Below are 51219 nucleotides of genomic sequence, written 5' to 3'. Positions count from 1 at the left end.
CTCTGGTATCTGACCAAGTGTGCCTCCAAGGGCAGCCATCGCTGGCTAAACTTTATTCAGTAGCTTATGAAAATTTCAAGATTATACTTTAAGAAGTTGAATTCACTGAACTCTGAGAATGAGGTGGCAAACTGAGATGATAAACATCTCCAAAGATTTGAATGATGCAACTTCACTAACAGAAAAGTGACTTCTGAAGATTCTCATCTACTGCCCTAAACAATGTTGTCTTCTGTTGCATTACTATTTCTACACTATTAGGTATTTCTGCAAAAATGCAGAAAAGCCTTGCTTGGTACAGTACATTGAATGATAACATGTTTGCATCTATACTGAGTGATCATTATCACAAAACACATTTCGTTATGCATCATTTCTCTGCTTTGATAAACACTAAATCCTCTCAATCATACTATGGACATCTAAAGCAAGAGATGGTTTCATCCTATTCCTGTAAATATCTTTTTTTGGGGGAGGGGGGAAGGAGGATTTTTGCTAACTAGCAAAACCCACGGAGGCTCTGCATTACCTGTATAAGCATAGTCCTTTGCTAATCTTACCAGGTCAAGGCCCTCATTTGTTTGAGCTGAAAGGCTCAAACAAATCCCTAGCTGTGGGGAAAGTGAACTAAGTTTCTGGTCTGTCTCTGAATAGTCTAGTAAGAGTGAAAGTAGTGTCTAGGGATAAGTGCTTTATAGGGTTTTGTGGGAGTTTGTTTGTTTGTTTGTTTGTTTTGAAGAGAGACCGGAAAGAGGCAAACAGGAAACAAGTTAGGCAAATGAGGGCTAGAAGCACAGCTGCACATGGGGAAAAGAAAAAAGGTGGGTCACTATCTTTTGTTCTTTTTCATTTTTCCATGTTTTGCACTCAGCACATTCTCCCTCTGCCTTTCCCCCTTGTTTGCTGACCCTATCAAAGCGTTCAGGGAAGGTGATTCTTAAGGTCTTCCCTTACTCTTTTCCATATGTTCTCTTCCTGCCTCCATTCAAACACACTCTACCACATTAAGTCACGTTATGCTGCCTCGGAGCCTGTACAGACAGTCTAGGGTAACAGAGAGACTCAGTGTAACAGAAGCATGACAGAGGAAACAGGGAGAACTGATTCAAGAACCCAGAAAGCACTTCTCTAGTCTATGCCTACACCGATGTACTCTCTCTTTGTTTACACACACACATCACCCAATCACTTTTCCACACTGCTGGTACCACGTCAACAAAGATGCAGTAAGATCAGATATACCAGGAGTGAGGAGAGGATAGTGCTTATTATCCCATCTCTACTTATTCCTTCCCTATCTCCTTCCTGTCCTCCCTGCTTCTAGCATAGTCCTCATATGGATGAGGTTGCTGGAGTGAAATCAAGATGGTAGCAGCAGTGCCCTCTGCCACCATTCCTCTAATTCCTCAACTTCTGGGACAGTAGATGAAAGCAGCAAGAGAACACAGAACCAGGGAACAATGGTCCCAGCCCAATTCCTACCATGATTCAGCCACACAGATTAATCAGTTTCTGCCCCCTCCCTTTAATTTGGTGCTGTCCATAGGGCAGAGTCCCAGATGTATGATAGATAAACTGCTATATGTTTTGCCAAGACACTTGATTATTACCTGGCTTAGGTAAATAAAGCATTTAAGTTCTCAAAAGTGATGCTAACAATAGTTCGAAACAGTTACAGGCATATCATGTGTGTCTACAACAGATCTAAACATCAGCAGTCAGTGGCAAGATTATTCTTGAGCTATGCCTCAGCTTAAGTCTTGTTACTGGGGACTTAAAATTATTTTATATATTACAAATTATGTTATGATTTTTTTACATATTATTTTTTCCTCATACTCTGGTACCAAGCTATACTTGTCCTGAAGACAAACCTAAGGTTCTTTTGAGTTCTCCCTCTGCTCTAACTTACACTGGGTTTCATTCAGGTTCAAGAAGCCGTTACAATTGCTTCCAACTGGAACTATCAGGAAATGGAGGGTAAATCCTTATCATTTAAAAACAACCCATATTTGCTTAGGTTTGTCCCAATTTGTCCTTTCACACTCCTGGTATACTGAGTTCTGCTCTGAGCATTTCTCCATTAGGAAGATACAAAGAAGCGTAAAGATTTATTGGTTTTAGCTAAGTTCACACAGCAGATCCAAGTCAAAGTCAGGAACAGAAGCAAAGTAAATCAATAAACCTGGAAAGCCAAAATTCAGCCTTCTTTGGTCTCCCATCTAGTCTTTTCACATTTCCACACAAGTTTCAGAATGAAGCCCTTCATGCACCTGTTCACATATTCCTGTTTAAAAAAAAACCCAAAAAACAAAAAGCACAGAAAAGTTCCCCTTACTGTTCCCCCTCCTGCCAAAACCCTGCAATTAAAAATCTGAAATTGTAGAAGACCTTTATGACTATGGAAATACAATGTGTTGTACATGCAAATCTTCGAAAGCACATATTGCTCTTCACCTATATACAGTCAGATCTGCAGTCACTGACCTACCAAATTAATACTTAACATCTTATTTTGCCCCATGCAAAACATCATACACAAAGGGGTGTGATTCCTTATCCTTCTTGTAAATGTTAAGGGGGAGGTATTTTTATCATAGTAGCATGATAACATGCGTGCTGAATGATGAAACTGGAGATCACTTGACATGTCCTCATACTCTTACCTCCCTTATCTCCGTACTGGTAAAACGACCCATAATAGCCAGTTTCATCTTCCAGCTGTTCTTTTCTGAAGTCCTTTTAATTATCTTATTTCCCCCACATACCTCTTTTCTGAATGAATTTTCAGTTACAGACTGCGGGGGCGGGGGGGGGAACACCTCACTTCCACTTTAGAGAACTTGGCTGCAACTGGATGTCATTACTGACAGCAGAGTTTCTGAATCGACTGCTTTATGTCAATAAGACGGTTTATTTACTGAACTGCTAGTTGAACTCAAGTTTCAAAGGTTTGCTCACTGTGAGAATAAATATTTAACTTACAGGAGCCGCGTCTATTTAAAAGTCTTCTCAACAGTACGGAGTCCTTAACTCTCACAGCAATAGCAAAGTATTAAGAAAGGAGAAGCAACAGGCATTGTAGTCACATCCGCAGCAGGATTCGTGAAGGATCCCCTTGTAAAAAACGGCCGAAGCGCCCCAGAAACCGCCAGGAGCCTGCGTGCCCCGCTGACCTGCCTCCTGCCCGACGGTGCCCTCGACCGAACCGCCGCGGCGCCTCGGGACAACTCGGCCCAGCGCTCCGCCACCTCACCGCCGAGCCCGCGCCAAAGGGACACCCGGAACGCCCGGGTAGCGGCGCAAACCCTCCCGGCTGAGGCAGGACCCTTCCGCCGAGCACCCTCCCACGCAGCCCGCCCCCGGCTCGCACCGCCCGCCCGCCCGCCCGCGGGGACCGACCTGCGCGGCGGCGGCGGCGGCAGCGCCTCCCGGGCTCCGCTCCCGGCCGCCCTCGCGCCTCCGCGGCGCCAGGTGCGCCACACGGCAGTTGGCGGCCGGCGCGCGCCCCCAACTCGCCTCACGCGCACGAGGGACGCGGCGCACTCGGCCCCCGCGCCATTGGCTGTGGAGACGGGACCGGCGGCGGCTGCCACCCTCACGTGACAGCGAGCTGCGGGGCCGGGGGGGGGGGGGGGGGGGGGGGGGGGGAGGGGGCGCGGCGCTCCCGCCCCCGCGCGGGCAGGTGCGAAGGGGCCGCGGCCGGCGGGCGGCAGCCGTTAGCTCGGCCCCGCGGCGGGGGCAGGATCCGCTGCAGAGCCGCCTCGGCGCCTCCTCACCGCGCGTTGGGCCCGGTAGGAGCTGAGGGGGCGCTTCGGGACACCCGCAGTAGGTCTGGCCCGCGCCAAGACGAGCCCCGCAGAGCCCAGGCAGGGAGCAGTGAGGCTGGCTGGCGGCAGGTGCGTGGGTGGGTACCCTCCGTTTCCCCACAGCACCGTCAGGGCTCGCGCAGCAGCGCCTCAGCGTAGGTGTGTGCACCTGTAGCGGCATAAAAATGCCTGACGCCCACCGCCAACCCCTCATGTCAGCGTAAAATCAAGGCTGCGCCAGGGCTCCTGGCTACGGAGCACGGTCCCGTCCCTGACAGGACTAACAGTGGAGGCAAATCCTGCTTTAAGGGTTCTGGTGAGTTCCTGGCTGGTGCCTCATGACCTCCCCTGCCTTGCAGTACCTCAGTTTCTGCAGCTGCGATGTGCCCTGCAGGAACTGGTGAGGTCTGGCTGGCCGGGCTGCAGCCTTCTAGGTCTTGGCTCCACAGAAACCTTTCCCGTCACCTCATTGCAGAGATCGAAACTGGGTATTATCAGCCCTCCAGTGAATTTCAGTGTGAAGGGAAGGGTTTGGACAACTTGCCCCCCCCCCCCCCCCCCATTTCTGAGTTTTATTGTTTGTATCATTATTACTGGAAGTAGAACAATTGATTAAAACTGTGTTGTTTTAAATAGTGCTACCAGGCATATTTTTGGTGCCTATTCCTACATACCAGGGATTTTCTAGGTTAACGAAAATGTTATGTTATTAACTGAGAAAAGCAATACTCCCTTCCTCCAAAGATTTAAAAATCAGGTATTTTTATACTTAAAGCACTTCTTATCTATTTTAATTCTATTAGTAAAATAATAACATAGGCTATTTATATTGGTATAAGTGTTTTATGTCATATTTCTGTTGACTCCTGTTTTAAAAACTTTCTCTAATGCTATGTTTATGATTGCACAAATCTCTAGTACAGGAAGTCTCCAAGGAAGCAAACACATAAAACAAAGACTCACACTCAAAAGTGTAGGTTTTTCTTCTGTCTGTAGAGATTCCAGGATTACTTCTAGAAATACAAAAAGTGCTGCAAGTTTTGGTCGTTGGGAGTTTGGTCATCACTTTGGGTGCCTTGCTGATCCAAAATCTGATAAGGGTTTCTGTTGTCTTGTTTTTACCCAAACAAGTCATCCCACATGTGTGATACTGACACAGCTTTTTCACAGCATGCATGTGCTGAGTACTTCTGATCATGTCAGTTTTCTAGGGAGTTGGCTAAACAACAGCAAGTGTTTAGCAGGAAGTGAGATAAAGAGTTTCAAGTACTTGTAATGTCGACAATGTAATTAAAACACACACTTTTCACTGCTTGTGGAGTGCTGGTATTTCAACCATCACAGTTTGCTGTCTTCCTTCTGTGATGATGTTGACTTCCATCTAAATAGTCTAAGCATGTTTAATATGTATGATGTTTTAATGTAATTCTATTACTTATAATAATTGTCCTCACTTTTAGAATTTACTTTTGCCTAGCATAAGCTTGTACTGTATTTGGAATGTTGAAACATTTTGTTCCCTGTTACCAACTGATGCACTTTCTGACCTTGTGAAGAGTTATGTATGATTTCAGTTGTCTTTTAAACTTATGCATGAGACCAAGACTATGAATCACATACCAGATATTCCAGATAAAGGATTGGAGCTCACTTACAGAGCAAACATGCCCAAGGTAGGAAAGGGAGAAAATGGGAAGTGAACGCCTTTTGAAACATCTCTGAACATGCTAAAGAATAATTAAAACTGGCAAGAATCCACAGGCTGTGTATTAATTTGGCTTGCTTTTGAATTTCTCTTGTCTTTTCTCTCAGCGTTGAGGTAGTCATCTTAAATAGGTCATGTAGAGGAGTGGTCAAAATTATAATGGTTGATAACATTTGCATCTTTCGTAATACTGATACAAAAAAGTATTACTATAGCACTGCTTGCTGCAGTATCGTTAAACCATTTGGGAAAGGGTCAGTGGAATTTAGAACAGTCTGGGCAAAGCTGGGAGACTTTTTCAACACCAGCCTGGTTTTCCGTCCTTTTCCTCAACTAGCCTCACTGGTGGTGTAGGACAGGTGTCTGGGTGACTTTCCACATGATGGAAGCAGCATCTGGGACCTCATTTACTCCTTTATGGCCATGTAGGGTTGTTACCTCCTTTCTTGTTTATTCCTGACTTGGAATAGTCAAGACTCTGCTGGTACATGCTGTACTCCAGTGTTCTGTTGGGAAAAGCACTGTCAGCCAGTGCACGGGAAGGCAAGCGTGGCCTTGCCGCAGTGCTGTGAAGGGAAAGGACCTGGAACAGAGAGGCTGTGCAATTACTGCCACTCCCGTGGGAAGCACAGGCAGAAGCAGAGGGAGGTTGAGCAGCACAGGCTAAGCATAGAATACAAACCACTGACCTGCTACTGCTGCGGTATTCATGTGTAATCATTTTCCTGTTCTGTTTCTGTATTGTTTGATATGGAGCGCTGATACTACTATAATATTATTGTACCACCGGAAAGCGGAGAGAATCCTAATTTTGGGCTACCTTTAGCTTGTTGATCCTGTCTGTCCTGTTTAATATCATTTTAACTGAAGTGGATTAATTCTGCATCTCTCTCTCTCAGTGTAGCGGGTTTCAGAAGCACTCCCTCAGCTGTCCTGGCCTCTTGGCTAATTACCATTCCAGAAGTCCCCCCTTCAATAAGAGTGGTTTGTTTCTTTTCTGCAGTAGTGCAGACACATTACTGTCACAAAGCTGGCATTGTGTTAAGTTTTTGCCTCTCTTATATAACAATGAAGCTTATTCAGGGAGAGCAGAACCATCCTTCTCAGAAAAGACCTATGAAAAAAACAAGTTAGGAACCCCAAGAGAGAACACTACTGGACACTGCTTTACTGACCATCTTCATTTCTTCCATCTTGAAAACCAGTGGAAACTTATCTGAGATCCCATGTGTTGCTCTATAACTGTTTATCTCAACTAGATATAATGACCAGGGTATATTTTTATTTTTTTAAAATTATTGAGCAGGACTGTCTCGAGTTTCTCTTCCTCAGTGTCATAGTCACATTATGGGTCACACTGACAATGCTCAGAGTCCCTGTATTTGAGTTCAGGCCATGTTCCTGATCCTGCAAGCACGCCTGAATGGTGCTTAGGCTTATGCATGTTAGTGGTTCTTTCATAGTGCACTGCTTGGTCTGTTACTGGATTGTACAGAAAAGTGGCAAAATGGTTCATAGTCACTGAAGGATAAGGACCAAAACAGACGCTTAGATGAAGGCTCTGAATGGCTATGCTCCCTAGGTAGAAGCTCATGGCTATAAGGCAGGAAAAAACATTCATGTTTTGATACATCAGTTTGCAGTATGTTCCAAATTGCTGTTTTATTTGCTAAATAGTTTTTATAAAGCTTTAATTTTACTGTTTATAAAGGAGAGTAAATCAGCTGCAACTAATGTAGTCTAAATTCAGTCCCAACCATTCTGATTTTTTATTATCAATTTACTCAAGAATTCTCACAAGAGATACCTAAGACCTCATGTCCTTCTTTATCAAAAGCTTTACTCCAAGAAGACTACAGCAAAGGTTAGTCACAGTGTGATTTCACTGTTTTCCCCAAATCACAGTACGCACTCATAGACTGTACAGACTATGAAACATCAGCATTAAAACAATGAATAAACATTGTGATGCAGGACTGTGAAAGCTGCAAGTACTGTGTAATCTCTTGTTTGTGAAAAAAATGATCCATGTAAATGCTTAGAGATTGCCTTTCATGTAAATTTGGTTAAATCAGCTGTAGACAGGAAATCATCTATTGGAGAATCCTTGCCCATTGACTCCATACAGCTAATCCATTACGTCTCATTAGAAAGTGTAGCCTGCCTTATCTTTAACAGAGATCTGTGGCCAGTCATGTTACCAGTTTCCTCTGATAAGGTGCACAACCTTCTCTTATCCTTTGAAACCTTTTTTTAACATATGTGGTATGCTCTTTTTTAAATAGGTAAGATATGGTTGTGGGTTTTTGTCCCTGTTATTATTTGGTGGAGTAATGTGAAATATTCAAGATGAGAGTTTAAATAAAGATATTTTGTCTCTACATAAAATTAGACTTGAAATTTTTTTGGAATCTTGCAGGACAGCTACAGCTACTTGATACTAAAACAGAACCTAATATTTTTTCTCATAGTTTAGAACATCAGCTGTTCTGTAGCAGTACACATGATACAAAAGTCGTCTTTTCAGGTATCTCTTACTAGGACAGATGAAATACACTTTTAAAAAATTCCTTAATATATAAATAGTTTTGTGAGCGAGTACTATACTTGTTGAGCTGGGTTTTTTTTCTCCAGTCTTCTGTTTATATTCCAGAAGCTTTCATGTACACATGCAGTTCTTAAAAAAGGCTTTCAGGAACGTACTGTCACTTTTGTTCAGCATTTTAAAAGACATTTAAACAAGCCATTGATCTGGCCGTTTGCATGTAACTAATTGGAATTATGCCCGAGACAGCTGTAACTAAATTTAGCTAGTGGTGCTACAAGGACATACCCCCATCTAGTGTTCAGCTTTTGAATCAGGCATGAGTGATCTTGAGTTTTTAGAATGAACGTTCTTGGCTACCAGGTAAATACTAGCTCCGTGTGTTGAGGCATTTTATAATTTTTGGGTTGGCAAGCCTACCATAGTAAATTAGAAGCTAATGGAGGGGAGGTGCAGTCTTTTCAGGCAGACACAGCTGTTTAAAACATCTGCATTTGCTCTAACCATCAGGCAAAGGCCACCTTTTTGCAGCTTGGAAAATAGAGCTTATACTGTAAGTTACTGCATGCTTATGGATAGAGAATACAGTACCATATAAGCTGTTATTCCATGTCCTTTACTGAGGCAATTTTGAGTCATGGGACTTGTTTCAGTCAGACTGAACTCATAACATTAGGGGATTTGGCATTTGTCTAAATTTGTTGCATTAAGAAATGGGAGAAAAAAGATGTGCTAAAAAGTATTGTGAATTACATAAGACATTATTAAGCTGTTTCTTGACTTGAAAGATATCCATTGTTCTATTATCTTTTCGTGAAAGCTTCTAGCCAGCATTTAAGTTTGATTCAAGTAAGATATATTTTTTGGTAAGATCTTTCTTATTTAAAAAATACACACAAAATCCTGTACCTTTGAACATAGGAGAGACCATAACAGCAGAAAAATTCCAAGTTCATCTTACCTGCAAGTTTTGAGCCAGGAGACAAGGGTCTCTGTCCGCTCTTTTTCCCAGATAACGCTCTTGATTGTTCCTGTCTTTAATTGTTATGGTTGCTATCACACAGTTCTTTTTCTCATAATCATACATACAGATGCAGTAAGTCATGCCTTCATTTTTGTTCTAGAGGCAGACCTTGGCAGCTCCAGTCAATGCTGTTTGGTATTATGATTCAGTTAGTCTAATATAACAAAATACTCTGTGTTTGCTTAGCTGCAGAAATGAGTCGTCATATGTGACTTGTTGCAACTCTCAGGCAGTGAAGATTGGCTTAAGCCACTTTGATCTAACCTCTACATTAGCCAGAGCAGGCGAGGTCAGTTATTGTGATTCAGCTGATATGCAGGAACTTGGTCACATGCCTGAGCTCTTGATTTGTTTACTGATTGGCTTTCTTTCCTTGTTTTCTGGTGTTTCCTAAGATGTGGCTTCATAGAGGATGAATGATAACTTCTGTGGAGATTAAAGAAGAGTGGGCAACAGTATAACTGAGTCTTTGCTGATACACATCTTAAAATTATCTTAAGGGTCAGCCTGTAAGCAGTCATGAAAATCTATTGCAAAAAAAGCCCTAAAACCCAACCCCAAAAAACAAGCCAACAACAGAAAAAAGCAGCAGGTCCCTATCTCTAATAATTGTCTGGGATCCAGTAGCTGATAACCTATACATGTGTACCATCGCATGCATAGCTTGGAAATTAGGAGTAATTGACCATGACTGACATATGCAACAGGAACTCCTAGATTTACAGGTTCTCTGGGGGCATGTAGCCTGTTTCTACACAGTACAAGCTTCCTGTCAAAGAGCTCTTCTTGACTCTTTCTGTAGTCTGACTTATAGCCATTTCCCTGTTCCCTTTGTTCCTCTCTCTGCCTTCAGAGATAAACTTTGTGTTTTTCTGAAACTTGATCTAGCACCTAAAACCTATTTTGTCTATCTGCCGGACTGCAGGTTTTCAGCAATTCTTCACTCTTAGGTTTTTTTTAGGCTGATGTGTCTCCTTTCTCTGCCCTGGCTTTGAGCTGTAAGCCTAATTTGTAGATGACTGTCCACATCCTGGTCACTATACTTTCATTAGATTTTAGAAGTAACCAGAAAAATGTCTCCTGATATGTTTGGTTTTTTTTTTTTTTTTATTAACTAGCATAGGGATCTAAAGTCCGATATCATAAAACCTGACTACAGCCATTTTAATTAATTTTCCAATATATTGCCTATAAATTTAGACCTAATTGTCAAGAAAGAAAGTCAATATAAGATGATGAATATTTGAATTCATGTCAGATTTTATGTAAATTTAAAAGTATTACTGGGGGATTATAAATAGCGTCAGCCACTTTAAAATTCTCCTTTCTCTTGTGTGGCCAAAACAAATCATCTTGCCCTCTTCACTCAAATCAAGATACATATCTAGTCCACTTTATGGCCCCTGTATAGATATATGGATCTTACCACAAACTAAAGTCTCAGGTTATATCTCCACAGTTGGAGGTAAACAAATCCAAACCAAAGTCTTCACTGTGAGCTGCGTGTATATACATTTCCAGTTAGGAAATCAGAGAGACATTCTTTATGAATCATGCATTTCCTACCTGCCCCCTTGCCCCTTACTTGTACCATTCTGGGAGAAGAACTGGACTACAAATTGGGGGCAGAAGCTGTACGGCCTTCATGCACCTTTATAACACATTGGGACTGGAGCTGGTAGGGAACCAAGTCAAGTACTGGCATGAACCCTCTCAGAAGGGTTGTTTTTAGTTTGATCCCAGTGCCACAGCTGCAGGAGTTTCGGTTGATTCTGAGAAAACTTGTGTTTCACTGCAAATGACCTCTGAATCCTGTTGTGATTTCACACTGATTGCAGCTATATAAGCCTCTAAATAAGATTATCTCTGTTTAAAAACTAAAACCATTTCTTCTGTGCTTTACCATAATTTCTGTTAGTCCAAATAAAAACAGAACTTATGGAAAAAGTTATTTATGTTCACTGTGAATTTTGACACTCGGGCAGTTAGCAAGCCTTTACAGGTAATTTGCAGTTTAATTTTATTATACACATTAAAACTTAGTTAAGATATATATATTACTGTGTGTTAACATATTATTTTATTCTGTGCAGCTTCTTAATGTGAACTGTCTTTGACTTGTTATGTTAATAAGTAGTTAGGAGCTTTTGTCTCCCAAAAAATCCTCTCTGAGCAGGAAATAATTATGGTCAGTCATCTTTATTGTGGCTCTGATATTTGTTTTAGCAGGAGTGCTCTGCTCTTGTTGTGGAACTAGATTTCTTTGCATATTTATAATCATCATAATCCTTCATTTTTTCCTAAATAAGAGTTTATGTCAAACCAAAAGAAGTACCTCAGTATCAAAAACTTGCTGGTATGATGATGACTGTATTCCTGTCATAACTGTAGCTTAAGACAGTGGCTTTCTGCATTCAGACCTGAATTGTGACTCACAGGTTCAGCCTGAGAAATGTTTCACCTTTTGCTATTGTAAACAATTTTTTCCTGCTGTTAAGATCTGTTCTGTGCTTTTTAGCTGATATATTCAGAAAAAGGTTCACTTCTTTTAGGCTCCTTTAAAAAACACAGCTGTATTGTTCGGTCTTAAAGCCTAGCTGACCATTCATAGGGAACCTAAAGTGCTGACTTTATTCAGTACAATTGTACACAGATGAAATATTTGTTTCCCTGAAGTAATGGAATGAATAAGGATATGAATTTAGCTTTTCCTTTGTCTTGCTTGTGCATTGTCAGATATCAGGATTCCATTTCTGTGTACATACCACATTCCTTTTTAAAAAGTATTCATATCTCGTTTATGAACATTCCTTATTGTTTTTCTTGGATAGTCAGTCATGTGATGTTTTATGTCCTCACTAAACAGTCAAACGAATTCTTTTAGCACAGACACAAACAAGGGTGAAATTAAAATGTGATTTTTATGAATACTAGTACAGTGTTGAAGTTAATTTGACATAGTGAGTAATATCAGACAAATATCATGACAGCAAATGTTAATATAAATATTTCACCAAAAAGTTTGCTTTAGCTGGAAGGATATGATAAGTAGCACCTTCCTTGCCTTATAGCTCCATTACAGGGAGTCACTAAAATCATAGCTAGCAAAATCAACTGCAACTTAATTGTGCCACCTGGATTTCAGTGCTGTGCTCTGTCTGATAAACCTATGGTGGTTTATGTTGCAGGAGGAGCTGGATGGTGGTAGGCAGGGAGAACTCAAATGTTTTCATTTAAAAAGATTAGATCTCTTTTGCTCTTCAAGAAAAAGGAGGTGCTGTGTTTCAGGGTATGAAATACGCTTAAGATGTGTGGGTTTAGGGTTCTGATTTCACCTGGAAAACTACAATGGCATATATGAGTTGTTTTATATTTGTACAGTTGTGTGCCCTTATTTTTTTTCCTGTTTATGTATGTGCACTTCTACATGTAAAAACATAAACAGACAAGTATATGACCATTGCTAACATATTTTAAATTGCTTAGATAGAAAAAATGTACATCCTTTATACCTATTGGTTAGTAAAACAAATATTGTTTTGGGTACAAATTTGATAAGAAAAAGATTTATTCAAAGTATAAGTTATGGTATTAATAAGTTGGGGAATGAATGATATTTATTTGAAATTTAATAAGAAATTATTTGTTGACAAGACCAACTAGGAATGTAGTTGTATCAAATGTGCAACAAGGATGGGAATGTTATTTTTCGTATGATACTAATGCCATGAAACGAAAACGATGCAGGGTAGCCTGGAGGCTGTTTCAGTTTGTCTACATGCAAGTCCTGTAAACTTAGAGCAATACATTTTGACTTTAGTGCTGTCGTTAATCCTGCAAGTTTTATGTTTGCATTTTATGGCCAAACAATTGAATAGGAAATGCATTTTTTCTGGATATAGTCACTAACTTCCAAAATGGGGGAGAAAACAAGCAATTCGTAGCATTCAGCAAAATTGCTTTTGCTAAAAAGATTACTGAAATAGAATTTTTTTTGAGATCCTGATAGGAGATAACATTTTCCACAGTCATACGAGTTCTGCACACACTTCAGAGCTGATTGCCTCTGGGACTGAAATATCTGATTTCAGATGGTTCCCTCAGTTTTCTGGATCCATATAAAGAAGAGCTAAGGGTTTAAATCAGGTTTTGCACCTATTCTAAAGAAAACCTTTTCTGTCAAAGTTGTTTTTACCAACTGCACATGTGGCACTGGAAAGTTGGCATTAAATCGGCATGCATCTTGCAGACACATTAAAATTGCTTTTGGAAAAATACAGTGTGAGCATAAAGCCAAAGTAAGTCTTTGTAGCTCTTACAGGAAGAGCCATTTGTCCACATGGGACAGTATTGGTTTCAAATTGAGTATGTACACAGGAAATTACATTGACACTTTATCTTCAAATCCTCAGTTGAAGTAAATGGACAGTGATAATGCAAGCAGTATATGACTGGGCCTTTAAAAGAAAAAACAATTGAGCACGTGTTGTTTAAAACAAATACGCTCAATAAAGCACGTGTTGTTAAATATTCTGATAAAACTATATTTAAAAACGCACAAAAGTGCTTAATTCTTCCTGGGTATTTGTTAACAGTTACAGATAATTTTAGACATTACATGGGATCAGAAAAAAAAGTACAAAAGATAAGATCAGTGCTGGTCCCAAAAATACTGTAAAGAGGATTACTTATCAAATAGTATTTGGATAACAGATAAACATGTAAGAAGTTTATGATCTAACTCATTGCATTAGCAATTAGTGTTCATACGTTGGATTCTTTCCTTTTCCAGCTAACTAAGAAAATTATGGTTAACTTGGAGGTCACAGAACAATCTAGTGCAATAATCCTCTATTTAAATGATTTTTACTTGGACATCCTAACAAAAATATTGTTTCTAACCTCATGTATCACAAACAGTGGACAAGAGAACCCGGGTAAGAGTTATAAAATGATCTATTTTTCAATGGTTTTATGCGATCACATATTTCAAAGCAAATGAATGCAACATCAGATCACACAGACTAAGTGTCCCATGTACAAATACAGAAAGGTTGCGCTAGTCAAGTGATTTTTCTCACCTTTGGAGCTTCACCAGTTTTCAGGAGGGGCACAGATTCCTAGAGAGCAAATAGACACCTGACAATATGTTCATTTTTCTCAGTTAACTTGCCAGGATGGCTTAGATAGTGCCCAGAGACCACTCCTCCTCTCTGCTGGTAACTACTGTTGTGATCAACCACCTGTCAAAATGCAAGATTACCCAAACCTGTATTGTTCCTGACAGAGGAAATTGCGAGTCTCCTGTCACTGAAAGTTTCTAAGATAAAAAGGTCTGTGCCAAGGTTCACTAGCCTTGTAGTCAGAGAATTTTCTGATGTCTAACCTGACTGCAGTTTCTATTATTTCTGCCCATCAGAGATATGGAGGACAGATGCTTCTCTTCTGCTTTCCAATAGCTTTTTACATATTTGAAGCTTGGGTTTTTTTGTAATTGTGCAGTTGATCATTCCTGCCTAAGTATAGTTCTTTGCTCTTGTCCTTACTGAATTACATCCCAGGTTTTTCTGACGGTTTTCCAGACTAATTTTGGTAGAAATGTGTAGGCCAAAAATTCAGTCCTTAACAACAGCTAGACTTGGAAAGAGTTGGTTTAGCTCACAGAAAACAGCACTTAGGTAGCAGGAACTGGACATGATAGTTGGACGGTAGGGACCTAAGGCAGCAAACAACTGGGCCTCTTCTCGGCCTGTGTTCATTAGGAATCTCACTGTCCTCTTCATGAAAGTGAGTAAGAGGAGTGTTTCTACAGTGTGTACCAATTTCAAATCTTTGAGCTCACAGTTTGAGAAGACTTACAGGCTGAAAATGACTACCGATCTGGTAAAGTCAGGACTGTGAGGATAAATTTCTATGGCTATGTTTTTTTGCTTTTGAATTCATATTAGTGTTAAAGGTAAAAATATAGTTTAAACAGCACTGGAAACTCCTTATGTCAAATAACCTCCATATTCTGTGTAGGTATTTCTGACCTTGCGTAGGGAAAGACATAGTTGTTTCAAACAAATTAAGTTTAATATTTCTGCACAATGTTTTGTATTGACAAACACTGGAACCTCTATGACATACACAATGTAAATTATGTGAAAATACAAAAATCAGTCATTGCACATACTGGTAAATAAACACATTTACTCCAGAATATCAAAGAGTTTCTTAAAAAAATTTACTTTGTAAAAGCACATTCTTGCAGGTTTATCCAAAACTCCATATAGGTCTGAACAAAAATGAGATGCCTGACTACTCAAAACAGGTCAAGACAGTCTTGTGTACAAACAAACATAACATATTACAGGCATTATGAAAAAACATGATTGGTTACATATTAGCTCTCAAGGTTAAGACATTTTTTGTCAATTTTGATATTTCCACTTTTTAAACCCCATATGATTTAAAGGAAACCTAGACCATAACATACTCAAATTCTATTGTGTATCATTGGTTTATTTAAGAAAGGCAGAGATGAATTAGAAGATGTTTACTCTGGGAATAAAAAAACAACCCTAGCTAAACTGCTTTTTCATTTTATGAGGACAGAAACATTCATTTAGCACCTACATTTTTCTATTTCTAGAAGTTTAAGTGAACAAGTCAGAAACAAAGGTGTATTTTTCTTTACAGGCAGATATAGTCCCAACACATTCTAAGATGGGTATTTCTACAGCTGCTCCCAAATACTGGATGTTTCATACTGTCATTAGTTGGATGAAAGCAGTATTGGGAAATACAAAAGCAGTTCAGTGTCTACTAGGAACTCTCAAAAATTAACCACCTCAAAAGTATTTACTTCTTGAGATACTTCTAAAGGTGTATAAAATTACAAAACATCCTCCACAGTTATTTTTTCCCTTGTTCCCCTATTCTTAAGAAACTGTTCAAAAAGGAAAAACAAAAGCCGCAGTCTTGTAATCATGGGCTAGGGATTGACTCACTGCATGGATCAATCCCACTGAGAAGTCAGCTCAAAGGAAAAAGGAAAAGCAGATGGTTATCTGTAATAGATACAGACGCTTACCTAGAGAGCATTTAAGAGTTTTTTTTTTTAACCTTTTCCACATAATGATATTTACTTGTTCAAAATTATTTTAAAAGGGGTTTCAAATAACAGAATCTTTTAGAGATATTTTGCAATAATTAATTCCAAAACAAATTAATATAATGGTTTATGCTGTCAGTGTGAACAGCAGGAAAGATGACTGAGTAATCCCCAGATATCACCAATAGAATTTTTTTAAGACTATATATGTATGTATATGTGTGTGTGCATAGCACATATATTTGCACATACAACGTTGGAAAATGTTTGGAAAGTCGTAACTTAAACCCACTCCTAATACTGAGAATCCTGCCATACTGGGCATGTATGTGCGCCCCCTTTACACTTTGTATATAACCTCCAGGTGACATTATTTTCATGTCACTGAGTATAACATTTTTCATTTGAAATAAACTGTTAGCTTTAATCACCAGAAAATAATTTTACACTTTTAAGATACTAGCAAAATTAACAAAGCTCCAATATTTGTCTTTTTTCATACATGTTTTACAGTAACCCACTGTAAGACACTTGTTTCTTATAGACCTTGTTTCTTAGGGAAACTCCCTTTGTGATTTGCTAGTTCTTGTGCAGGGTCAGTTATTCAGTATTATCCCTTAAAACATGGGCAGCTATTAACGTTTTGTTTTTCTAAATGCCCTGTGTAGTTGCAGTAATGACATCATTGAATTTTCCAGCACATTTAATAGGAAAGGTCAACTTCTTCACTGATAGACGTTTTTGATACCCCTTTTAGTGTGAACAAGGCTTCATGGGATGTCCATAAGAGCAAAATTTGGCCTCCCTTCCAAATCCACTTTCCGAAGTATTCATGCCAATACTGCCCAATTTTTGAGATCCAGATAAGCCCACTTTTAAACAAAGAAAAGAAAACATTAGGACTCTTGTAGAGACATGCAAGTGTGGCATTATGGAGGCACAACAGAAGTTAGAAAGAAACTTTCAGTTACACCAGCAGGCTTTGGATTAGGCTTTGAATAGAAATAAATGGGTGAAAATGTAATCATGAAGAAATCTGGACATAAATCAAGCTGTTTAGGAGAGAAACAAATGGTATGGGCAGAGTTCTTACCAATATAATGCAACATAAGCAGTGACCATCATAGTCTATCAATGAATACTGAAATTCATTACTCGCTCTAAGTGATGCCAAGCAACATGCCGATTCTCCAGCTAGATATCACCCTGCTGTTGTTCCCCAGCACATACTACTGCCTTGCCTGCATGCTGGAGTTCCTCCACATCTGTAAATGGAGCTTGTTTGCACTTTTGTTTGGTTTTCTGTAACTGCACTCCTTGGACTGTATATTCCTTTTTCTGGGCTTAGGGCTCAATATAGTGCAAGTATAATAAAAAAGTGTTATCTTCTTATATGCAATGCAAAAACATGAAAAGTTCAAATAACTTAAAGAGCCACAGGTCCCAGTTTTTGCCTTTGGGAGGAGCTATTTCTTCAGTATCAGGAGAGCTGTATCTTAATGGTTTTGGTTCTGCAGTTTCATTTCTAAGCTTCCGTGCACAACTTTGCAGCAGTGTCCTCTAACTGGTGACAAGCACACAGGGTGGGAAACATGCACTGTTACATAGTGAGATGACAGTAAGCATGTAGTAGTTGCACTGCTTAGTGATAAACCCATCCGTAATAAACGTGTTGTGTGTGTTTTTCTTATATGGCAGCTGCTTGCATGAATGCTAAAAGGGGCTGTCATCCTACAGATCCAGGCAGATAGAAATGAAGAAGAAAAAGAGAAAGATTATTTTCTGAGAAACAAGCATGTCTCTGATAGGCACTGTAAAAATAAACCTAGTTATACTGGCATAATCTACACCATGCTCCTAGCATCAAGCTCTGCTATACTAGTAAAGCAGTTGCTTTTAGCATACAGTCCACAGATCCTTGGCACCCTTAAAATCCAAACAAGAAAGCACACTGTTGTCAGAAAGCTTAAATTCATCATACAGGTGTCAATAAATCAAAGAGGGCTGAAAACCCTCCTGTCTATGATAATTCTGATTGCTGGAAGCACAAACAGGACATAATCCTTGTAGACTATCCTGACTTGAGCCAGCCGTCTGCAGAAGAGCTGGCAGAAAGAATGGAGGGCATGGAAGATGAGGAGCATCTGTGCAATGAAACCCTGCTATCTGATCTCATCACGGGAAGGGGCGGTCATGATTTAAGGCAGACAAAGGATGAGGTGACTGGCATCAGTGAAAACGAGAGGGACCTTTATCACAGCCAATGCATTGAGGAGTGCTGCTGTTGTTAGGAGGATGACGATCCTGCTGTCATAGCAGAGAATGCTGGATTCCACTCTGAGAGCTGCAGTGAAGCAGAAGAGCCAACCCAAGAGGACCTGTCTGTCGAGCCTGAAAATGAAAATGCAGCACTGAAAAAGCAAAAAGCCAGTGACTCAGATGAAACAGGCATATGGAGAAAGTGCACCGTGAAAGGACTTGAGTAATAAGGGCAATAGTGGATGTTATCTAGATAGTGCAGGTAGAGGTCATAAACTGTCATTCGTGTGTTTTTTGTTCCTGAGGAAGACTTCTCTGCGTTCATCTCCTTGTACCAATTTCATTCCCATGGTAACAATCAGTCACATCATCTACCTGAACTGGAAGCCAATGCCCTCTTTCCTGCAGTCTTGTCATGGCTTACCATGACATTGCCAACAGCGCTTTGTCCTTGCTTTTTAGAGACTGGTATCTTAGAGCAGATTATTCGGTTCAGATATTTGTGATTCTTTCCTTTCTGATTCTGAATAAACCATCCTTATTTTTGCCCTTTGTCATCCCAGAGTTAACCAAATGTTTCTTCTGACTTTCTCCAAAATACCTATTTGTGTGCTACCAGTTATGAAAATTAATCAAATCCATATATATTTATGAGATTATCAGAAAGCTGGAGGAGAAAGTATGCCTTCTTTCTCTTACCTGAATGTTAACTGATCAGCAGAACAAACCATATTCACACACGTGACTCTTTCTCAACTATGTCATTGCTGCTGTAAGCCCAAGAAACTGTTGTCACTACAGTCCACAAAATTCATATGCTACCCCAACCCACAGCCCGCTTGCCAGCTTATTCCATGCTGCAGGACCAGTAGCCTAATCTATGTTGTGTTCCAGGAAGAGCGTGAGCAAGACTGAAGTGTTATCAGTTCTTCTTTGTCTTTGCCATAGCTGTGGTGAAATGTCTTGGTCAAACTCCCAGATGAGCGCAGGAATCGGACCGTACTTTGTGTTAAAGAAGAACACTAAAAATATCCCCGGGTATTAAGGAAAAAAAAAAAAGAGAAGGCGGCTGCAGGAGAGGCGGAGGAAGAGGAGGCAGCGTCAGAGGAGGGGCACCATCAGCCGCATGGTAGCGATGGCCGTCACTCATGTGGCTGATGGTGTGGAGCCCATGGAGGTGGATCCAACCGAAGACCAAGAAGAACTGATGGAAGTGGATCCACCTCCAGCATGGCTCCCCTGGCACCACTACACCGTGCCAGGGCTCCCCTCCATGACGCCATCAACACGGCATCGCAGGAGCGCCCAGCCAGCGCCCTACCATCAGCCCAGCCTCTGCACCTGGCATCAGCTGGGAGGCCCAGCCTCCGTGCCTGGCCGTCCTGTGGGCTCACCCGTTCCCTCTCCTGGCATCAACAATTATTGTCTTGATTGCCACGGGTGGTGTGAGCCCTTCTTTCCCATCCCCCACCCCCTCCCCCACCCCCACCCCTCCTGAAGGGGTGCCATCTCCTCTGCTCTGAGCCCCAAGGAAAGGGGATGAGATGACCTGGCTTCCACCAGGCTGCTGTGCCAGGGCAACAGGAGTTGTCCCTCAGAGGGCCACTGAGGTCCCTGGGGCCTGGAGGTGGGGTTTCTTCAGTCTGAGGATGAGAAGGTTGCCCGATGGGTGGTTGAAGATGAAGCCAGACCCTCCACAGCAGTGCATGAAGAATAGCAAGAAATCAAGCAAAGAAGTTAGAGAGACAGCTGTTCCTTTGGAGAAGCAGAAGAGTGCAGTTCTGCCAGGAAGAAGTGCTGGCCTTGAGCATGAAGGTCCTTTCTAGCCGCTTCACGAGGAGTTCTTTTCAAGGTTGGGCAATGAACAATTTAAAAAAACCCAAAACAATAAACCAAGAAAATATCAGTACAAATGCTTTCCTCCTCTCTTATTTAGTACTTTGGTGACTGTGTCTGGACTCGGCTGTCCCCGCCTGGTCTCCCCAGTCCAGGAAAGACAGTGATGCGTGGGGTGTGGGCCCAGCTGTTGAGAAGGTGAGGGGCCGGGGCACATGGCACACAAGGGCAGGCTGAGGGAACTGCCTCTGGTCATGAGGGTGGTGAGACACTGGAGCAGGTTGCCCAGAGAAGTTGTAGATGCCCAGTGCCTGGAAGCGTTCAAGGTCAGGTTGGCTGGGGCTCTGAGCAACCTGATGTAGTGAAAGATACCTGTCAGCCTCACCTCTGTGCCTGGGAGGATCATGGAACAGATCCTCCTAGAAGCTATGTGAAGGCACGTGGAGGACAGGGAGGTGATTTGAGACAGCCAGCATGGCTTCACCAAGGGCAAGTCTTGCCTGACCAACCTAGAGGCCTTCTGTGATGGAGTGACCACATCAGTGGACAAGGGAAGAGCTACGGATGTCATATATCTGGACTTCTGTAAGGCCTTTGACATGGCCCCCCACAACATCCTTCTCTCTAAATTGGAGAGAGATGGATTTGATGGATGGACTGTTTGGTGGATGAGGAATTGGCTGGATGGTTGCATCCAGAGAGCAGTGGTCAACAGCTCAATGGCCGGATGATCAGTGATGAGTGGTGTCCCTCAGGGGTCCATATTGGGACCAGTACTGTTTAATATCTTCATCAACAACATAGACAGTGGGATGGAGTGCACCCTCAGCAAATTTGCAGAGGACTCCAAGCTGAGTGGTGCAGTTGACACCCCTGAGGGATGGGATGCCATTCAGAGGGACCTGGACAAGCTTGAGAAGTGGACCCATCTGAGCCTTGCGAGGTTCAACAAGGCCAAGTGCAGGTCCTGCACCTGGGTCAGGGCAACCTCTGCATCAAGACAGGCTGGGGGATGAAGGGATTGAGAGCAGCCCTGCTGAGAAGGACTTGGGGGTACTGGTGGATGAAAAACTGGACATGAGCCGGCAGTGTGCGCTTGGAGCCCAGAAAGCCAACCGTATCCTGGGCTGCATCAAAAGAACTGTGGCCAGCAGGTCGAGGGAGGTGATTCTGCCCCTCTACTCTGCTCTGATGAGACCCCAGCTGGAGTACTGCGTCCAGCTGTGGAGTCCTCAGCACAGGAAAGACATGGACCTGTTGGAGTGGGTCCAGAGGAGGGCCACAAAAATGATCAGAGGGATGGAACACCTCTCCTATGAAGACAGGCTGAAAGAGTTGGGGTTGTTTAGCCTGGAGAAGAGAAGGCTCTGGGGAGACCTTATTGCGGCCTTTCAATACTTAAAGGGGGCTTATAAGAAAGATGGGGACAGACTTTTTAATAGGGCCTGTAGCAATAGGACAAGGGGTAATGGTTTTAAACTAAAAGAGGGTAGATTCTGACTAGATATAAGGAAGAAATTTTTTATGATGAGGGTGGTGAAACACTGGCACAGGTTGCCCAGAGGTTTGTTCCTGGAAACAGTCAAGGTCAGGTTGGACAGGGCTCTGAGCAACCTGATCTAGTTGAAGATGTCCCTGCTTATTGCAGGGGGGTTGGACTAGATGATCTTTAAAGGTCCCTTCCAACCCAAACCATTCTAGGATTCATCATGAACCAGGTGTGCTGGTTTTGGCTAGAATAGTTAATTTTCTTCATAGTAGCTGGTATGGGGCTATGTTTTGGATTTGTGCTGAAAACAGTGTTGATAATGCAGAGATGTTTCAGTTATTGCTGAGCAGGGCTTACACAGAGTCAAGGCCTTTTCTGCTTCTCACCCCACCCCACCAGTGAGTAGGTTGGGGCTGCACAAGAAGTTGGGAGGGGACACAGCTGGGACAGCTGACCCCAACTGACCAAAGGGATATTCCAGACCGTATGACGTCATGCTCAGCATATAAAGCTGGGGGAAGAAGAAGGAAAGGGGGGACATTCGGAGTAATGGCGTTTTGTCTTCCCAAGTAACCGTTACGTGTGATGGAGCCCTGCTTTCCTGGAAATGGCTGAACACCTGCCTGCCGATGGGAAGTGGTGAATGAATTCCTTGTTTTGCTTTGCTTGTGCACTCAGCTTTTGCTTTACCTATTAAACTGTCTTTATCTCAACCCACGAGTTTTCTCACTTTTACCCTTCCGATTCTCTCCCCCATCCCACTGGGGTGGGGAGTGAGCGAGCGGCTGTGTGGTGCTTAGTTGCCGGCTGGGGTTAAACCACGACACCAGAGCAGCAAGGTTCAGAGAGGACCCTGCCTGAACTTTTTGAGGATTGCTTACTGAAATCTCTATATAGAATAATAACATAGGCTTCCTCTGTTCTGTAATAGCATGGCGCATAGCATATTCCAAGAATACCTTTTCTAAAGAGCAGACTCAATCCATATTTACATCAAAAGCATTTATTTGTTAAGTAAAGAAAATTACACATCCTTTTGCAGTAAAAGATCTCAAAACATTCCAAAGGTGGCTAATACCATTTTGTATTTCTGTGTTCGTAATTTTACAGATGAGGAGTAGAAGGCCAAATAGTTGAATCTGCCTTTGACCCCTGGTCACACAGGAAATCAGTGCCAGCCCACCTTACTTTCAGCCTGAGGATGTCTTTAACTGTGCTTCCTATGGCTTCTGTAACACAAAGTAATGCTATAGTCATTAAGGCTGCTTAGAATGATATAGTTTCTTTTGCTAAAAGCAGAGTAGCACTGTTGCAAGTCAGCAGTCCATACGCTCTTAGTTGTATTCTGGAACTCCTTTTCAAAATCATTCCCTGATGTTTGACTGTTCTGTTGAAGCTATTTTTAAAGAGAACAACAGCCCTTTCAGTGTAAAGAACAAAATGGGCTTTCTGTAGAAACAGCTGTGGATTGATTTTCAAGCACCATTTTTTGTGGGTTTTTTTTGTTGTTATTAAACAGAAATGCAGCTGTCATTAAAATCCAAAAACTACAGCCAGTACCTGTATTTCACAAGTAGAAGTCTAGGGTTTGTTTGGTTTTTTAAATACTATTTTTGAAATAAAAATGTGTTTGTATTTACCGGGAGTTTATTTGTTACTCACAAAACCAGGACTGACCAGGGACATGCCCTCACTTGCACTATTGTGCTCCTCAGGGCTGCCTTTTCTGTACAGGTATTTTGCTGGAGTCACAGGATAGGATGAGAAAGATTCCGCTATGAGCAATGGAAGTGATTTGAAGTATTGAGAAAATGCCTCACAACTAGATGCTGAAAGAGGACTAATAAGAAAGGAAACAAAGAGTGATATGTAAAACATTTTAAAATAATGTATGATACAGAACAGATCATCTAGGAACATTCCTTCTGACACACAAGCAGTGATACACTGAAAAAAATTGAAAGGTGGGAAATTGAAGCGGATAAAAGTGAATATTTAGCTGCAGCTAATGTATTAGCAGGATCAAAAGTGGTCTGTACAGCTATATGGATAACAAAAATGTGGAAATTCCATGGAAATAGTCTAGAAGATCAACGATTAGGAATAGCCTTGATGTAATGTACAAGAACTGTATGTTAAAAATAAACCATGTTTGTGAGGATGTATACTCTTATGCTTTGTGATATAATAAACCTCTCCTGTTAAAACTTTATAGATAATTTCTCTGGATGCATGTGATTTTACAGTGCTTACAAGAAGGCTTCCTACAGTGAGCTTCAGGGTAGTGAAGGTTGTCAGATAATGTGTATTGGACAGGAAGGACTTCTGATTTGATTTCTGTGGCACTGAAGCAAAATACATGGTTTTGACAGGAAGAGAACATGTCAGAGATGGATTTTTTTTTTTTTTTAATTAACCTTAGTCTTTAAGACTAATTTGGGGGGGGGGGTGTACATGTGTGGTATTTAGTCATCATGTAATTCATATTAATGGAGTCTTTACGTGTTCTTAATTGGACATCAGTTTAAGATCACTGGGGTATGTAAGCCTAAATTTTTGTAAAATAGATGAAAGTTGTAACAGATGGGAATAACGTAGTCTTAATACACTTTAATGACCATGTTGACATTGGACTGCTAGCTTTTAAGTGTATTTGAAAAGTTGCTAAAGATTCTAAACTTTTTGCTTTGTGTGAAGCTTGTAAATGATCTGGGATCCATCACCCCAAGCAAAGAGTTGCTTTTCTTTAGGATTGTAATGTATAGTGGAATGGCTACCCTGATGTTTTGGAAAACGCAGTACTGGGATTTCATAAGGATTTACAGCATCCAAAACGTCATAAACACATTGTATGCGAGAGGTGCCTCCACTAGGAAGGTTGTAGACAACATAGAGTGTGTTGCATGCCATGAAAGCTGCTTCAGCATCCTTGCTATTGCATGATGTGTCCCAAGTGTACTCTATTGCCATTGTTATGTGGTTGATTTTAGTAATTACAATGTTTCCTCCAGTCTCTGGTTCTGCATGGATTGCCCAGAGCCCTTGCTCATCAATGGCAAGATCTATTTTTGTAGACGGAGAAAGCTTATAGGCAGGAATCCTTCCAGCCCCTGGCAGTAGCATCTGGTCAGTTATATTTCTTTTCTGGATATTGAATTTAATTATCTCATTTAAGGAGCCATATCTGTGATAGAACAGGAAACCCTTATATATGATGTGGCCAGTTCCTTCCCAGGGAAATGGCAAGGTGACTCTGCGAGCTTTTAGTGTATGATTGCTTTCCATGAATGTCATGATATTTGCAAATTCCAAAATAACATTATTTACAGAACCATTTAATAAATAAATCTTTGTATGCTTTTTGCCAGGATCTTTCATCCAAGAGCCATGCTTATCTCCAGTCTTCTTAACTACCTTTAGGGACTTAATGCCTGCAAGCCTGTGGTCACAACCTGCAAGGAAACACCCAAAGACAAAAAAAAAATATTAGAATATCTGTGAATTTTCTAGTTTCCTCTCTTTGAATTACTTAGTTTCCTTTTAATCCAACTATAAGGCCAGGGTCAATATATCAGTAAAGGTATCAGCAGAGTGACTATGGTAGGTAGTGTTGAAGCTAATTTTATATGATACATTCAGCGTCTCCTGCTAAGGAAACTGCATATCTTCAGCTACACATAGTGTGTTGTTTTCTGCTCTATTAGACCATTGTTCTCCAAAAGGGATTCTATTTGTGTACCTGAGAGGAGACCAAGAGCACAGTTAGTGATTCTATGATTATTCTTGCCAGTTCTTTTACAGGGCTGTAAGTTTTACTTCAGAGAAGTGACTTCTGTTTTAGATCAACACAGTCAAAGAATCAAATTTATTTCTTATTGAAGGCATACAAATTAAAATCCATTTTCCTGATACGCCATGTGTATAGTATTTTTGTTTCAGGAATTCTCTTATCCTCTGTTAGCCTCTTTTTTTGCATTTAAAATATAAAGACAAATAAAAATAGATCGTCATAGCAGAAAGACAAAACACTAAGTTATCTTGCCATTCACCTTCCCACCACCTGCAGCACAAAGGAACTAGAACAAATATATAGATCACAAAATCAGGAATTCCCATACATTAAAGTGGTCTTTAAATGAACTGGTATGATGTCTGTGTTATCAGTTCTTATGCTAGAAGCATGGCTGGTGGAATTACATAGTTGTTTACCTCACTGTAGGGATAAAATTGGCACCGGCAGGGAGCGAGTCAGAGTTTTGGCTTCATTACATTTTGTATGCGCTTCGCACAGATCTTTAAGACCAAAAAGCACCAAGCTTGTGAAGACTCAGGCATTTAGACACTAAGATCTTTATCAAGTACCATCCTTTCCAGGAAAAACTCTACTGCAAAGCATATTAACAAGCTTGTTTACCAAAGGCAGTCATAAATTACAAGGCACACTATTTGAAGTTTAAAGAACTGCCTTTAGTGGAGTGAAGCCATTTTAGTAAACAGAACAAACAAAGCCCTAAGGCAGGAACTTCTGGCAGTAGATGAAATGGAGAAAGCAAAACCAGCCTCCCTATTTGGCCTGATATGAACCTATTGAAGTCAGTAGGCAAGATTCCAGTTGCCTGCAGAAAGCAACCTTTATGTCCTTTGTGTGTACTGATACCCTCTAACCAAGGCATTTGGATATTGCTGCTACAGCATGGATTTTTTCCTTGGAAGTCCTCACTCTGGATGCACCTTCCCTGAGCAAGCCACAATAGCTTTCCCAAAACTAATGTTTATTTATTAGACAGATTCTAAAAACTTAAAACTGTTGAATCCAAATACCTAGCGAGCCTTAGCAACATCTTCCTCTGCAGGAGAAATAACCAGATTACTATCTGAAATCTATGAATAATGTCTCTCTTCTTGAGAAGATTTTTAACTCTCCTTGGCTTTCATAACAGCTTGGAGGAAGGCTGAGAAACTGAGACATTCAGAGTGAGCAAAAAGTTTACCAAAATTTTTCCACATTCTCCACAATGATACCTTCAAAGCCCACTGTTTCTTATCATACCCCAAAATGTGCAGAAGATAATTTCCTGTTTCCCACCCAAAGCAGGATGAGGTATCAACTACTGCATGTAAAAACAGTGATTCTCCTTGATTGTTATTTGCAAGTCTGTGTGAACTCGAACCAAAACCAGTAACAAAGTTGGACTTAAAAAAACATTTTTTTGCTAGAGTTTTGGAGCAACTCAGCAAAAATAATCGTAACTTCCGGTTAATATACGATAGCATAGAAGCAGAGCTGCTATTTGCTAGAATTGAGGGTCTTGCTACTTTTTCTAAGTGCTGTAAGACGTACACAGGGTCTAGTTTTGCCATCAACTTCAACAGGACAAGCATCTGACCAGTATTGACAAAAGTAAAGTTGCTATGAACTGCTGCAATAAAATTAAAAGTAGTAATTTCCAACAAGGGAAAAAGGAAGTAATTTTTTCCCCTCTGAAACTCTCAGAAAGATATAATTCTCAATAATTACCACAGTCAGTTTAAAAATCCCAAAATTTCTCTGCCTCTCAAAAAAATGCCTAATGTTCGAAAAATCTATGTATGGAAAAAAGAAATCTTGATATTCAGAGTACTCAGTTGTGGTGTAGGATTAGAGCTTAGAAGCAGAATAGGTGATTGCTTCTGTTACCATCTGCCTTAATACTCTTTTGCTGGAAAAGTTCAAGGAACAAATTGTAAACTTATTTGTAAAATTAAATCAGTCTAATTCTGTTGAAGTTAGTGGAATTGTATAACTGATGATGCTAAAGATCTTTCACCTGGCTTTTTTAAAAATGGCATTTTATATTTCTTATTGTTTATTTTTCATTTCTTACTACTTTTGAATGAAAAGGAAACCAACTACAAATGTCTACAATATGTAATTTACATCTATAACTCAACTTTCTTAAGGTAAAGATACTTATAAAACTTAATTTGTTTAAAAAAAGGTATAGATTGTGTATATATTCTTCATACTAGGTACCTTAACACTTAATTTTCAAATCAGAACTGAGCTTTGCTTGCAGCTAAGCCAGTGTGCTCTCTTGATAAAGTACATGGAGGGGAGAGGGAGAGAAAGAATAACAGAGGAGGACAGTAAAACAGATGCAAATTGTAGAAGTCAGTTAAGTCTTTTTATTAACTTGTGAGTTCACTTCTGAGTTGAGATTTTGACCCCTGCCCACTCCAAAAAACAAAGACCACCATTAATTCCTTGGTATAGCTGCAATACTCAGAAATGCACTGGCATTTTTTCTGGGACTTTGCAAAAGCATACCTTCACAGGTTTTTTAAATGACTTTATAATAAAAAGCAGCTTCCAAAGAATCAATTTGATATGCAGTAGAGTATCTGCAAAATAAATGTTTGAATTGTACTTTCTTCCCTCCTTCTCCCATACCTTTTTTGTAGTGTGGTTGTTTTTGGTTTTTTTTAAGTCTAGCATTTACACAGCCAAAACCCCATGTGATTATCTGTGGTATTCACATAACTTGTGAAAATCTGTTATCCCTATATCAGCATGCATGCTTTGGCTAGGGGACTGGCTCGTTCACATCAAAGTTCTGAAAAGTAAACTGTTCTTACTTGCATTAAGCATGAGTTTAAGTTTCTTCTTTTCTTCTGCTTCTTCAAATAACTGCTGTTTCACCAGGTCTTCATGTACTTCTGTACATGTATTAGAATCTGTGACAGATCCAAAATAGTCAATGTCCCTTTGTACTCGTTCAATTCTTGTTAGCAAATTCTCTACTCCACTTTTAACCTCAGCCTTGTACTTGTTCAGTCCTGCCAGGCGTGACAGTACCATCTTTGAAAAGTCTCGGAATTCTTCCACGTAATCCCGTATGTCTTGGTTGCATTTTTCCAGCCTCTTCTTGAGTTAGAACACAGGAAGAAAATACATGGATTTATGTGTATATTCTGTATAGATTACAACCTCATTCATGGTTACTTTAAAAACTGTGCTATTCTGTCCTTTCCGGTCCCCCTGCCCCCCATCTATTTCAAACTGATGGTCTGTTGCTGTATATCGACGTGAAGAGGACATATTAGACTAGCACTAGCACTCACAGTTCTGGACAAAAATACACTTTTTTTTTTTTCTTGATGTGGTTACTGACAACCAGATGCTTTGTTTTGCTGCATAAAGAGGGAAAAGCGCTCTGGCGGAAACAGCCAGAGATACTTAAGGGCATGTGATCTCTGATTACTTGCTTTCCAGAAACTTTTTAGAACTCCTTCTGTAGGACCACTGGTGAAGCAGTCTCAAAAAGTTTTCTGCAGGAAATCTACAACTGTGAACATTTCACATAAGTACACCTCTTCTGGCCAAGGCAGTATCTAGTGTGGCTATTTTTCATCCATTTAAAATGGCAAATGGAAATACTGACATCTCTACATTTGAGAAGGTTGGGGTTTTTTTGTCAAATTGTTGGCTGTATTTAAAAAAAAAAATACAGATGTTTCTTTACACCTAGATTCAAATTATCAACATTTTTAAAGGTGAGGAAAGTGATTTCTCTGTTGTAATGCAGCTGCTTCTGTAAAGGTCATAGATGGCCTGAAAATAGAAGCCCAACTGCCACTTTGGGAAGATGAGGAAATTGAGCCAGTATTTAAGCCCAAACACACAATCGTGGTAGATCTAACTGCTAGACTGGATGTTCTGATTTGGTGTTTTATGCACAGATTTCAGGTGTTTTGTTTTAAGGTGGTGTTTGACTAGGGAATGTCTGAGTTTACTGAATGATTAGTGCAGTATGCATGTGTTCTCTGTAAACTTGGTGGTGGTGGTTTGTTTGTTTGTTTTGCGAGGTGTGGTTTTTGTGTGTGCTCCCTGCCCCGCCCCCCCCCCCCCCCCCCCCCCCCCCCCCCCCCCCCATTTATACTGACCATAAGTCCCCAGGAAGCTGTTTAATTACTTTCTACAAAAAGTTTATTTCAAATGTTTTCAAGTGTTCTCTTCAATATCTGCCTCACCCTTTTTCCTGTTCTTTGCTTGGTGCCCCTTGCACCAAATGCCACAGGCGGAATTGCATCATTTTTAATGGGTGCCAAATGAATGGAAATTACCACATGAAGTAATTCCTATAGTGGCTAAGAAAATTTAAATCTCAGTCTACACAATGGGAACAGAATACCAGGCTAATCCTTCAGTTCCTTCTGTGTTGTGAAGTTAAGACCAGTGAGAGCTTTGTACAAAAAGGGAATGCGAGATCAAACAAGTTAAAGCTTCTCTAAAAGTCTGCCAATGCAAGTCAGGAGCCAAGGATATGTTAATGTTTTAAGATAAACTATGATTACAGCATGCCAATACTGAAAAGGTATTTTGCAGTACTGGTAGTTTTTTACTGCAGAAAAAGAAGCAGGTACTGGTACTTTTATATAATTAATTGAAAGCAAATACCTATTTCAGTCTCCCAGCTGTAAGGGGATTATTTCAACTCCTAGTTAAAAGTGCAGATACACTGCTAGTTTACACAAATGTGTCTTAAACTACTTTTCCAGGTAGCCTCATCTGTACATAGGAAAAATACCTGATAGATTTCTATCTCCTTGTTAATACTTGACAGCACTTCTACTGGTGAGAATATAGTTATACTGTTCCCTAGGATGGACTGTGACATCTACTATAAACATTTGCATATTTAGCTACATTCACTGATGTCGTAAAAAAATACAAGTGATAATAGAATAAAAAATAACATTATGAAATTATATCCTGCAATAAATAATGATGGGGTAATTAGGAATCGTTATAGTTAAAGGTTTAGCTACAGTTTTACTTATTTATTTGAAAAGCTGAAAATTTATCTTCCTGATGTTGTTTATCATACAAACTGTTCTGTGTTCACACACATAGAACATTCATACCTTTTCAAACCTCTTTGCAGTTAGGCAGTATTACAGAATGATACAGCTAGCACATACCTCTAAAGATAGGAAACGCCAGTCGATGTAGTTCATCAGAGCTGCATCTTGCATCATATATTGCGCCGCTCCCATGACGCTTGTGAGGAATGGAACTAATAAAAATCGGAGTTGCAAGACTACCATTGTTTTGTAAAATTTTGAAGCAAAATAGTAGTGAATTAATTGTGTGTGTGTGTGTGTGGAGGGCAATCCCAAACACTACTGCCGGTCCAGGGTTAAATGAAATTTAACAGTTGTCTGATGCCGTGATTTGAAGAAGTAATACTAAAAATTACTAAAAAGTTAAAAATACTGTGGCTGCAAGTATTAAAAAGACTTAAGATGGCTGTTGCAGTTTATCATTAAAAAAATTAAGTTGTGGAAGAGGAACTGAATGTGTTTATTTCTAGAAGCCAGATGACTGCTTTCCAGTTTGTGATCCTGTGATCAATCCCAGATGTTCAGTACTGAGTCACATGAAGCTTGTAGGCCAAATTTTATTACATACAAATAAAAATAATTTATTTTCACTCCTTTCTCCTCCCATCTACTTTCCCGTGTGACCAACACTGTGCGCTATTGTCCTGGTTTTGGCTGGGACAGAGTTAACTTTCTTTTTAGTAGCTGGTACAGTGCTGTGTTTTGGATTTAGTGTGAGAATCATGTTGATAACACTCTGATGTTTTAGTTGTTGCTAAGTAGCGCTTATCTTAAGCCAAGGACTTTTCAGTCTCCTGTGCTCTGCCAGCAAGCAGGTGTGCAAGAAGCTGGGAGGGAGCAGAGCCGGGGCAGCTGACCTGAACTAGCCAAAGGGGTATTCCATACCATGGAACGTCATGCCCAGTATATAAACAGGGGGGAGTTGGCCGGGAGGGGCGGATCGCGGTTCGGGAACTAACAGGGCATTGGTCAGCGGGTGGTGAGCAATTGCATTGTGCATCACTGGTTTCCCCCCCCCCCTTCCTTTTTTTTTTTGTTTTTTTTTTTGTTGTATTCCTTTTCATTACTATTATTATTATATTTCATTATTACTATTGTTAGTATTATATTTTACTTTAGTTATTAAACTGTTCTTATCTCAACCCACGAGTTTCACTTTTTTTTTCCTTTGCTTTCCTCCTCCTCACCCCACTGGGAGGGGGAGGGGGAAACGGCTGCGTGGTGCTGAGTTGCTGACTGGGGTTAAACCACGACAGCTATGTACTTGGTGTAAGTCAGCATAGATCCAAAGTCAGTGGAGCACTGGTCATTCTTTCACAGGAAGATCTGATACATAATGTCTCTAGTTATTTCAACACCCACAGCTGTTACTGTAAAACAAGTTAAAGCAATTGTTTTCACTTTCACTATTCAGCCTGTTTACAGTAGGACTGAAAACCATAGATAAAATTATTTAAAAAAAAAATCTTTTTCCTTTCCCTTCCCCTCTTCTCTTGCCAGTACTTTTCCACCTAAAATCAATATCCTTAACAGTTCTGTGTCAATTTAGTGGAGTCCTTGATAGGTCTCTTCTTTCAGAACAATAATTCTACTTAGATGACTTAAAAATTAATTATGATTAGCTTACATCAGTCTATTGCATTTGATGCAATTTTTATTTACTCTTTATCATAATTTCCATGACTGAATGCCTTGTATGGAAATATAAGTGGCTATGCTAATATTGTATTGGCTAGAAAACGCATGTGTTAGGATGTTAGAAAGCTCCCTTTGTCTCTGAAGCTGTCCTGGTTTAACCCCAGCCAGTAACTAAGCACCATGCAGCCGCTCGCTGACTCCTCCGCACTCCCAGGGGGATGGGAAGGAGAATCGGAAAAAAAGTAAAACTTGTGAGTTGAGATAAGAACAGTTTAATGACTAAAATAAAATAAAATGTAATACTAACAATAATAATAAAAAATATAATAATAATAATAGTAATGAAAAGGAATATAACAAAAAGAGAGAGAAATAAAACCCAAGAAAAGACAAGTGATGCACAATGCAATTGCTCACCACCCGCTGACTGATGCCCAAGCAGAGATCTGCCCCTCCCAGCCAACTCCCCCCAGTTTATATACTGAGCATGATGTTCCATGGTATGGAATACCCTTTGGCTAGTTCGGGTCAGTTGTCCCGGCTATGCTCCCTCCCAGCTTCTTGCACACCTGCTTGCTGGCAGAGCATGGGAAACTGAAAAGTCCTTAACTTCGGATAAGCACTACTTAGCAACAACTAAAACATCGGAGTGTTATCAACATGATTCTCACACTAAATCCAAAACACAGCACTGTACCAGCTACTAAGAAGAAAATTAACTCTATCCCACCTGAACCAAGACAGAAACCAAACTGGATGTCTCTGTTTCTTTTTATCAGAATTCTCCACCTCTTCACTTCCCCCCCCCCCCCCATTTTTCTTTCTCTACAGTTTTTTTTCTCACATTTACACAGCTTTCCTTTTCTTTCTGACTGCCTTGTGTGTAAGCATGTGACTTGTGACAGAATTCATGAAAATGCGTTGCAGCAGGCAGATTTTTACCTGCATTTGCTTGATTGTTGCGAGGTACGGTTATGCGTCTTTACAGGCAAATTTCACAGAAGTGCACAGTTAAGTATTTTTTCTTTTAATATTGCTTTATCCTAAGAGGCGTAAACGATTTGCCAGTTCCTATTTACAGGCAAAGTCAATGATGCACAGAGAGGCTAATACTTGGTTCTCCACTGCAGTGTTATTTCACTTTACTCCAGAACTTCTGCCTGGGAGGATGGAAAGCTTACCTGCTTGGATCCTTGAAGAATTATGCACTGAGAACAGACACCCTAGGAAGTGTATAGTCATCCTTGATTATGTCCTATGGAACATCTTGACAAAGTGCACTCACTGTCTTCTTTTCCACAAAATAATCAGCTTCAGCACTGGGGAAGAACACAGAAAAACTATCCCTTTTCTAACCTCCTAGGTGAACCTGGAATCCTTCAGAGTTGTTCTCTGAGTTTAGTATGTCTATCACAATAATCTAAGGTAATGGTCAGGGGATGAAGACTATAGGATTCAATAGATTAATTTCTTTATTTAGTGGAGGGAGAAATTGCGTATCTGTGTAAAACAAAATCTATCATGGTTTGCCTGCAGTTTGGAACATGCTTGACTTAAGTTATGACTGCAAGTCCTGTCTTAAGGTAATATGAAGTAGCAACTTAACTTTATGACTTTTAATATTCATTTTCATTGCAGTCTGTAGTCTAAGTTGCCATCTGAAATAAGGCAGTAGTCTCTTTGGAGAGTTTTGCAGGAGTATGTCAGAGCATCAGTCTGAATTCTTCAGACTTCACTAGGTGAACAATACCATTTATCAGTTTCAGAGCAACCTTATTTCTGTTTGAATCCAGACCACCTAAGCAAATAAAATACCCTAAGCAAAATATTATAAACTTACTATCAAGAAAGCATACTTAAAAGTCAGGATATAGATATATAATTTCTTTCCTTCATCTTAAAACAGGGACAAATTTTCTACAAAGCAAAATATCTTGAACTGCTAAACATCCTGTATAAGCTTAAGCATGCTGTATAAGAAACTGGATTTTGTAACGTTGCTCCATCATTTCTTAGAATTACCAGCAGCTGAAGGACCAGAAGCTTCCAAGGATTTCTCTTAATGAGACATTCCCGTGCTTATTAAACCATAATCTCATGGTAAATGGCAATGATGGCCCATGTCAGATACAGTATTCTGGGAGGTCATGCTATAGCATCTGGTTAAGAACTGAGCTTTGTTTTTTTGTTTTGGTTTTTTTTTTCTTAGTTGTTATATATTTTCTAGTTCTGTTCTGCCTAGATATATACATATACATATACATGTTTTTTTTCCAGCTACATATTAGCTGTATCTGTAATAAATATATACATATGTTTATGATAGTGATTTAAAGCAGAATTGCTTGGCATGCCTGGGAAGACATTGGTCTCTGTGCATAGGATGTTACACACTAACGGAGCAGAAAGATCGTTCTTATCTCAAGGAATACTTTTTCTCTTGTGAACAACTCCTGAAATAGGTTTCCTATTACTATCTTGATGTGACAGACAAACCTCTAAAAGGAAACAAGTATGTTGATGTAAGTGTATATGCCTTTTCACTGTTCTTGTCCTTCTCTCTCTGGGTAAGATGGTATTCTTTTCTTGTCAATGCTGCTTCTTTGCTGCACTTATTCCACCTTTTTACCATTTGGTGTCTCTGTTTTGACAGCTGTTTGAGGTTTCCAAATGAAAAATAGGCATTTCCAGCTCCTTATCTGTGTTTGTGGTTTTGATTTCAGATGCTGGATGGAGTTTTCTGTGTTTTAAAAGTGATGTTGAAATCAGTTCAGAGTTGATACTAGATTTGGGGAAAAAACTACATTTCTTTAAGATATTATTTCACTCTTATACCATTGCATGCTATGTTTTGTCGTTTGTTTTTTTTTTAAGTTCTTTTCTTTCTGGCATTTCAGTTGGTAAAACTAGAGCCCTGCCACAATAAGTCAGGCTCTTTGCAGCAATTTGCGGGACTTTATGGTACCTGCAAACCCTGTTACAGTCAAGGGGAATGTGTGTAAACTGTAAGTTTACGTCTTTGCAGAAACTCATTTCTCCATTACACTCATGATGGAGAAATTTTATCTATGATGAGATAGGACCTCAGCCATGGAGACCTCGAGATTACTGTTCAAGGCACTTCCTTGCCTTGTCTGAGATGAGTCTCTCTGATTTGTCACAGATCTGCAACTCTTCCACATCACTGCCGTAGCTTCCTGTTCCAGGTCTTCCTCAGTTCTTTGACTTGCCTCCAGTCCCACTGTAGCTTCTTGTAGGCACGCCTTAGTTCCTCACAGGAATCATGAGACATGTTTGTTGTCCCACCAGAGCTGTAACACATAAACCACATTGTGTCATTGCTGAGTCTGTCCATGCCTGTGACTCTAATAGACTCCCAGTGTGGTCTGTAAACCCAGCCTGACATTTTTCTTTCTGAGCTTTGGAAACATCCTTGACTCCCAAGCTCCCTCACCCTTCTTCCTTGGCTTTTACTGAGTGACGGATGCTCTCCTAATGCCATGCCATACGTTATTACAACCCTGAAAAAAGTGGGAAGCCCACACTCCTGTCGCTTAGATCTAAATAATACACATATACGTCAGATTTTACTCCTGAAGTCCAGACTGGCTTAGAACAGGGTTAATTATGTTTTTCATCTTTAGTTAACCTCTACATGTAAAGCAATAATAAATAGATAAAAAGAAAACATCAGAGACATCGTCTGATTTACAGCTTTCTACATTACTGTCTTTATACATACATGCATTAGAATAACTGCTATGCTCAGCCTGATGCATCAGTGATACATCAGTGCATGTGTGCCTTGTGGTTTTGCATCTCATGATCATGTGTTATAGACAGGTTATATAATCAAATGTGTTATAGGCAAAACAAAAGGAAAAGAGATAACTATCTGAAATAATGGGATTTTGTTTGTGATTGATTGCAATTTTGTTTAGTTTATCGTTGCCTAATTTGGTAGGTTTTGGCGCTGATGAATCATAATGATGTTTTATATTAATAATGTATAGTGTATCAGTGTCTTCTTGTGTATTTTCTAATTTTCTTCAGACTTGGGTCTACAGAATTAGGTTCCTTGTTAGTACTGGCCAGTACCTGATGAGGTTGTCTAATGTTGAGATCTGTGAGGTTAGAAAAGATTTTTGTCATAGTAGGAAATCAACATTTAATTCAAATTCTGCCTTATTTTTTTTAAACCACTTTCAGTTTTGTACCTTAGCGAGTGATTCACATTTCTGTAAAGAAAAACATATGAAATCCAACTGAAGTCCTTCTGTGGTGTTCAGCTATAAGAACAGTGTCGGGAGTGATACCAATAAGGAATGTAACACACTGTGATAAAAAGGAGACTTTGCTGAATTTTGGGATTCAGACAGAGGCCTCCACTAGGTGGCTGTCAAGTCCTTAGAACCGAAAGGCAAACTTCACTGAAACACACCATTTTCAAACTCTCTGAAGGAGATAAAACATACAGGAGGAAGTGTGGTTCAGATGGTCCGAAATGATAGAGAGACACAAGAATGGAAAGCTATTAGTAAGCCAGGTGCTAGTAGGCTTTAGCAATCTGCTGCTGCAGTGACAAGCTCATAAGTGTTAGGGGTCTGCACCTTCCAACATGGTGAAAACCAGTGCTTCCTGGAATCAGCAAGAGCTTGGGAAGCCCAGTACCTGCAGGAAAAACTAGTCACCTCATGAGGACTGACTCTAAAAATGAAATCACAAAGGCAAAATGAATCCCCATTTTATTTGCACTGATTTACAGCTGGAGCTAGTTAAATCCTAGAATCCTAGAATGGTTTGAGTTGGAAGGGACCTTTAAAGATCATCTAGTCCAGCGCCCCTGCAATGAGCAGGGACATCTTCAACTAGATCAGGTTGCTCAGAGCCCTGTCCAGCCTGACCTTGACTGTTTCCAGGGATGGGGCACCTACAACCTCTCTGGGCAACCTGTGCCAGTGTTTCACCCTCGCCGTAAAAATTTCTTTTCACCACTCTCCTTGTAAAAAAATTCTTCCTTATATCTAGTCAGAATCTACCCTCTTTTAGTTTAAAACCATTACCCCTTGTCCTGGTGCTACAGGCCCTATTAAAAAGTCTGTCCTCATCTTTCTTATAAGCCCCCTTTAAGTACTGAAATAATCCACAGAACTTTATCTGGACATAGATCATGAAATAGTCTGATGTAAAAATCAACCATGTGTAATTATTTTGAATGGTCTGTTTGTTTGTTTGTTTGTTGTAGAACTCAGAATTACATGTTCTGTTGATCAAAGACAATTCCCTGTACCTTGAAGCTTAAATTTGTATAACCCTGAAACTAAACAAACTTTGAATTGTACAATTCAATATAAACTAATATTAAAATTTCCACTGCTTTTGGCTTGTTTTACAGTGTGAAATCCACTCGTGAATATTCTCACTAAAATTAGTTTTGCTTGAATGTTCATGTTCATTAAACCTATTCACAGGAGTACAGTAGTCAAAATGACATTGTTTTAAATTCAGAGTATTTAGAGGAAATGATTATGACAATTGCCCAGCTCAGTTCAGTTGACAATGCTAATTGTGTTTTTTTGGTTATATTTATTTTTGAAACAGATACTTTAGGTGTGATGCATGACTTCTGTTTATTAAATATCATATTAAAACTTACCAGGGTGAAAACCTGAAAAGATTTTTTTTAAATTTTAAATGCCTACGATGATATATTTTACTTTTTTTTTTTTTTTGGTAGTAGATACTGACATTATAACATTTCATCATATTTCAGTGTTGTTTCATTTATTGTTGCACTGAAGAGATGGATTCATAACCTGTGTACCTACATGTTGCAAAGAAGAGAGAAGGGATCTGTATATACCTGGGAAAGCTGTTAAAACTTAAGTAAATTTCCCTTTGAGATGACTAAATGTCACTAACTGGTGGGAAAAAAATGTTTACTGATGATGAATAATGCATACTTTTGTAGTTCATGGGCAGATATGAAGAGAGTTTGTAACGGTGATTTGCTCTGAGAGTACAGCAGTGCATTCAGGACTCTTCAGTTATATTGTTTAAAACTAAAACTCTCACCCTACATTAAATTTCCAAGTGATAGCTGATGACATGTTCAGAGATTATGGTGATAGTTACGGTACCAGAAACTTGAGCTGAACAGAATGGAGTTGTGCTAGCAAGTGTCTAATTAAATCTACCCAAAACCTAAAAGATAGGAAAATGTCTATGAACTGGGGTAACTAGGACAGAAAAAGCCCTGAAGGGGCCATGCAGAAGTTGATGAGGATGGTTGAAATTTGTTGTGCTTTTTTTTTCACATTACCAATAAAAATGAGGCCTACAAAGGAAGAGGGGCCAAGCCCAAACTCAAGAGTCAAGCTTAAAAATAAGGGGTATTTTTTTATAAATTAAAAAAAAAAAAATCAGAGTATGGTTAAAGAAGAAAATATCTATGATTGTCTTTCTTGCTATTTATATCTGCTTGCTATCAGCTGAATCCTGGTCTCAAGGTAAGATTAATGAGGCCTGCTGTGTTCTCAGATTTCTACATGGGAGTCTTGAGATTTCTACTTCTGCAAAAGTTGGTTAAATGTTTACACTGTTCAAGCATACTTCTCTGAATGAATTAAAAATTAAGAATTGCATTCAGGAATTGAGCCAAAGAGACATACTCTGACTTTAAACGGAGATCCACAGGTATAGATTTCTGTCTTTCTCTAATCTGGTATGAAAAATAAATTTCATCACTTCAATCTTTTTTATTTCTAATTTTTATTTCTACCAACCTATTTATGATCTCAAAATTATCCCTGATGCATGCCAGAGAGGCTAAGCAAAATAAACTGTTAGTAATTATGGTGCAAAGCAGGGGGATCTGAGCTAGTAAGTACAGAATAAGTACATAATAGGAGAGCATGGTTTTTTGATGGACATTAATCTGAGCATTAGTTCAGAGAAATCTCCTGACAGACAAGCTCCAGGTCAGGAGAGAGCGTATGAGTTGGACCTGCAGAGCAGTCAGCTGTACAACTTTTGAAACTGACATTTTTCAAAGCCCCATCATGTCAAGACACTTCCATATTTTTATTTAATGTAGGCTTCATATTATGCTGCGCCCAGTCTCTGAAAGTGAATAAAAAATAAGACATTCACAAAAGTCTCCAGATTAAAAATAGTATCTTCCAAACCAACAGAGTGAACTCTAAGCATGACACATATGCAAGAAATGGATTTTGTGGCCTTTATTCTCTCTCTAAGGTTAGAGCTATCACATTTGAAAGTCAGTGTATCAGATGAGGTGGTCCTAGTGCCAGTTCATGATGAATAATAAAGTACATGCACTATGCTGATTGAAAAGGACATAAACATGTTAAGCTGTCATGAATAATAGATAACCATTTCTTTAATTCTTCCTTAGAAGTCAGGCTGTTGTTTACCAGTGCTATCATTGTTATACTGAATCCGTTCCTCAAGCTTTGTTGTATCACCAAAATTAATTATCTCCATCCAGGAAAAAGGTCACATGTAACTGTGCATAGCATATAACATTCTGCATTGTTGTTATCAAGTGGATTTGATCTGTTCCCTTTGACCTGTCAGGGCTCAGTGCACACTGAATTTGTATGGTTTGAAATGCAAGTTTCTGCTGAAGACAATTCAGTCTTGTCATAAAAACATGCAACCCATGGAGCCTTTTCTTAGGAAAAAAGCAGAACACTTGTCTTAAGGGAAAGCCGAAAAGGACCGAATCCATTCCGTAACACCTAATATGTGGTAAAATTTTCCATCTCTCTAGCCCTCAGTTGGCCGGACAATCAGAAACTGTTTCTATTAACTGACTAAAATAGAAATTCAGTGCCACCATCATGGCCTTTTACTGGGTTGTAGGAAAAAAAACAAAGCTGTTCTGCCCTGCAAGCTATCCAACCTGGCTCTGTTTGTTTCTCTGAGTAGATAGGGCATGACTAACTCGTCCATATGTTCAAACATAAAATTCCTGCTGTGGTTCTCTGCAACAGAGGACAAGCAGCATCTGTACATAAGGGATACCTTTTCTGCACTTGAATCAGTGTAGTCCTCCAATGGGACATATTTATTCCTGACACTTGGGAGCTAGTACACTACTGCATCTTTTAGGCCTGCTGGTATAATAGCAAGATATTCCCTTTTCTGCACACGATATGTGAATATTGCATCCAAATGCTCTACCACAAACTCACTGTCTGCTCTGTGCACTTCTACCTCTGGCAGAAAGATTGTACAGTCTCTGTAGAATTGTCATTGTACTGGGCCCATGAACACAGTTGGGTTAATTTTGAGGATTGTCTGGGGTAAGCAATCACTGCAGTCATTCTCACATGCTGTGCTGCCATGGCAGAGTTAGGCAGAGAATTTGTGTATCTTCCTATAGGCTGTGTTAGTGTTAATACATGAACGGGTGTTATGTATATTCTTTTAGATCCTTTGACAAAATTATCCATGTATGTCTGCCTGAAAGGTGACTTAAAAAGATGTTACTGCCTGACGTGGTATAAGTGACAGATTAGACTTGGCCACTAGCTTCTTTTTTGTGACTTTCTTCCTGGTCTTTGTTACAAGCTAGTTCCTGGTCCTCCAAACTCTTACATACATCTGTCATTTACTAATGTCGCACCAAATGAAATGGCATAGGATGTATGAAAAATCCTATGGCATGTTTCTGCAGAGACTTCATAGAAAGAGACTTCAATCTTTAATTCTGGGCTTCAAGTTTTCTTTTATTGGAACTCCCTCTTAAGAAAGCACTATAACTTCTGTCCATGTTTGACATGTGCCAGGTATTAGAAAGTGTAGACAGCTTTGTAATCTGTCTTGAATGATATCCTTGTGTACTACCATTTGTTACATGTATTATTCTTAGCTCCTAAGGGCCAAAGTTGTTACACAGCTGAGGATGTGCCATGACCTGTTAATTATAGATTAGAATCTCAGACTGCCTTTTTCTGTCTCCATGCAAGACCACATATTTCCTGCTTGTGTATGTTTCACGCAGAGAACAGGAATCATCATCTTTAGCGGGCTTTTCTCACTAATTTGTTATTCTTTTTCTTTCTTCTTTAATTTTTTTTTCATATTTTGCAGTTTTGCAAATAGCTTTCCCTTTCAAAACATCTGAATCATGTTTGACCCGTTTTCTTTTCTCCATGTATCTGAAGTTTCTTTACCTGTTATACAGACAGGAAACAACTTGGACCAACTAGAAAGTGATGATGGTATGGGAATTGTTGCTTTACAAACCTTTTGGAAGCTAATGAGCTCTTCTTTCTAGTGCTAAGCACTTCCAAACCCATCTTTATATAATAGTTTTGGCTCAAGTATCAGGTGGATGAATGTGATGTAGCACATATGAGGAAATATATAGGATAAGCTTTAGCTCCTTATTAAACCTTTACCAAACAAATATGCTTGTACATAGTCTTACAAACAAAGAAAACACTAGAGAGTTAAAGATGAATCGAAAGAAACCAATGCAAGAAGATCTGGCAGCCTAGATAATGCATCAGTAGCCCTACCATATAACAGGCCCAAAGCTGCAAACACACTGCTTTTTGTAGAGAAACCAGATGCTGCAACTGGACAATGTCTCAGTTTGACATCTATGGCCAGATGGTCAAACCTTGCCCTCTGTATATTGTAATGCATGCAGATAATTCTGCCAAGTGTAGAAAAATAGGAATATGATCCAGTGATTGTCAGCAGTTAAACAGGCTTACAGCAAATTCTTGCATACACAGCCAAGGGACATCAAGTTGATGGTGATTGTTTATGCTGCATGTGTGACCCAATTGTGAGATCTAAGCTTTGGCCCGGCAGTGGTCCTGACCTTCAGCAGCTGTTTCAGTTTAGGACGGGCACATACTTGTCTCAGGAGGGAGGTAACAGACACGGGACCGCTAGTATCGTGGCATCTCAGTTGCTACTGGTAATGGATTTCATTGTTTCTCTTTTGTTCTGCTCCAGTGTACAGTCAAAGAGACTGAAACCATCCATAGATTAAGCTAACCTGTTTGACTTTGAAATGGAAACAGGAACAGTTTATGATAACATGTAGAAGCAGGAACTAAAAGCCCTGCCTCTTAAAACCTGTTCACTGCACAGAAGTGAACTTCTGTTGAGTTTGTCATGCTGGCTCTCCTGAGCAAACTGTTGCGGAGCCATCAGTGCACTAAGCATAGCTGCCGAGGTGGGCTGTGAGTTAATGTACAAACCTGGACTCAAATCCAGACTAAATAAGTATGTGGATAACCCCAGTTATTTTAAATGGGGATATGCACAACTGTAAACTGTCTTGAGCTGGTATGACAGCTATTAGGGGATCATAAGACATCAAAAGAGAGAGCTTTTGGATAAAACTAGTTGACTAGTTAGTGGTAGTTACAGATCCAACTATATGCTTTGTAACATGGAGGGTGGCTCTGGCTGGATGGTCTGGTAAAAATGAACTCTTAATAATGTCTTTCTTCTTGAAGTTGCCATTGACTGAAATGAGTTGAAACCCATTTTCCTTTCTCCCTCTAAACTTTACCTGGTTGCTTGGCATTATTAAGCAGTTGTTATGTTTTTTGGAGTTACTGCATTGCAGTCATAAACATGATAGGTGAAATAATACACTTTGGATGAAAGATGCCACAGAACACTGAGTGCTATTATGGGACTTGTTTCCAAAGTAGTTATTGAGCATGCAATTGTACACTTGAGAGTCTTTTTTACCTACCTAATTACCTAGTGTTTCTGTCTACAACTGGGCTAATAAACTTTAAAAGCCGTGCAAAGATTTTACAATGCTAGTGTTGCAAACAGAACATTTGCCTTTATTCTTACTGCTCAAAAGCTTCACAAGCTGTGCTATCCCAATTACCTTTTTTCAATGAACATCATCCCATGAGAAATTTCAAATCCCCTACAATCTAACTGAATGTAGGCAAAATGGAAAATGCACATGGAAAAATCAGTTTGCCCAGCAGGACTTTTGCACAGACTAATTCTTAGAGAAGAATTTTAATTTACTCCAAAACACCTAGGGTGATTTCTTCAGGTAGCAATTGCCAATTTATGCTCAATGAGAAACACAGTTTCTACAACTACCTGATTACTATGATATACTTCTTTTCTTTACAGCAGTATCCTTGATACTTTAGAATAGCTGTAAACTACCCTTTTTTTCCAGATTGTGACATATGGGTGATGGTTGGCTACTGTAACGCTTCTTTTGATAGTATCAGATGGGATTTACTTAGAGTAGGATTTCGGGCCGGGGAAAGTTCTGCAACATCATAGTCGAGGTTACAGTCAAGCATGAAATGAGAATGGAATTCTGCTGTTTTAAGCATAGCATTGCAGATTACAAGAGTTAATTGGTGATTAACTATTCAGAAAACATGGTTCTATATCATAAATGTATGTACATAGTGATTGATCTCTGAACAGTTCACATGCATGTGGAAAAAAAGTCACAAAGTGGTTTAATATAGAACAATGTGCAGATAGTTTGTGCTGGATTTAGATCCTTAGGGTAAACAATCCTTGCATGGAATTGTATATTTAAGTAAGGAACTGTCTAAAGTTAGGAAACATTCCTAAGATGGTAAAGTATTCCCCAGAAGTCTATAGAAATGGTGACTAAATTTGGGTTTTTTTACATGGATTCTATCCCACCACTACATTTTCAGGAGTAGTGTCCCATTAAGTTGAAATTTACTCCTCTCCAACTTCATTCCTGCTTACACCATTGAAATAAGTGGTAATTATCCCTGGGTCTGGTGCTCTTCTCAATTTTTTTTTCCTTTTGGCTTGAGTTCGACCTTTTTAGGTGGTGCAGTTTAGTCAGGACAGCTTTGATGTCTGCAGTGCTCCCCTCCTGCACCTTTCTCCAGTACTTTAGTATCTTGGGAACCAAGTTAAGGAACTTGTAGTGCAAACTTGCCGAGGTTTCCCTCATTCACTTACTTTTGTATTCACATAACGTATTCGTGAGAATGATGCAGCTAGAAATGGTATGGGAAAGAGTGTTGATGACTATGAACTATATCATTATGCCAAAGTATTGGCATTGTAAAAGTATCTTTTTTTATCCAAAAGCAGCAAATTTTCTTTTTCTGAATAGTATCCAATACAGAATGATTTTTCAATTGAATTTTAAAAGCCTCTTTTTGAAATTTATGCTTACCTATTTTGGAATGTCCTGATGCTTCACATGTTCTGATTTCCTTTTTCTTCCTTTTCATAGCTGGTTATAATATTAACTATATACTCACAAATAAAAAAACAGCTCTCTTGCCTGAAGGAAGTTTATTGTGTGTTTGTAAAAGATTGGTTCAGGGAGTTGAATTCCACTGGACCGCACACACTTGCAAGAGCAGTCATAAATTTTGCAATTGCAAGCATGGTTAAATCTTTTATTTACAAGTTAACGTACTTTTTATGCTGTCAGAAAATAGTGAGCAGAATGTACTTCTGGTGCATCTGTCTTAATTTCAGGAATGTCTGCCAGTTTACAATTTTCAAACAAATAGTTTGTGGTAATCTCAAACATCAGTCTTCAGCATGAACTCTTGGGTACTAAATTAAACAAACGGAAGCCCTGTCTTACTATAAATAGAAGGCAAACATGTTTTGATAAATTAATTTTAAAAGAACCTTAATTGTATGCAAAATATTGTGGGGAAAATATAAATTGTGAAGTTCTATTTAATTACAACTGGCAAACAGAGGGAGCTGGACAGATTGTGGCTTTTAACTCTCAGCGCTGCCTATGGGGGCTAAAGAATCTCAGTTCTCCCAGAACTGATTATAATACATCTGACGTAGCACTGCCATCTCAAAGATTTCTGAAAGATGTGAATTTTGCAGTAAAATTGGAACAAAAAAGACTAAATTTGGACATAGGTCTGTGTTCTGTGGTTTTTTAACTCCATCTGCTTGGCCTGGGTGCGTATATATGTATATGCACACTAATTAACTTAGAAGTAAGCTTTGTGTGTTTGAAAGCTTGCTTGTTTTTTTCCAGCTGCATCACTTCACCTAATAAAAGGTTTTGTCTCCCAATAAATCTTGCCTGGCTTATATCCTTAGGCTATTGTAGCTACAACAATGTTAGTTAATTTGCCAGCTTTTGCACATATATTGCAGCCAGGTTGTGGAGAAGTGTAAAATAAGGTAGACAGAATTTGATGCATTAGGCGATCAACTACATGTTAGTATTTAGATTCTTTTTAGTCTGGCTCCTGTAAAGAGCTGACAGCCAGGACAGAGCAGGAATAGCTGGGGAAGCTGCACAGCAGAAGTGATGAGTAGGAAGGCTACTTGTTTATTTTTTAGCAAATAAATGTGCAATTTTGCAATTTAATTTTGCTTTCTGCACATGAAAATCAAATTCTAAAAAGCTGTCTCTTCACAGCTTTCTGCGTTGAGTAGTTTTCAAATTATTAATTAATAGAATAGGAAATGTTTCTGGAATGCTTAATCTGAATAATAAATAAGCAGAATAATTTACTACTCACCCTTTGCTAAACACAATCTCAACAATTTCAGTTAAAAGCTACATTCTGCTGCTGTTCAGCAAAGGCTGTATTAAATGATGTTTTGACAATAAGAGTTACCAGCAGGAAATTCAAAGGGCATTCAGTAGCTCCATTTTTATATTACATATAATTTATTGTTTTACTAGTAGCCTTTATAGTGAAATAACATAGAAGTCCACCCAGGTATTAGGCATAATGCCCCTGAAGACAAAGACAGAACGGAATTTAATTGTTTGCTTTCATATATAACTATATTTATAATATTAATTTATTATTGGCTGAAGTGAGGGATACCAAATCTTGTCCAAGATTTTTATATCACATGAATTTAAATGTAGTTAACAGCACAGTATGGAATCAGTGATACAATAACCAAACAGTGATGGGCTTTGGCAGGAATGTTTTTCAGATTTATAGGAATGTAATAATTTTTTGCACTATTTTTCAACCTTTTTTTTTCTTTTAATGTATTATCAGGGAAGAAGGATATATGATGTAGGAATCAGACAGCAGACACAGCCCTGAAACAACTGAACAATAGAGAAAAGATTGTGTTTGCTTTCTCAGGGCTGAATGCCTAATTGCTTTTCTTTATTATGGCTTTGTTTTGGCTTTGCTGCGCAGTTGATTATCACAGCAATCTTTATGCCATCCGCCAGCATGGCCTATATTTTCTAATTGTGGAACTGGACCTTGTTCTGGGCTCTAGGCGTGGGCTGCACCATGACCTTCTGGGTCTGAGTGCTTGTTCATGGACTGCCACTACACATTCTGTTCAGCCTTGTCTGCTACCTTGCCTCCTTTGAGACAGAGTTGATGAGCCAAGTTGGCTGCCCTGTGGGCTCTTTTGGCTGCCAGTTGGACCAGCCTGCTGTATCAAAGTGATTCCACATATGAATTTAGATTACTAAACGAATGTTCTTCTGCTGTTGAGCCAGGAAGAATAGCCATTTTCTTCTCTTGCTTTTTAAAGTTTTACCACAAATCTCCAATCTATTTTCTCTTTTCTTCCATTATTCAGGGAATGCTATAGACAAATCAGAGTAGACTATTCATCATGGGATAGACTTTGATGATCTTTTACCTCTCAGATGTCCTTCAAACTAATTTGGACAAAAATAAACACTGGAATTTTCTGTCCTGAGTGCTTCAGACATGATTGGTCACCGACTACCTCAAATGGGTATTTTGTCATTTGGCTTCAAGTCAGGAGGATGAAAAATGGATACTGTCAGTTGAAAGCACTCTAAATAGCTTAACAGCCATTACCTTAGGCAGTACCTTTTACTCTTCATTTTGTCTTAATTCCAAAATATGACTTTATCTTTATCATTTGTTGACTACTTTTTCAGATTTGCAGACTCAGAAGATGAAGGTGCCTTCCTGTACCCAGAATAGCTCCCACAAATCTGTCTGAAAACGTATTTTAGAAATGCATCACTATAAATCATTAAAGATTTCTACCAGGGGGGCATATGTAACCACCCATTAAGTGAATGATACTTCTTTTCAGTGTCTGGCCTGGAAAAGATATGAGTATATTGATGCTGTTAAGTGGAGTACTGATCTTTGGTTTCTATTCTTTTCGCTGCGATATATGCAAATATAACCCATTCCTTCAGAAGGTGAATGCATAACAATGTGGTTAAAAGTAGTTAGTATCAGAACATGTTATTTTCTCAGGATCTCACATGGTATTTAATAACCACAATAGATTGCACATAAGTGCACCATGTGTCTGCCAGGGATCTCAAAATATTTTATGAACATTAATTGTGAACAATATGCAATAACACATATAGGGGAAGAAATTTTATTTTAGTTTTTATTCGTCTTTCTCTGAGTTTGAAAATCCTTTTATTTTTTCACAAGCATCTGGAGGTATTAGGAGCAAGTTCTAGTGACTGAGATATTTATTAAAATCTCTGAGGACACAAATCAGCTTGGTTTTTAACTTGAAAGTTAGTGGGCAAGACTTGACTCTCAAATCCCATTTTAAAAACTAGAATATAAAAACTGAATTCCTGATTTAAGGCACTTTGTCAAAGATGCCAGTGTTCAAATAATAAAGCAAAATTTTATAATTTTATATTCTTAGATTTCTAGTAGTATATTTCCTTGGCAAAAAGACTGAGCACTTAAGTGGCCTTCTTGAAGTGCTTCAAAATTACAGGAATTAGAGCTGCAGTTCAGTAATAGAAACTGCTTTTGAGAGACTGAAAGTGTTCTGGAAGCTGTCTTGAGCAAGACTTTCCCATTGTAAGCTGTACTAACCCTTTTTGGACACTTACAATGCACAATCATCTCAGCGCTGTTCTATCAGATGCCGTGGAATACTGCAGAGGAATTTTCTGTGTGATTTTCCGGCTGAGCTGTGTAACCTACTACTTACCTTGGGTATGCACCGAATAGAAATGGCTCTTTTTCAGCTGAAACTATAAAATGGGCCTACTCACAGGTGTACCTGTGTGAGCAGGCATGTACATACACTAGCAGATAGTTGGGTGGAAGAACTCTGTGTGGGCATACAGGATCATCCAAATCATCCCATGCAGAAGTGCTAGGACCTCATATAATGGTGCAGAGTGATCTTTACTGACTTATTCTGACAACTCAGTATTTTTTCTCTATACAAAAATAATAGAGCTGGCATGGCTCACTGAAGAAAAAGAAATCAGGATGGTAGAGACAGAAAATCCTTAAGAGAAGGCTAGGATCAGTCAAGCTTGAAGAATATGGTTTTTTGTTTGTTTCTTGTGGTTGTTTGAGGAAGTAGTTAGTACAGGCTCTGGCAAGGCAGTCTGTACAAAATTGGATGTATGAATATTTTGTCCAATGCAAGCTGGGATTTGCACTAATTTACATATGAAACCAAGAACGGGATTGAGTGCCTGTGCATCAAGCATAGAAAGATATTTGGATGAAAATCACCTAAAATGGATACTGTGTGCTGCAACAACAGACACAGCAGCAGCAGTATGCTGCATGTACATTATCTGCACCAATCCTAATGTCTTTATGATCTGTATACTCCATTAGAGGAGTGAGTGATTGCTTCTGTGTATGACCAGATGTTTTATTTGAAGACCATTAATCAAATTTCCCAAGGCAAAAGATACATTAGGCAATTAATTAAAAAATAATACTAGTCTTGTAAGAGGGTTCTGACTACATTAATTAATTGTCCTGGTTTCGGCTGGGATAGAGTTAATTTTCTTCCTAGTAGATGGTACAGTGCTGTGTTTTGGATTTAGTGTGAGAATCACGTTGATAACACTCTGATGTTTTAGTTGTTGCTAAGTAGCGCTTATCTTAAGTTAAGGACTTTTCCATTTCCCATGCTCTGCCAGCAAGCAGGTGTGCAAGGAGCTGGGAGGGAGCAGAGCCAGGGCAGCTGACATGAACTAGCCAAAGGGGTATTCCATACCATGGAACGTCATGCTCAGTATATAAACTGGGGGGAGTTGGCCAGGAGAGGCGGATCACTGCTTGGGCATCGGTCAGTGGGTGGTGAGCAATTGCATTGTGCATCACTTGTCTTTTCTTGGGTTTTATTTCTTTTTCTTTTGTTATATTCCTTTTCATTACAATTATTATTATTATATTTTATTTTTATTATTGTTAGTATTATATTTTATTTTATTTTAGATATTAAACCGTTCTTATCTCAACCCACGAGTTTTACTTCTTTTTCCCAATTCTCCTCCCCATCCCATTGGGAGCAGGGAGAAGTAAGCGAGAGGCTGTGTGGTGCTTAGTTACTGGCTGGGGTTAAACCACGACATTAATCAAACCAAGTTGGAAGATTTTGTTCAAGGAGCTCTGAAACACTTTCTGATATACTTCAAATAAAGGAGCTGCGAGTATTGCAGAGGAGATCTGAACTATTCAAGACACCCATTTTGCACACATGTCCGCTGCTGATATGATGGATTGTGTGTTAGAAAGTCATGGTGAAATCAGATGGGTTTTTTATAGTCACAAAGGCCTTTGTAATGAGCTGCAGTTGAGTGAGGCACGGAAGCTCATCTTTCTCTCTGCTGAAATAGAAGGAAAATGCTTTGAATTTTGAAGGTGAAGCCAGGCTACTGTTTTAATTATTCATTTTGGGGGAGTATGGAAAGAATATACAGTTAGGAAGAGCTACATCAATGATTATGCTTATTATTTTTAACATTTAATGCAACAGCATCTAGGATCCATAGGTTGAAGGCCTTTTCTTGTGGACATTGTACACTTTCTGATGAAGGAAATGTTCCTGTGTCACTAACAGAATTTTAAAACTGCAGAAGATTCTGAAAAAGGTAAACATCAGACAGTAGTAAAGCAGTAACTAACGAAGATTACTGTCTTGAAGGACAAACCTTTCTTGGATTCCTCTGCTTGAAGGATGTTAACTTCAACAGAAGGGAGGCATGTATTCACTGCTGCATCTTCTTGCCAGTCCTGCAAAGGGGAAGAGTGTTCATGGCTGCTAGAGAGCCTGTGAGAACTTCCCCGTATGTATTGATAATTGAAAGTGACTCATGTCAGTAGTTACTTGAAAATTTCAGCCTCAATGATGCAGGTGGACACTGCATGTTTTCTCATAATGGGCACAGGCAGACTCTTTGAAGGCCAAAGTGAGAGGTTCTTCTGGTTGGTAGGAGCATGACAGCAACCTTCATCTGGTGCTGAAGGTAACAGGGACAGTTCTGTTAATTATTTTTTATTTGAAAGCTTTTCAAACCATCTCTAATTAGAAATCCTGTTCCTCAATATGTTATCTGAAGGGCCTGGACAGATAAGTTTATGAGAAGCCTCCTATGGTCAGTCTTGCAGGAAATAAAGTAATTGGAAATAGAAGATCAGATGATTTGAAGACTGTATTTAAGAAAAGTAACCATTAGGTATGAGAATAAATAAGAAAAGATCTCTGCTGACACATTATCAACTATAGCAGTCAGGAAAATTAATGAAATATTGTTGTAAATTTTTAGACTAACAATTAACACACAAATGGGTGTACTTTTTTCCTTGGTTACTAGAGCACGTTTTAGTTGATATGTCAAGTGACTTCCAGAAACTGGCCTGACTGTTTGGATAGGCATTGTCTGGAGTTCTTTCCAGAGAATATGCCTATGTAGGAGGTAGAGAAAAAGTTCACTAATCAAAAAGACCTAGAGCACTTAAAAATTGAAAATGGAGAGCCTGCAATTATTAAAAATTAAGAAGTAAAAAGTTTCAATGTCATCGAAGATCTTTGACAACTAAGGTAGCAAAATGGATGGGGTTTTGACAGACTGAGTCAGATAAGAGGTCAGGAACTGTGTTGTGTAGGTTTTATGTGATGAACTGTGGCTGTCAACCAAAAAGAAATCTGCTAACTAACTCAAT

General features: G+C 39.4%; 1 protein-coding gene across 2 annotated transcripts; it reads right to left on the bottom strand.

The window, feature by feature from the left end:
• Positions 1-24260: 24260 nt before the first annotated feature.
• OLFML1 (olfactomedin like 1) lies at positions 24261-31029 on the bottom strand. Of its 2 annotated transcripts, none has more exons than XM_050898091.1 (3): positions 30725-31029; positions 28379-28667; positions 24261-25215 (listed from the first exon to the last, which is right to left on the bottom strand). In XM_050898091.1, the coding sequence occupies exons 1-3, from the start codon at positions 30848-30850 to the stop codon at positions 24437-24439; spliced, it is 1194 nt and encodes a 397-aa protein (XP_050754048.1). In that variant the 5' UTR covers positions 30851-31029; the 3' UTR covers positions 24261-24436. The 2 variants fall into 2 exon arrangements, with proteins under 2 accessions (XP_050754048.1, XP_050754049.1); XM_050898092.1 differs by having other exon boundaries at positions 28379-28664.
• Between the last annotated feature and the right edge of the window lie 20190 nt (positions 31030-51219).

This window comes from Gymnogyps californianus, chromosome 5 (assembly GCF_018139145.2).
Source record: "Gymnogyps californianus isolate 813 chromosome 5, ASM1813914v2, whole genome shotgun sequence".
NCBI classification, from domain to species: Eukaryota; Metazoa; Chordata; class Aves; order Accipitriformes; family Cathartidae; genus Gymnogyps; species Gymnogyps californianus.
This window is presented reverse-complemented; position numbering and strand designations above follow the sequence as displayed.

Bases quoted from the DNA above. Each gene is read 5' to 3' on its own strand.
- OLFML1 (XM_050898091.1), bottom strand. From the start codon at position 30,850: ATGGTAGTCTTGCAACTCCGATTTTTATTAGTTCCATTCCTCACAAGC. The intron at 28,668-30,724 runs GTATGTGCTAGC...TTCTAACTCAAG, and splicing joins GGCGTTTCCTATCTTTAGAG to AAGAGGCTGGAAAAATGCAA. The intron at 25,216-28,378 runs GTAAGAACAGTT...GTTTCCTTGCAG, and splicing joins TAAACTCATGCTTAATGCAA to GTTGTGACCACAGGCTTGCA.